Source organism: Electrophorus electricus, chromosome 14 (genome assembly GCF_013358815.1).
Source record: "Electrophorus electricus isolate fEleEle1 chromosome 14, fEleEle1.pri, whole genome shotgun sequence".
Lineage (NCBI taxonomy): Eukaryota > Metazoa > Chordata > Actinopteri > Gymnotiformes > Gymnotidae > Electrophorus > Electrophorus electricus.
The window spans coordinates 360,271-432,359 of NC_049548.1; the positions used below are offsets into that span (position 1 = coordinate 360,271).

Below are 72,089 nucleotides of genomic sequence, written 5' to 3' on the forward strand. Positions count from 1 at the left end.
CCCAAAGCAGCATTGGGGCCAACCCAGCCCAACAGAAAGCAGATTATCACAGAACAATGATGAAGGCATGTTTGGTGAGAAAGATGACATAAACACCACATTTTATTATTATTATTTTACATTTTAATTCTATTTACATAGATTTGTTCTAAATTTGAGCAGCAACATTTACTTTCATTAAGTTTTGCTTTCCTATGACCTCCAATATGCACTACAACTTTTTTTCTACAGGAAATTGAAATGGTGCAACAGGGAGCACCTAAAACATGAGTGGGTGATCAGTTGTTGTGAACTTAATTGAATTCCAAACTTTGTGACTCTCTTGCTCTCTCTCTCTCTCTCTCTCTCTCTCTCTCTCTCTCTCTCTCTCTCTCTCTCTCTCTCTCTCTCTCTCTCACTCTTTCTGTGTGTATGTTTATTGTGTTTATAGGAACTTGGGTTGTTCACAGTATATGTTTCTGCTTTAGAACTACTTTTAAATTCACATCCATGGGATTTTTAACATTTCAAAGATATTTCAAAAAAAGGAATGATAGAGAACACATCACAATTTAGAGCACTTAACACATTAGTAGCTCTTTCTGGTATGTTTAATGATGTTTTTAAAAGTTACTTAATTGTTAATCTGTAAAATACATATGAATAATGGCAAGTTAGTGCTTGAAATATGCTTAGGTTGATGACATAATTGTGTCTTGCATTACATAATTCTCAATGAAGTTTAAATACATTTTCTTTGGCAGGCTCTCAGCCACCACTTCGTGTATTTTCAATAATATTCTGAAAACTTTAAAGGGAACAATGTGCTTAGAAGCAAAGTCCACCAATCATAAGCACAAAAAGCTAGGCCTTGCCTGACTGAATGATGGAAGTGTGTATTTGTCTTGTCAATGTCCAGGAGGTTAAGAAGTGCTCAATGTTTGAACACATCTTGGTGATCTTCATGAATGTTTGCTCACAGAGGTCTGTGTAATTATACTCAAATATGAAGAAGTGTGAACAATGAATCATTCATCCGCGCTCACTTCCTGTCCTTCACCAAGTCTTTTCCAACAGATAACAGAGCATTCCATGACTACCAGTTATACACCACTTGTAATAAACTGAGAATTTCTCTCTCTCTTTCTATCTATTCCCTTCTGCAGGAGAAGCTAACTTAGTCTATTGTCTGAAGATTAAATGAATATAACATTTATATAAAAGTGTTTTCTAAAAGTCCTTTATAAACCATGCACACAAGCAAGAGAAAGAATCCAGCACTGCCAATCAGTGTGATAAGATGCATTCCATTCCACAGTGCCACTGTGTTCCCTACATACTACTCACAAGTTGTGGTCAAGGGAACCACACTTGATATAAATATTTTTATTCAGAATACCCTGTGACGTCTTTCAGCAAAAGACATTATGCCTGTTGTTTTCTAGAAAATATTTGAATATCTTGACAAGACACGTTAAGACTGATGGGAAAAACTGTCAGCTTTCATCTTCACAGCCAAACTCCACACAAGGCACACTACCCACAAGCCCCAGTTCATTCCAGATCACCCGATTATTAATCTAACCTGTTTCTAGTTACTCCTCTGGTGTTTGTCTATATTTATCCCAGCATATTCAGTCTATCATTTCAAAGTCTTTTCTGCTTGTCTTACTTTACTGAGTATTTGTATTTGTTTTTGGTTGCTATTCTGGTTACTGGACTGTTTTGCCTGTATTTTGGATTTGCTCTTGCCTATTCCCTGTTGAACCTGCTCTGTAATCTGTAATCTGGATTATACCCTTGCCTGTGTTTTAACAATGTTTTTGGATTGGCCCTCTTCATTATGAAACTCTGATTACCTGCATTTGACTCGAAATGTGTGTGCTAATCATAGTTGACTTTTAAACACTACTGACTGCACAGTTTTAAGTTCCTTTGCAGTGAAACTTTTCATTCCCTATTGTTTGAAATCTCCCTTAAAATGGTCAAATTCCTTGTGTAGTCTACTTTGCAGGGACCTACTGGACCATTAGAATGCAGCTAGACCAGTGAAACTAGTAAAGTCAGTAGCCCTGTTTTACAATAATGTAGCAATTATGCCATCTGCTGACTCTTACATGCAACTAGCTGCAAATTGCCTATAGGCCTATAACAAGACAATATGTCTCCAAAGACAACCACTTTGATTTTAAAGAATTGTCAAGAAGTAATGGATTAATACTTATGACCATCTCCCTTCAGTTAGAGAGCTTTACTGTGGACCAGCGTGAAGTTACATTAGATCCAGACTGACGTGCAGATCTGATTTTACACTAATACCATGTCTGAAAGGAAGAGTGACCATTTTTAATACCGCTGCTAAAAACTATTTCAAAAATCATGTCACGTGCATAGGTAGTTACAAAGTTAAGCATACAAACTGAGTATTATTAAAAACAGTGGTATCTCTGAATAAAACCTACTGACTACAGCTGCTTCCACTTTGTCTGGTATAAAATGCTGGAACTATTTTCTACATTTGATTGCAATACTGAAATTAATATATTTTATCACTACCTTATTTAAAAATACTTTTTTTGATTTTGCACTAAGATTTTACAAGCATGCCATCCCAGTGGTCAGACCTAGCGTTTGAAGGTCCAAATAACTGCTAGATTAAAATGTAGCTTTTGTAAAGAAATGGCCATTCAACCTTTTATTCTGTTTAATCTCCTTTTTTACATTTTTATTTTATATGTTCTAAATTATTTGATAATGTTTTGGCAATGACCATGCTATATGCAAAACATGTAGCTTTTACATCTTAACACATAGTTTTAAAATGCAGCATCTGGATAGCTCCACCATCAAAGGTATTCTTTCTCCAACAGTACAGTTGGACTCTGTCCACACCACAGTCATTCATGCCATAGTTTTGTGTTACCAATAATTATGCATCATTAAGTGATTCGACAGCCATCTGTGGCCAGGAGTCCACAAGAAGATGGCAGCCTCGCTCTGCTGGAAGAGAATGCACAGTTCCTCCCAAGGTTTCCTCTGCAATCTGCCCAGAGAATGTTTTTCTGTCACCACTGGCTTGTTCATTAGGGATCTGGAACCAAAACTTTGTAAAGCTGCTTAACGTGTTGTAAAAGTGCTATATTAATAAATATTCACTTTGTCTTCATGTCCCCTACTGATAGAGAGTGAGTGATCCAGGCCAATGGAGAAGATCTGCTAGCTCGTGCCAAAGGAGCTGAGAACAACTGTAAGCCTGGACTGAAACAGGTGCTTAGCCTGCTTTTCTCGGCTATGTAAGTTATTAGCTATGTACCACGAGACGTATAGTGAGAAGAAATGACTAACACTGGCAGGAAAGTGAGTCAAATTATACATTTTAAAGAATTAATTTGTCTTGTCTCTATCATAAGATTTACTCTCTGTATCACAATTATGAAAGAGAGTTTCAGTCCACAAATATATGCTACCAGATGGATATTTCAAGCAACTGTCTGTGTTGAATACTAAGAGGGAATTTGTGTAATTTACTTTTTAACCAGGTGGAGGCAGCATTACAGTACAAACGATTTCAAAGACAAACGAATGACCAAGCAACTTTTCAAACATAAAAACTGCTTAGTAAAGTAATTCTGAAACGTCAGTTTGTTTGCAGATTATGATTTACTTCATAAACTTAGTTCCTAACGGGCTAATTGATGGCTGTTCGATTTAACAAGATCCGAAGGTTTTCCAAAAATAAGTTATAAAAAATATTTTAAATACCTATTTTTCGACGGTTGATAGAAATAAATTTGTTTGATAACAGTGACGGACGGTTCAAGAAGGTGATCTGTCTTTAAGAATGCTTCGATGGAATTTGAGTGTAAGATGTATCGCACGCAACTTATGTGACAGACTCATGCCCTGCGGGTGAAGACTGTCGAGTATACTTAAGCAGCGATATATGTCTGACTGTTGTGAATATATTGTTTATACAAAACTATAGGCTACATATATGAATTCAGGTAGTATGTGTGTGTGTGTGTGTGTGTGTGTGTGTGTGTGTGTGTGTATATATATATATATATAAATGTGTGTGTGTATATATATATATATATATATATATATATATATATATATATATATATATATATATATATATATATATATATGTAGTGGATTCAATTTAAACTGTCACAGATTTCTTACGACATGCATCGAACCTCATGTTACTGGCCGAAAAGTAGGCCTTGCCTGTTCGAGTGCCAAAGGTTAAGACGCCTTTGGTGCCACGCCTCGGAATAATGAGCACACAACGGAATGCCCCACTGGGCAGTCGAGTTGATGTCTTCATTGAATCTCTTTCACCATTACAGTGTCTAAAGACGTCTCCAAATTAAAAATAGAAAATGGACAGATGTTATATATCTGCCAAATAATAACATGAACAAATTCAAACCCAATAAAGAGAAGAAATGTATAGTTGAACATACATAAAACTGTTTGAAATTTGTAACTTAACACTGGCTTATATAGTTACAAATGTCAATATATATATATATGAGAGAGAGAGAAACGGAAATATAGAGGAAGAGAAAGATTTTTCACATTTCACTTAATACAAATACTCCATTACCATTCAAAATATTCACAAAATATCCAGCAGTCGGATGTGTGAGCTCGAGAGACACAGGGCGTAGAGAACGAGCTCAGTGAAGCGCCTCCGCGGTGCCCTCGAGGAGAAAGAGAAAAAACCAACTTCGCGAGCCAATAGGAACACAGCATCCGCTCGCCTGCCCTATAATTTAGTTTCACTAACCGGTTCGTTGCCATTGACGGAGTACTTCAGCCGAGCGGGTGGAAGAGAGGAGCTCTCCAAGGATTTGTGCTGCATCCACTTCTGCATTTTCCTTCTGATTTGCACTCTAAAACATACAGCGCAGGACGAGGAAATAACAGTGGACGATCTTTTTCCCCAGCGGGACACGACCCACGATGAGTGGACCGACTTATGACAGGAAGATACCTGGTATTTCGGCTGATCTTTCAGGCTCTATGAGTTGCCATCCGACATCTAAGGACTCTCCAACTCTACCTGAGTCCTCAGCTACAGACATGGGTTACTACAACGGCCAGACAACGCACAGCCATCACGAATACTACCAGAGCCAGCCTTACGCGCAGCCCATGAATTCGTATCACCAGTTTAATCTCCCCGGAATGAGTGGAACGGGGCCCTATCCCACCAAGTCAGAATACCCTTACAGCAACTCCTACCGACAGTACGGACATTTCAGTAGGGATTTACAGACACCACCCCAAAATACAGGTGAGATGTTTTATACGTCCTATCATGTGGAGTAAGGAGGTTAAGTCTAAATGCGTTCTAAAATATAACTATTTCATTTGTTCAGGTGGAAAACGTCAACGATGAAAACAGTTTCACAAGCTAATGCTCACCTTTGTCTTCGCCTTTGCGTGAATTCATAACATGCGTGTTAGGACTGAAATTACCGCGGACGGAAAACTTACTGCTCCAGAGGCCATTAGGTCTCGAATTTTTACAACCTTAATTCAGATATTTGTCCATTATCACATCTTTTTGGCACTGCATTACTTAATGAAGAACCAGATTCGCTCATGTTTCACTGCCACTGTGACCCTGTAAATGAGCACAATAAACGTCGCTTCTAATAATCGATGTTATTGTTGAAAGGTTTACATGACCAGTGATTGTATAGATCCTCTGTCAGAAGCAGTGTGACAACTGTTACAATATATTAATGTAAAGGTTTACAGAACATTGTGGTAAAATATTATGGTAAATTTATAGTCTATAGTTATTTATAGCCTTCAATCATCATCCAAGCTAAACAACAACAGCAATAACAACAACAGCAGTAATTATAAATTTACTGATTATTTAATATTTGTTCCATAACGGGAGTAATATTACCTACAAAATAACCAACTATACCTAAAGGACTAATCTACTGTACTAACGTATTTGTTCTGCATATTTCTCCATTAACGGCCTAATAAATACAAATCATTTAAGTGAAGGTCTGCAATCTTATATCCGGACAAATTACAGCGTTCCGCGTTTCGCTTAACTATTTTTAATAAATGTTTTTGAAATAGACCCAACATAATTAAGTTACACTGACGACGGAATGAATAAAATAATGTTGTTGTTATTTTATTGTTAAATGTTATAAATGTCTTTTTTTTACAGTCAAAGAGGAGCCAGAAACTGAAGTTCGAATGGTAAATGGCAAACCCAAGAAAATCCGCAAGCCGCGCACCATTTACTCCAGCTATCAGCTTGCGGCGTTGCAGCGGCGGTTCCAGAAGGCACAGTACCTCGCGCTTCCCGAGAGAGCTGAGCTCGCTGCGCAGCTCGGTTTAACGCAGACGCAGGTAAAACCCAAACCTCTCACTCGCACTTTCCAGTGCATGAAATAGGCTACAACGTATCTATCTTGCAATATAAAGTGTTGTATTATCAATAGATACGCTGTACTCCATAATACATTTTCAGCAGTGTTAATTCCCTAAAAGCATAATTTCTAGGTCTTTGATATTCACTGATTTATTCTTTCAAAATTATTGATGCCAGTGTGCATATTATCCATAGTATAGTGTATTTTAAGCGTTCTCATGATCACTTACAGGTATGAAGAATAACGGAAAATCTGCTTAATTTACTTCACCACACGGAAACACGGATGACACGGTGTATTTGTTTCTTTGGACAGGTTAAAATATGGTTCCAGAATCGGAGATCCAAGTTCAAGAAGCTGTACAAGAACGGCGAAATTCCACTCGAACACAGTCCAAACGCCAGTGACTCCATGGCATGTAACTCACCACCATCTCCAGCAGTATGGGACAATAACGGTCACTCCAGCCAGGTCAACAGGGGGCAGGCACCTCAGCCCCCCCTGAGCACGACACCACCCTACATGGAAGACTACAGCAGTCACTGGTATCAGCAGGGATCGCATTTACAACATGCAGGCGCGGTGCACCACTCTGGCCCGCCGCAGAGCGTAGGGGCTGTGTATTGACAGAGACTTGACTTAATACAGAGTTTAATATAAAATGGACCGGACTTTTATACAAGCAGCTAAACTGTCCATAGTGGCTATAGTAGGGCCTAAGGAAAATAAGCTGAAAGATACTGTATCTGGAAGATTGGAGGATCTGGAGTCATACCGAGCGGACCAGCTGGCTTTTGTTGGCTTAAAGACGCGTAAAGAAGAATGCATCTTTGTATCACAGTAATATTTCAACCGCTCGACTATTCAGATTAATCTTATGAGCACATAGGCATATACTAACATGATATTTAATGGACTATGGTGTGGTTTTAAATTATTTTGCTCCCATTGTATTCATTTTATTGTTGTTCTTTGATAGACGAATTTTCAAGTATTTGCTTGTTTACGATATCACGAAAGATTAAAAGAACCCCAAACTTGTGCATTTGTCCCGCACACCAACAGCGTGGGTTGATGTCGCTTGCCTCAGAGACTCAGGACATAAGTTATATAGAATTGTACAATATGTTAAAAGATGTAGTTGTATATATGTGTTTAATTGAAACAGAACCACTAAATTCATATTGTTTTGAATTATAAACACTGCGCGGTGGTACCTGCTCCGTTTTTCTATTTCTGTAAGTAGTGCTTTTTTTGCTTTCATTGTAATGCTGTTAATTTGAATAAATGCGAATTGAACTCGTGTAAATTCTGTTATCCCGTCAGTTAGCCACAGTCCAACAGTGGAAAACATGCTTCTGATGATATACTGTACGTGGACTGATGTGGCTTGGCTCCTGTTGACCGACGAAGTAAAACACCCAACACTGAATTTGCTGTGAAAAAGAGATCCGAAGTCGAGTTTGTCGTACACGCTGCATTGATATTGGAGAAAGTTAAAGCCAGCAGACGTCTCCAGACTCACCGTGCGGGGAAGTTTGCCATGATATGGTTCTAGGGCTGCGTGCAAAGCGGCAGTAAGACCTGACTCGCTAGCAGACACGTTGGAGTCGCTGGGTTTTATTAGTATTCTGTTGCCAGATAACAAGGCAATCCATGGCGGGGAGAAAGAGGAGGGGTACTGACTACTCCTAAAGCAGCTTTAGCCTTAGGACAGGTCCGCACGATAGACCAATCAACAGGTATGCAAATAAGAGATCGATAACAAACTATTTAAGGGAATTAGTGTTCTTTTTCTTTACTGCCTTATGTCAACTTAAATCAACGTCATTATTCCAGAAAGTGAATTCAAAACCAAATATTTTACAGGTTTACACCTGGTCATTACACAAGCTAAATGGGTTCACTATATATCAATCAACGAAGATATGAACGCGATCTACGAACTCAAAGACACATAGGGTTGACGGAAGTTCTGTTCTATTAATATGGGAAATTATCGCTTGTTTCAAGGTACAGACATGCGATTACTATTTTACCAAAGCACATGCATTTGCCACATAAAAAAAACAAAACAAAACGTTTTTTAATGCGCCGGTTATCTGAAATGTACCAGTTTATCAAATGCTGAGACTGATCTCTCCAACATACTACGGGTATATTAGATGTGAAATAAATAGTATAATCCGGAATGAGGTTATCTGGATGGGAAAAATTCCGACTGATTATTGTGAGCAGGTAATATATTAAGTAGCCTACATGATAATTCAGTTCATAAATATGCACCTTTTTTCTTTTTTTCTTATCGTCTGGCCACCGCAATACGAAGATAAGGACGACCAAGTGTTACTTTTTTATGTTCTGTGATTTAATGTATTGTCCTAATATAAAGTCCTTAGAATTAATACACTATTCAGAAATTCAGAGGTAGTTTTCCAGGTGAAACTAAAATTAATATATGTTTAAACAGTTACTTTTAAAAAATAAACTATTTTCCGAAGAGTATTGATTTACAGTGCATCTCCTCGTTTGTGCTGAATTTAGAAGCGAATTTAAAGTACCATATATGTCTAAAATCACAACTTCAATAATCAAATAATCTTCGTCAAATCCGTGTCACGTTTGGTGACTGGAAACCACTGAGTTAAATAGTCATTAAATAATACAAAACGCATTGAAGGTTTCACAAACTGCACACATAATCGGACAAGTGCATAAATATGTTCCTACATGGGGATTAACGTGCTTACATCATATATAAAATGATATATAGTCAAAGCTATCGAGTTTATTTCACGTCAGAATCTTGAGAAAAAATAACCAGGATAAAAATGAAACATAATGAGCTTAATGAATACATTTTCACGTATAAAATAATTTTAGTAATACTAATAATAAATAAATAAATAACATAACAGAAATGTGAATTAAAACAAACATTTCAAGGATGCACGATAAGACAAACGCGATACCTGTCAGTCATCAAGAGTAGCGGGACCTTAGTTTACAAAATACTTCATGAGTAAAGACTTGGTCAGGTGACTTACTAAAAAAAACAGAATACATAATCTACTGCCTTCGACACAAAGAGAGTCGGACTTTAACGATTAATATTTAACTTGAGTTTATTATGCCTCTACGATGCTTTTTGGACGCTCACCTCAGATCTTTGTCGAAGGTTTTGTAATGTAAGTATGGTGTAAAACTACTATAAAGTATTTTAAATGGTGAATAACTCGGTTTAATTTTCATAAAGTGGCCACCTTTAAGTAGCATTACTAAAGACAAACGCATATCTTTAAATTTGCTTCTATTTTTCAAACATAAACACCTTTATTGAAAAAAAAAAATTAATAGTGAAAACAGATTGAAAGAGAAATGTAACTTCAAAAAGATTAATAATTGTTTCTTTTGTGTGTGTATGTTTGTGTGTGGGGGTGTGTGTATGTGTGTGTTGCAAGCTTACATTTGCACTTACAAATGAGCCATAAAGAATGATTTGGCAATAGGCCTTATATAAAAGTAATAACATGTATGAGTAAACATTGAATACCCCAGGTTCACATCATCGTAGACCATCTTAACCGGTAGCCATAAAATCTACAAATCTACAAATGTAAGCACACTCAGAAGAAGATTAAAATGCATGGCCTAAATATCAGTGCATGGCCTAAATATCTTATAGTCTCTATGCAATACTATATTTAACAAAAAACTAAGAACTATGTGGGTGGTTGCTTTGAAACATTTGTACCTTCAATAATTTGTTTACTCTGTTGAACTGAAGTGAGGTTAGCATTTTAAACATGTGCATAGTTTTATCATCTATCATTATTTAAATCTTATAACATGGTATGGTGGCCTATGTGAAGCTCAACTGAGGTTGGGGAAAATAGAAACTTCTGAATGGAATCATGTTATACGTCGTTACTCTCACATGATGCCACAGAAACCATTTTTACTTAAGTGTTGGCAAATGATGCTGGCCAATGGCATGGCCAATCAGTTCCCACAGATGTTCCCACTCTGGCCTGTGGAAACCAAGCTCTGGCTTGTGTGCACCAAAATATTTGCATGGTCTACATACATTTCAATCTCAGGTCCAAAAATACTAGCATGGAATCTATCGATGTAAAGTTGCTGAGAGATGGATGCTGTTGGAGACAGAGGAAAGAGGAAGACAGACAGCCAGAGAGCTTTGGCCGGTGACGCTCTTGGGGGAGATAGCTGACATGGTTGCCTGGTCAACTGTGAGTCATTTCAGGGCATCTCATAGCTATGAAAGTAGTCATGAAGATCTTATAATACTTGCCCAGCTATTCTAAGAGATTGAATTACAATCCTACCTTAACAACAGAGGGAAGAGTCATATTCGAATATAAAACCTGTCAGGCCGCCTAGATTCCTTTATGGGATGATCGTTCTGTCATCTTTATTCAAGGGCTTTCTTAAAATGAAAAAAGAATACCATTTTCCTTTTTTGAGCCTTATTCTGTTTGGAAATTTTAGTGTCTACAGTAGAAAAGCTCAGTACAACTTTCCCAGTGGCCCACCAGCCATGATATCAGTTTTCTCGTTGGTTTGTTCATCGTGTGTGGCCTTCACACACTGATGCTGATCTAGGCCGTGCCATCTTGCGACGCATTAATCATTCAGGCAAACTCACAGAACGGCAGGACCTGGGTTTCCGTGTGGACCCACGAGGTCACCGTGGAGGTCAGGTCACTGCTCTTGACGTGCAAGACCCTGCGTACCGCACCCTAGTTGGAACCGCTGATCTCTGAAAGTGACACTGTTTCAGTGCATCACAGTGTCCCCAACAGATAGGTTCACTCATTGCCTCTTTCACTGAGAAACAATATCCAGGAAAATGGTATGGAGAGTCTCTAGGGGCAGCAAATGAAGGTTGAGGCGGCGGTCAGCAGGGGTTGGAGCACGCACATGCTGCTATGGAAAGACAGGGGGCAGCTGCCTGGCACCAGCTTGCCAGGCAGAAAGATTGACTTCAGGACAGGTGTCACTCGGCAGCCTCGTTCTGCACAAACTGTAAACAAGATCAAATGAGAGAAAACATCTTGACAGCTGTGAACCAGTGAACCCTGCTTCACCCCAGGAATAGCGGAGCATTTTAGGGTGTCAGCGAGGAGGTTGAGAGGCTTGCACCATCCCGACTGGCGACACACCCCCTTCGCAACACGCAATGGCCCAAACATAAATGGTGCTCACACTCAGGGTTTGTGTATGAGGGCAAGTCTGTTCCTCCTGTATCAGTGTCCACTTGTGTGGCATGAACCACAGCGAGGCAAACAAGGGAGTCAAGACATTCTGGGACCTGAAGTTGAACTCTTGCACTGTGGCCACAGATAAGCATTGTGGTGATAAAACATAAACCCCCAAAATTACACTGCATTGTGCCTTTACTCAAGAAACGGAAAGTGAACACACAATTACGCTTGTTGTCAGATCATTCAAAATAATAACACTAATCATTGTTGAGAGACTCATGTCTCCTTCAGGGCCTTGAATCCACTATGATTTACAGTAATTAGGCACCCTACTTTTCCCTCGTATTCAGATACTGCAATTAAAATCCAACATGACCCTTCTGATACAATAAGCTTGCACTCTCTCAGCATGGTAACTCTGTTCAGGTGTGTGATCCTTCTTTCAGCCTATCTCCCACTTCTTACCCTCCACCTCCACCCACCTCCACCCAGCACAGCATCACCCTTTAGTGCACTCCCAAAACTGCCTTGCTGGTAATTGCCTTGTTTGAAAGGCCCTTCTCTGCTTGTCCAACTTGAGCACCCATTATTCTAATCTGGAGATGTAAAATTGCCTATAATTTGCCTTGCAATGCCTTGCCGCTTCATTCAGTAACAGTTGTCCTCTCTTCCCATGGCCCGCAAGAGGGCTGATAATTCCAACAAATGAAGCACAGGGATGTGGGACATATAAAGAGGTACATGGGGTGTAAAAATCAAAAGCGAGTGGGATTTGTTTGGTTAGCCAGGTTTAAGAAATACAGAAGGGTAATGGATTTCTTGGCTTTCCTTCTCACTTTACATGACTTGACTTATTAAGGTAAGTGATTGCCTGGCTATGATTCTGAATGTTTCCTAAAATTTTGGTACTTTGAATGTTGATTTGTGATATTTTTCTCTAACATTGGTTTACGCTAGTAATATAGTACAAAGTTAACACTATGTTAACATTATGTTATTATAAAGGACCACATCGGATTGCTATTTTGTATAACTGTACCTCATCTCTAAAACAAACAAACAAAAAAACAGTGAGTGGGCTATTTTCAGGCACTGGGGCTTAAAACATTTGGTATGAACAGAAAATTGTAATGACAAAAAACTTTAAACAGTAATTAAGTGACTGCATTTGTCAGATCAATTGCATTTGATAATTAACGATAACTTTGCCTAAAATAAAAATTCTCAGAATTATTTAGCTCATATCCTTCAGTGAAAACTATATGTGAATAATGAGGACATAAGATGACTACATTAGCTTAGTGGTGGACACACGGACAGAAGGTCTTTGTAATGTGCTTGTTTAGACAAGAGCAATGGACCTCGCTGAGTGAGCCAGGTCAAAGTCAGGTCAAGTGGATCTCCTCTTCCCTCCAGGTGGCTCTTATTACCATGTTTTAATTAGTTTACAATTAATTATGAAAATTTAAGCACGCGAATAACGCATCACTGAATTATGAATATCTTTTTAAAAAGAAGACGTTCAAAAATAACTCCTTCACTGTATTTGGGCAAACATGTTATTGTTTCCCCTCTTCTAAGACACACCGTAAGTATGCAATCAATCATGGTTGCCTGCTACTAAATGTGAACATTTACACCAATCCCAGAGATGGGCTTTAAAGTGATACAAATTGCATGTTCTTTCAGTTTAAACAGTTTAAACACTACAATGTACAAATCAATAGGAATTCCTATTAATCATGCTGCACCTTGTAGCTGATACTGTATTCATTTTTCATTTTATAAGCAGAGAGTGAATCCAGGGAAAAACAAAGATATCATTTGGCAATGCAAATTCTTCATGTCAAAGAAGGAAAAGTTGATGATTCTTTACACGTTTTTACTCCTGACTTTACTAATTGAGTCATGAATGGATATTTTCTTTATCGTTGAGTTGAGAAAATGTTCTCTTTGAATAATAACGGAAATGCAATTGCTCCAGACTTTGATTAAGCTATTTCTTATCTCGTATTCTTTTAGAAAATATCTGGACACATGACTCAAGGTTTCCAATGTGCGTTGTATTCTATGAAAATGCATGAAAACAAACTATTTTAGACATTGAAATAAACAGGTATACTTAGGTATATGCATTCAGAGCCAGAACCCTGTAGCTAACTTAAATTAGTGGATACCCAGTCCAACTTTTGAAACCGATATTTATATAGTTACTGAGTTTAATTAAAGTAGTATAAAAGATAGTGATTTTACATTTTTTGTAGAGTCAGAATCGGGTCTGAGCTATGGAAGAAAAATTTGCGTTGTTATGTTGAAAGTAAATGCCAGCACACAAATATCTGAGGCAAGATGGGTCAGATTATGTAGATCAGATCAAGGTATAATGCTCAAAAAGACTTTAGGAAAGGACACACTACAAAAAAACCTAGACTGGTCCAAAGCACAAATTCAGAAATGCATACAAACATGCAAACAAACAAACAAAAAACCTGTTACCTTACCGAGGATTGTTTTATCTTGTGCAACTTTGAATAAACTTTACATGACGGATGAAACTATTGAACTATCTGGAAAATCACAAGAATTTATGATACTTGTGTGTCTTAACTATAAATACACTAAGCTGATTTTAAAAACAATGGAAAGCAAAAATTGTGATATAAATTATCTTTCTGTTTGCCCTACATTATGTTCCTAATGTTCATTAAGCTGTAATTAGGTTATTTTTAATTACATGACAGCGCCTGCTACCCTTTCACGAGTCCCTTTATTTAAAGCAAATTTTGACGAGTGCAAATAAAAATTGAAGCCCACCACTGTGTAATAATATCGAGAAACAACAAAGGTTTCTTGTTGAAGGAATAAAACCACAACCCGTTTAAACACACAAACATATTTACATTTTATTAAAAAGTTTTATCACAGGTATTCAAGGGGCAAATGTAAATTTCTTAAACTTAACATGACTGGAAGAAAAGCGCTCTTTCGATATGTCAGTTTCATATCCATCACATCATGTGAGGTCTGGGCAAAGAATCCTGATGGTGCGAGGGATACCACTGTCCAAAACTGTTCATGTAGCCGCTCGGGTGCATAGGGGCCCCTTTGTTCGCCATTGACACCTCCCAAAGTGGCAGTAGCCCGGGGGAGCTCGGAGACGCTGTGGATGTGTTGGGAAGTTCTCCTTCAGCTCCACTGGACCCGTGCTTCATAATCTTCTTATATTTTGAACGTTTATTTTGAAACCATATTTTAACCTTCAAAGAGAGAGAGGAAAGAGCGTTTTAATAGCTCGCAACAAAACCACAACAGAAAACACAAACCAAGAAATTATTCACAACGGATGTCTTTACGATGTGGGTTAGGAATATAATTTATCACAAAAATGGAAACTTAAAGTTAAACAATCAAGCAATTACAGTCTCCATAAAGAAAGACCAAAACTGTCATTTCAAGACAATGATAATGAATGTTGAAATCATAAAAGAAAGCTTGCAGCTGAGTTAGCAAGTCGTGGCGTATTGGAGATGGGCTCAACACTTCTGCTATTCATTACACGCACACTCGCTTTTTGTTCCGCTCTGCAGTTTTTATGAGGCCACGATGCATGGGTCTTACAATATTTCTTAGTCTAAAAATATTGTTAACAAAATAACTCCCAGAAAGCTTTCTCTGAGAAATACACATTAAACATGTAAGCCAGGTCTATGCTTAATTGCTTTTTTTCCACTGATTCACAGCCAAAGAGTCATTTTCATATGCATTTAATGTGGAGACAAAATATGTTGCCATGGGTCAGACCAATGAAATTTAATATTTGTTAGATGTATTTAAGATATTACGCATGTGCATTACATAAAAAAAAAAATCACATACAATTCTGCAGTTTTATGACCAACTGACACATTTACACATTTATAATCTGTTTGTGTGTGTGAATGTGTGTGTGTGTGTGTGCATGCGTGCGTGTGTGTGTGTGTGTTTGTGTTTATATTTGTGTATGTATGGGTAGGAGGATTCATTGTCTTTGACCTCTGTTTGTAGTTTGAGATTCACACCTTGGTGGGTGAAAACCAGACTCCAAAGAGTCTGGTTTTCAAAAATGACGTGGGGGTTTGAAATGAACAGACAGAGCAGGGAACAAGTCCCCAGTCCACCCACTAATAATCGACTGAAAATGCCCACCTAACTTTTTCCATAACCTCAGACAAGCAAAATGTATGCAATGATTTTTCAAATTGTTATTGGTTTGGCATTTAATAAGCACACATAAAAAGGATTTTCTTTTTATTTCTAAAGACTTGTTTGCCAAATAGTTTTTATAGAGAGGTGATTGAATCCAGACCCAAGTTATATATTTTGAAGGGCGTAGGAGAGCCAAACATGTATTTTACGTCACGTGTTTATGTGCCTTCAATAATGCCTTCTGATCAGATGGAAAATGGCCGTCTTAAATGTCATTTGACACTGAGTGACTATCAATCAAGCTGCCTGCCTATTTCATTACACTGGTGATCAATAGAGCCACAGGATGTGTGAAAAACTCCACTTTCCTGAACAGCTAATAGGCAGACATTGTGTGATCTGATGAAGACCAAGGTCTAATCAAGAAAAGAAGACAGCTGAGGAACAGGATTTACACACTCCCCATAGCATAAAGATGATGTGTCACATCCACGTGTGTACTGCACTGACCTACAGCACACTGACAGACCTGAAAAGATTCAGTGGAAAAGGGGAAAATGAAAAAGAACTAACAAAAATGTCTAAATGTGTCATATGTGAGTAAATGTGTGTGAGCCTGTGCATATGCACTCTCTGCTTGTTTGGTCTGTGTTGCATTTACGTGGTGGAAAGATATGTGAGTCAGAATTTTCAATAAACTGTGCACCTAAATCCAGTGTGTATACAAGGATATATGAAACTTGCAACAACCTGAGTTATAAAAACAAATCCATTTGCATCACATCAGTCAGGAATAAGAGAACGTGCTTATCTAAGCAGGATGTGCACGGTACTGTTCATTCAGCAGTTTGTGAAAGAGAGAGGAGCTGAATGTAAGAAATCCAAACAGTAAAAACAAACAAGCAAACAAAAACTTATTATGAATATACTGTGGTCACACAAAGGTGAATAAACAAACAAACAAGAAATCAAAACTAGTGCATGTCTCTAAAAGGGTACCAGCATTGCTCAAAAAAGGAATGATTTACTATGAAAGAGATGGTCAGACATAGCAAGGCACCCTGAAAATGTGTTCTGAGCCCATTAATCTTATCTCGTTGCCATGAAAGATTTGTTAAAGCCACTTCTATGTGCATGGTAAGTACTTGGATATGGGCTCTTAAGTTTGAGGCTTAACCAATCAAAAGGAAAGTCCTCTGGATCACTGCTGGAGCACTGAGGAAATAGTAGCTCAAGCTAGAAATTTTTTTTTTACCTTAATGAGGCATGCAGGAGACAATTGGTAGTGAGAAAATAATTACAGGTCTGCAGTGCAAGACGTTCTCGCGGCAGACATGCCAAATTTCTCTTTTAACGTAAGTGAAGTGAAACAGTTTATACACAAAACATTCTTTATGTTGAGACATAACCACAATCTCAGGCTATTTTGTTTATATTCCTGGTATGTTAGTAAACCAACATGGCCAGACTTAACCCCTTGTATGATAGATTATGGGTTAAATATAATGTAAAGTATGGGTTATATATGTTCTGGGGTATGGGTTTTATATTATGAAGCCTATCATAATGCTAATTAATTGAAATTGATCTTAACTAATGAATCATTTAGATGATTACCACCATTACATCTCATATCAAAATAAATAAAAATAAATCCATAATCTTTACTATGTCCAAAAACTTGCATTTAAAAAGTTGCATTTAAACGTCTTTGCACTAAACATATCAGGAAACTGTGCTCAGTGACAGGAGAGTACCCGTTTGTTCAGGCGTCAGAATACAGATCAGGCCGAAATCTGAGGAGCAAAAGACGATATAGAAAACTCTTCCCAGTCTTTGAAATTAGGAAATGAGCTTCTAGCCGTACATTACCTGCGTTTGCGTAAGTCCCAGTTTGGCAGCTAGGTCGGCTCGCTCTGGTAGCGCGAGGTACTGTGTCTGTTGGAACCTCTGGTGGAGCGCTTGCAGCTGCAGACTGGAGTAAATGGTTCGCGGTTTGCGGATCTTCTTCCCTTTGCCATTAAGACGAATCTCCCCGTTTTCAATCACCGTCGGCTTCTCGTGCTCTTATAAGAGACAACAAATGACACCAATAACATGTGAATTCTGACAACACATGGCATACAAAATCGATTAAGGTTTACCACCATAGAAAAAAAGAGGATCACGCAGATATTGTGTTTCCTTAATAACTGCAGCTGTCTTAAATCAAAATTAATAGGCTACCATTTTCAAGTGGGAAAATTTAATAAATACTTTTTAACTTTAAATAAATGAATGGACTGAATAAATATAGTCCTAAATTTAAGCCGTAGTATTATTTAGTTACATGCGACCTTGTAGCGCTACTGAATACTGACAATGGATATTTAATACATATGTCATATAACACTTAACATAATGCAGTCCCTAAATTATGTCAAAGAAAACATCAGAATTAAGCATATTCTGTGTTTGACAAGTGACCTAGCGTAGCTTTTTAACTCCAAAAAGTTTAGGCCTTCACGGTTATGTTTAAATAAAAAAAAACTATGTTGTTAAATGGTATCGTTTGAATTTGTCGTTGCAGATCATTAGAGTAAACCACTGTTATCTGGAATACGCTTGCTCTTAAAGACACACTTTTTAAAAGATAAACTTTTATTTACCTGTCCCAATAATTCAATCCAAGAAAGTGTGTTAAAGTGCAAAATACAAGACTGTTGAACGCGAGGCGATTTATCGTTAGAGTTCAGGAAAGGAAAAGAAAAAATAAGTGCAAAAATGTAAATGTTCAAGTCATTCATTCACGTTCGTCAACCTGGTATTAAGCAATGACATGAACATGTCTTCATATTCTACATCCTAACCTGTTTACATGGAGATGGACAGGAAGCAGAAAAAAGCGGGTTATAGGCCTACTCAGAGTGATGCGGCTGTTTGATATAACCCACGATAACGACAATGTTAATAATGAGGGCTTCATGATTAGTAAGGCAAGGATCTGCATTAAACTGTTTAATATGCAGAAATTAATCATTAAATCGTGTGCGACACTAATTACGACGTAGTAGTAGTAATAGTAATAATAATAATAATAATAATAATAATAATAATAATAATAATAATAATAATAATAATAATAATAATAATAATAATAATAATAATAATAATAATAATAATAATCGACCATGGGCAATAAAATTAAGTCAAAAAGAACGTTTTAAATATAAAAGCCTTCTGAGCATGTAAATACATAACGCATCAGACTACTGAAAAGAATCACACACCACAAGCAAAAAATGAAAGTGCTATAATTTATAGTTTAGAGATTTTGATCCTTTTATTTGAAACCTTAGAAAAGATTGCCAATAACAGACTGAACTTGATGATCCCCTATCATGCAGTAAATCACGGGTAGTCCGCAGGATCTTAACATCTGAACATCAGGTGTACTCACCCGGCTCCTCGGCTCTCGCGTGGCCCAGAGCACTGCTGTAGTTGCTGTGTTGGTAGGGCACGTAGGCAGACGGGGCATGAGCGCCTACCGGGCCGGGGTAGGCGTAACCCAGAGAGCGGCCGTAATGGCACGCAGCGGAGGGGTAGGAACCGTCATGCTGCGGGTGTCCGCTCGAGTGCAATCCATGTACAGGGTAAATGTTGTGAGTGAGTCCGGACAGCTGCTGCTGGTTTGTAGAAAGTCCGTGGCCAAACTCTAAAAATGCTGATTTGGACGGATCTGAAGTATTTAAACTATCAGACATAAAACTCATAGACATTATTAAAATTGAAGTCCATAAAACCGACGGACTAAGGAGGTCTGCATTGAATGTTCATAAGCGAACACATACGAAATCGAAATCTTTAAACGGATCCATCCCAAATAATCGGTAACCAGGAAGAGAATCAAGGAATTGCGTATTCCACAACGAAAAATAATATTTCCAGGCGCTATTAAAACGAAAGGAGCAGGTAAATGAGTAATCTTTCTTAAATCTTGACAAAACCAGCCAACGTCTCTGGGCACCGCGAATACACACGTCCAGAGTGCATCCAACTCACTACGCTCCACGAGCGTGCGCGCTGATTGGTTTCAAAGCTTCACTATGTCACGCGACCCAAGGGAAAACCTAATTAAGCTGATTTGCGTGTTATGGAAAGGCACATAACGCTGATATTGGTCCTTGTCATGATTCAAAATAGCATAATATCGTGTGTTGTGAAGTTCAACACTTTCTAAAGAACCATCTTTAAGAAACATTTTAGGGCAAATGAAGTATAATCTATTTGCACAGGCTAAATTTATGATCTATAAAACCATTTAACAAAAGCAAGGAAATAATGGGAAAAAGAAAATCTCGTTACATCCCATCACTATAAATAATGGCGTTTTTGCACACAGTAAAACCAACAAACAAAAAGAAACAATGTAAAAAACCAAACATTTTCCGGCACGGTAAATGAGGGGTATTTTAGCGATCACCATATCATATATACGCAGCAATAGTCTACATAGTCACTCTTCAGTTTTTCCAGCAATTCTAAATGTTGATAAAATAATTTTTAAAAACTTACTTCAAATTTTGAGTAAGGACTAAATGTGATAGACTAATGTAAGATAAATGAATGACCGATATATGCACTGCAGAATTTTAAATTCTATACGAACACCTGAATATACTATATTGTCGATTTAGACATATTAAATAAATCATAACACATTAAATTTGATAAATTGTAAAATATTTCAGAATCTTCTGTTATTTTTGTGCTCTACGATTTTTTGAAGAACCTTTTACCTGACGTATTGGCAAACTATTGCACCAAGTATGAATGTTTAAAAATAACAACATCACGGTGGGAATCACCTAGGCCGCCCAAAACTTTAAAGATGCTCTCCACCATTATCTTCGGGCACAAACTAAGCAAACTATAAAGTAACTAAAAGTAAAGTCAGTGCTGAATGAATTATTATAGTTAAAATAATGCGTAAAAATAAATGTGTCCGGAGGATTTACCACATCTACAGTACTGAGTAGTAAACAGAATGATTAATGCCCTGTATAACCTTCAATAGGAAGGTCCTGCTGAGACAATGTAGAATGAATAAGAAGAAGACCGGCATGTCTGGATTTACCCAGAGGCCAAACAGAGTTTAAACTCCCGATTAACGGGTACAGTTAAACCGTGACAGGCTTTACCATAAATGTCAAGTTCTTTTGTAATTACCGACGCGGATGTATTTTCACCCTGACAGGGCAACAGAAGCTTGCCAAATCCGTAGGTTTTTGAAGATGACAAAAGAAATATCTGGATTGCAGTGGTGATTTTTGTAAATTATATTTCTACGTCTAATATGTCCAATATGTAATGTCTAATGTTAAGGGATATCGACAGGGCGAATATAGACTATGGTAAATATTCTAGAAATGTAAGCCCACGTTTATTTATCGCGCATAAATTTTACCAAGCATAACCTATATCATTCTGCACGTATATGGCCAATACGGACATTAAACCATGTCTACATTTCAAACAACATCACGACGATCCAAAGACAACATCCATCCGGGTACATTTAGTGTTAGAATGCAAATATTTAGCTACATATTGATACAGACTTAACCAAGAAAAAGGGGTGACTATCTTGCACCAGTGGTAAACCTATATTTCACACATGGCATGTCTTTGATTGCAGATCTTTTATCTCGTGCCAGTTTCTAAACCTTAACCATGATTAACTCGACATATTTCGACATTCTTTAGACCTCTACAGCCCGAGTCATTATGTCTTCTGATTAGAGTAACACAGGGGACAGAAAATGTTAGGTTAGGATGTTAGATCAGAATTGACTATTATATTTTTCTGCAAGGGATTTTGCAGTCTGGGAGGGGATTAGGTTTTTTACACACACACTTGAAGATGACTAAGGTGTTGTTATAATTACTGAATCAATATCATAAAACAGCTTTTGTTAAATTCATTGACCAGTGTTTTGATTTGTTTCTTCATAATTTCTAAAATAATTTATCTAAATACATTTGTCTGAAGAGAATCCTGGGTGAGAGAGAGAAAAAAATCCTCAGGTCCAAAAAGAATGAGCAATAGACCGCACTGCCAAAATCTCTTGAGTCCATTTGACTTATGCCTTAGCCTTAATATTTACCTCCCCCTTTATGGGCAAACTACAAACTCCATTCAAGCCCTTAACGTTTCATTAGTGTGCAGTGAGCTCCACATGGTGCTGAGATGTGTGGCACTAGTGTGCCACTGGCTTGTTTTGGTCACGTCTGTCCTTGTGACGGAGACTGTGGGGCCTGCAGAGCTCCAGCACAGCAGGCAGGGGCCCAAGCTCTGACACAACACAGCCTCCCAGCCTCACAGGCCAGAACAAAACCACAGATTAGCATTTGTAGCTGAATCGCATTTACAAAAATGACACACCACATTTTCTGTCATATGCTTCAGTGTGGCTTGGGTTTCTGTGCTCAGACACAGAGAAACAGATCTCAGCACTAATAATGTGACCACACAGCAACAAAACAGTTTACAAATGAGGAAACGCAAGTGATGCATTGGTGTTAAAATGTTTTAAATGTTAATATGAACCTAATTTCTAAACAAAAATGGCCATTCTAAAAGGAATGCAAGGCCAATTCATATAGTTAGACATGCATTCCCTGTAGTTCCCTGCAGGCAGAGATGCTTTTACAAACTTATGGACAAGACTGAGTGACTACTATGTACCATACATGAGAGGTGAACGCTTGTTAAAAAAATCAGACATGTCCCATTTTAAAAGGCGACAGTGCTCCTGGAGCTTCCTGCTGCCAGTTTAGGTCCCTGTGAATAGCCATCCTTACAAAACGGGGTGCAGGCTGGGGTGTGGGCTAGAAGGGAGAGGGTGAAACAGAAAGGTAGAGGTGCTTTAAGGTGGTAATTATGGCTGTGTTACGGTGGAGAACAAAGACGAGCCCTGGAGTCACAGGGCTGGGATGTGTCCTCACCTTGCCTTAATACACGCGAGGGAGAACTTTAATAACAATACTGCTGATCGCAGCCCAGACTCACTGGCGTCTCCTTCCCTGCATGTACGTATGGGTGTTTGTGTGTGTGTGCGTCCTTGTGTGTGTGTTTGCGTGAAACAAGAAAAGATTGAGAATGTGCGTGTTGGCACATTCACGGCATGCGTATGTGTAAGTATCAGGGTATCAAGGTTTACTGTGTCCATCACTGCCCAGTGATACAGAGTAATAGCACTCCCCGTTAAACAAATCAGGTGCTTTAGGCGTGCGTCAGTGACCAGCCTTTCCACCAGTTCATGTGTCACATTTTCCTAGCACACGGACTGTGCGGCTGTGTTACAGATCTTTCCCAGTACAGGCTGAACAGTTCGGAGTAGCAAACTTCTCAAAACTGTCCCTGCATACATGCTAAATGAGGCAAACACCATAATACATAAAAACACATACGCACATACATACATGCACAAATAAAATAATATATAACAATAATAATATCTATATATATATATATATATATTATATATATATATATATATATTATATAACATTGTCACAGTAATTATATATATATATATATATATATATATATATATATATATAAACTTATTATTAGTATTATTATTTGTAGTATTACATATGACCAATTTCCTTTCTTGGTCTTGTAAATGCAGTTTCCACCAGGATTTGTCATCATTTTTGACCCTCATGCTTTGACCAGCAGAGAGAGTGCGGGCTGGGCTGGAGGACAGGGCTGAGTTATAACAAGCCTGAGTTGGATGTCAACATAATATCAGCATGCCATCTGACCTCTAGGCCAGGGTTACCTGCACGCTGTACTTTCACTTCTCCTCCAAAGCCAAGATGGCCTAAAGGCCAAAGCATCCTAGTGATCCCTGTGCCAGTAACGTTGGTGCTGGTCATGCATGCATTTGTTTTCGTGTGGCACTTCTAGATTAGAGATTTGCGCACACGGTGCGCTAAATGGACCAATCAGGACTGCATATGCACAGAGAGAAAATGCAGCGCAGTTCCCATATTTAAAGAAGCATTAAATTGCATTTTCCTGTTTTGCCTACAACCATAAACAGCTATAAAATACTAGCAAACACTACTACAGTATGCAGACTGGACTGTTCGGGATACAGGCTGGACTGCTACTTACTACATCTCTGTAATATCTGATGTTTTAATTTGTTAGCTTCTAATAATTAAAAAATTATTCACATTTGATTTTGACGCTCAGTGTAGGAGTCAGTTTGATTTCTCAAAATAAAATAACAAAAATAGGAATGTCTTTCATAACAATTTTGCCTCATTCTTTAATTAAAACCTAAATTAAGTTATGTAGCCATGACGCGAAAAAAGCTTTTAGAATTCGGAAAGTGCAAATTTACGACAGGTAACGGTCTACACAAACATTTAAATATGTTGCTAAAAAATGTTCTTTTCATTCATATTAACAGCTGATAGGTAAACAATCTAATAATTTTAAAGTCGAAATTAAAAAAAATAAAAGAACGATAGTATACAACTATCTATATTCGAATAATTTCATATTAAACTTTTAAATTTCGATGCTGTCTGGACCGCATCCATAGACAAACCGTACAACACCTGTATAAAAATGGAAAAGCGCTCCAGTCTCGGAAAATTCTGCAGTAAGGCTTCACGAGGCACTCACTACAGGATAGGTTACCCTCGCGTGCTTTTGTGAGAATTGCCAACGTGTGTGTGTGGGGGTCTGGCTTTTGACTCAAGCTTCGAATTCATCACTGAAGTTAATTGTTACCAGACAAAAATGCGAAGCAAAACTTTAGGAACCTCTACACCAATGACTAGCATCGCTGTTTAATTCACTGGCCAAGTGTGAAGTCGGTTACAAGATGCGGTTCTCCAGGGAGATTTGTATTTTCCTCATGGTACCGATCATCTCCTCGTCGCCTTAGACAAAGAAACAATCAAAATGAGATATCAGACAGGTGCAGTGGTTACAACATTCCCTTCTGTATGGAGCTTGTATATGACATAAAACACATCATCAGGTGGTATGGTAATGAACAACTGCTTTAAATACAAAAACGTAAATTAGTTTAATTAATATCACTAAAAACAGCTAAGCTTTAAGGATATAATTGCATTTAAAAGCAATTAATGTATAATTGTTTTCAAGAATGAGATATTTAAAAAGGCTGATTTTTAAAAACACAAATTCCTTTTTTAGGATTTTTAAATAACGACGCAATATGCCCTAAAGGTGAGCCTGTATTTCAAAGTAGGTGTAGTTTTTGTATAACGTATTCAAAATGCTAATCAATTCAATTAAAGTAACACCTACCTTTTTGTTTTGAAAGATAAAGAGTACAGTGTCAAGTATTAAACAGGGAAGACTCCAAGGTGACCAACTAAAGGTCAAGATTTATTACTAATAGACATATCACAAACCTATAATATGTAATATGCAACCCAAATTTGGCATAACAAACTTTAGTAGGATGATTGAAGAATTTAATCGGACATGTGATACAGGAAATAACAATTAAAAGAACATTAAAACTGTCCTGGTGATAAAAACTAGTCACTTAGTAAACAACGTAAAGTAAAGTAAACAAAGGAAACAACCTCGATCCCTTGTGGCCTTGTTGACATCTGCATCGCAGAAATATGAACAACCCAGTGGTTCTGTCACCCACAACTTGTGTGCTGACACTTCAGAGCGAGTGACTAGTCGAGCCATAAAGTATGGGATTTTCCACTGTAAATCTCTGCCCTGCACCATGAGACTAAAATATTAAAAAAAAAAAACTAGCTTAGATCAGTTGGCAGCTTAGTTGGTCGTTGAGATGTTAAAGTTCAGCTGAGGTCACCAGAGGCAGGGAGCCTGGCATGGTGTGCCAAATGTCTGGGTGGGGCCGACATGGGTGGGAAGGACAATAAGGAAGGCCCTCCTACAACAATGTAACATTCACAATAAGGAATATAATTTAACTGTGCCATGATTATTGACATATTCCCGATTTGATTAGATTCAGAACAATTTCATATTTTTATTCTTGTTTGACTTCAAGAACACCAAGATCAAAATCTAGATTAACTTAATGTAATTGCCTTGTTTGAATCTTTGAGTTTGATTTTTTTTTTATTTAAGGTTCCTTTAAATAACTTTATTTACCTTATTAGCAAGTTATCATAAATATGCATGTCAGCACTAATAAACCATAGGTAATTTTAACAAAGAAGCAAACACTTGTGATAATAGTTTTCATCATTGCCCAGGGCAAATTACCTTTAATTACACTTTGACATAGTAGAGAAGAAAAAAAAAGCAGTGTTACAAAAGCATAGAAAACCGTAGAAAGTTACATAGTGACCCAAAGGAAGGACACACTGGTTTCACTGAGTTTGGAGAATATCAGAAACACACACACACACACACACACACACACACACACAGACACACACACACACACACACACACACACACACACACACACACACACACACACAGACTCTTAACAAAGAATAAAATATACTCTCTCTCTCTCTTTAATTAATGCTGTATATATATATAGTATGGCTGAAAAATAATATTTGTTAAGGAATACTCTGTTTCACCATTACCAGTTCACTGTGATTATAGGTGACATTTGACCATTTAGAAGAAAATGTGTGTGTGCACTATTCCATGCAGTTAAATTAAATAATTCATATGTTATAATGCGATGATGCAAATAAGGACAAACCATACAATAAAATGTCCAAAGCATAAAAGCAATGGGACAAAAGGAATAGGAAATCTACACAGCTTCAACATCCAAACAATTCTGAGTCAGGTAAAATAATACGTTATGATACTAGATTCACAATGGATGAAAAAAAAACCCCTAAATCTTACCACTTAAGAGACCTTTGTCTATATGGAACCTGCCTACTGCCTTGAGTAAAGGATAAAGGTGTGTGATCATAAAGCAGTCAGGGGAGACAGACACAACCTGTAGCAGTGTGCTCCCCCAGGACAGCCAATGCACACCCAATCAATATACAATGCCACAAGGCCTAAGGTTGCCAGGTATAGACAGTGAGCTTCTAAAGACCGGTTTATCAGGTCCAAGGGATTATCCTTCTGGTGTTACCTAACCCCTGCAGTAATGTTACCCCCCTTACCCCTCAAATCTTATTGTGATGTGCAGGCCCAGAGCATCGAAAGAGCTTGTTGTTAAACATCTAATCTTTGTCCATCTGTACGATCAACCTCAGAAGACCAGACATCTGCCTGGACAGGACAAGCATAATCAACTGGTAAAAAAAAAAAAATAGTAAAAATGCACAAGTAAATTTTAACAACACCCACTCTAAGACTCTTTTGAGACTTCTGAGACAGATATTATGTGCACATGACTGATTGCAGCCATGTAATTAATAGATCCATTTTTCCCTTTACCATAGGTAATATGGAGAAACAACATGCCCCAAGGTTTGCGCCATCCCTTTACAGCACTTCAATGGGAACAAACCAACAGGATCAAGTTCAGCTCCTGACAAGAAGTCCTGGCTCTGACAAGTGTTAAGTTCCATCCTGACCTACAATGGCTCACAGTAGTCTGTGCTCCACAGAGACCATCTCTACTACAGAGTCTCTCAGTTGAAGGATAGGGGATCATGCCAGATGAAACTCAAAAACAAGTTTTTCACAACTGAAGATGATTTAGTCACACTTCTAAAGTCACAAAAAATACATTTCCATGCAGCTATGGCACCTTAAATCTAAAAACAAAAGTATGATACTTAAATGTTTGTTTGGCCATGTTATGCACCTCAGTAGTAAATATAAAAGTGGAGCCATGTTTTCAGAAAATGACAAAACAGAGACATGAAAATAAATGACAATGTTAAAAGGTGCCCCATGACCCCAGACTTTGTGGTCGAGTGCCTGAGGCCCTGAGTCTGTCATATCTAAGCCCTGTCACTGGAAGGCGAGAGGAGCAGGAAGAGATGGTGCTCCTCCCTCCCTGCATAAGACGAAGCGTCAGATTGTCTGCTGAGGGTCTGCCACTGACTTCAAAGACTCCACATTTTGGCTGCTGTCATGCTGTCATATCGGAACCTCCTGAGATGCTTAAGACCTCACATAAGACAGAAAGGGGACAGACGCGTTCCTGAAAAAAGAGACAAGGTAAAAGAAATAAAAAGCAACTGGAGTGTTTTTTTATTGAAGAAAAACAGAAAAAAGTTACTTTGTGGAATTTCTGATGGATGTATTGAGACATTTTAAACAGATATTTGCTGCCACATTAAATTGATCATTGATTACATCTTGACAATATGCTGCCAATACACTCAGATTGGAACAAAAGCAGGTAGCAAAGATCGATCATAAGAGGTGCCACCTAATGGTGACAGATCATAGTCTCTTGGAGCCCCCTGAAGACTGATGGAAATGGACAAGTGACCTTGCGAAGAGATCAAAGGGACACAGGTTATGCACGTAGGGTTGTTTAAGGCTTTCATCTTTACGCAGCTCTGAGTTGTGACCCCCGCCTGTTGGACCAGGTCACCTTTTCGTGCAGGCCTGAAGAAGCACCTGTCCATTTAAAAAAACATGTCTGCAATGAAACTTCCTCTCATCCCATACATAAGGGTTTGTGTGTGACTCAGATTTGATGGTTGGGATATATATCAATGAAAGTCCCAAGGATCTACCTCCCAGCATATGGTTTTAGGAACTAACAAACTAGATTTGTTGGTGAAATTCTATGCCTCTTATAAATATAAAAATAATCACTTAGATCATCCAATCAGGTGAATCATAGATTGTGCAACCACATGTTTGGTCATACTTCAGTAAAAAAAAGCAGAATAATGTGTGTTTTATTAGAAGGGAGTAAGATACATGAATCATTGGTTTTTAGTGAAGATTCTGCCATGTGTATGGGCAAGAGTAGGGCAAAAAATGCAGGGCTATTTGCATTCCTCCAGTGAGAGTGAGGTCAATTAAGCCATTTCCCCTACAATCTATCTCCCCGCAGCACTGAGATCAATTTGGCTGCAGCTGCAGAGGCCGTGTGAGTCAGGCAGATGGAGAAGATTGGGGTTAAACCTAGCCTGGCCTCTAGGAGAAAGACTGGAGAGATTGTCTCCATACCTGTGGCTGATCAAGGAAGAAGAGAGTGCCAGGTTAGCTGTATGTCCTTGGGCCAAGGGTAAAGGAAGTGAGATTCTAGAATACACGCTGGCCTGCTTCAACACTCAAGATAATATAACTGGAGAAATTTGTTATGCAGAACAGCATTGATGCTTTATCACCAGTCATCAGAAAAAGCTGTGTTGGGTGGAATGGCTGTGTGTTTCAAAACATTTCCTTCTTACATTTTTACTTTTGTACTTGGCTTGCCTATTTAAAGATGTAGCATAATGGAGTCAAAGGCATTTCTCTCCATGGCCACTGTGACCACCTGGCTGAGCTTTTGCCCAAAGGTACTCTGGCCTTCCACTTCAAACCCAATTAGCCAAATCACGTTTGAAAAGTGCTCGAGTTTACCTGCCAGTGGTTAAACCCTTCAGGTGTCAAAGAGTAGGATTAAACCTGGGGCAGGCAGAGTTGGTGTGCAGAATGGGGTGGGATTAGAGCTAACAAAAGACTAAAGATATCCCTTGACACCTGTGCAGGTATTGTGGCTATTGGAGTGCCCACTAATGGGGAAAGCCTTTGGTCCAATTTGCAGGTGCTCAGAACCTAATCTCCCAGCTTGCAGTACAGTGTGAATATCCATTTTCTCTTGCTGCATCTTTCTTTACACCTGCCTGACAGGCAGAGGGCTCCCAACTGGCCTTGCAGCATAACCCAGGTAATCAATCATTTACATTAGTAATTAGGGCCCAGTGTCAAAACAGAAACTGAACACGAACTGGGGGACTGGGAGCATGCTGCAGACCTGACGTCAGCCAGAGCAAGCGTTAGGTAATGGGGGTCCATGCGGTGAGAGAGAGTGAGCATGAGCGTAGCATAAGCACTGAGAGCTCTGAGGTTGACACTCTTGGGGGTGTTGGTGCGCATATTAAACATTGCAGTACCCTCAGGTTCAGACATTCCACACCTCAAGGAACACCATTTTTTCCCCATTTCCTCTATAAGGTCAGCCACATACTGAATGTACAACATCGGCAAAGTTCAATACATGTATCCCTTGTACATCTTTCTTTCACTTTTAGACACATATCAGTTAACAGCAAGACTGTAAGACAGTAAGTCTTTGTACCCTTGGGTACTTTGTAAAGCTGGAAGGCTGGGTACATGAGTCTACATTTCTCCTGACCATTAGCTATAATGGAAGCAGCATATAAGACAGCCTATTCAATGCTACCACAATTATATGGAGTATATGGTGAACTAAAATAAGTATATAGCACAATTTAATGAACTGAACATGAATTAAACCTTTAGTCTAGGACTAAACTGCAGCTCCCACAAGGAATCACATTTGAAAATTCTTTTTCATGTTGGCTTAGGCTTAATCTAGATCTGGAAAACTGGTCCAATGGTTGGCAGGGTAACCAAATGAGGTCTGCATGGTGCTTAAAGCAAGGCCACAGCTAGAAGGAGAGGCAGTTGCTTCACTTTGCTCTGATTAAGGACCAGCCCTACAGCCCAAGGCGTTGCAGGAGTTTTAAAGGCAAAATGCCTATGCTTTGGGCTGGACAATGAATTAGTGCATTATCCATGGGAAGAGCCAGCCTGTGGGTGGGGTAACAGATCAAAGGAAGTTGCACTTATTGCCCGCATCTCAGGTAGAGTTGAGGCATGCAGCCCAGTTCAGAGGGCACGTATTAACCTGGGAAGACACACAATGCTCATTAGCAGGAAGACAGCTTGGTGCAATAAAAACTCTGTGAATCAGGTTTCAGTTTAAGTTCTGCTCTGAGTTCTGAGTTTAGCTCAAATTAATGGAAATGATACTCAGGTCCAAACCCATTCACTGGGTCAAAGCACAGATCTAAGCACAGATCTTTTGTCATTGTACAAGAAAGTCTAAAATGTATTTTGGACACTAGATTCTGTCAAAAAGAATGAAGAAAGTTTTTAGATGAATGAGAAGGCTCTGAAATTGCCTTTCATATTTATAGTCACTGATTATAAGTGTATTCTTGAAATAAAGCCTTGAGTCTATTTAACTATAGCACTATACTTGCTTTGCTTGCACATAGTCTCCATCAGGAAATGGGAAGCTGTAATAACATCCAGGTCTAAATAAAGCTGGCACATAATTTTATGACACACCTCAACGTAATCTTGTCCTTGCAATTGGCTGCTCACAGTTAAGGGTGAGGTTGAGACTACAAATACTACCATCATTCATGTTCCAGGGTGGATCATTCAAAACACCACAGTTAGTTTCTCACAACACAAATAAACTATTGCTTATTACATCACATGGCCGCCATTAAAAGGTGAAATAGTAAAATGTGGTCACTTGCTGTGTGTAGCAGTTAAACTAGTTTGAGCAGTTCCTGAAGGGTCACAAGAAATAATTGATGCAGAAATAACACAGGGTTTCGCCTTTCCACTATAGACAGTGGAGCACCCTGTTATCAGCTGGTATTTATTGGCAAGAAAAACTGGGAAAGTTATGAATGTAGGAGGTCCCACTTCTGACTGATGAATAGTACTGAATTCCCATGTGCCAGATAGGATACTGCATGAATAACAGGTCAATATAACAAAGGTGAATTGGGATGCAATCCCCAACAACAAAGTACTACTTTGAGAAAATCCTCTTAATGGCAGGTGTTTCTGTGAAGAGTTTTCAATTTATGAGACAAACAAAACAAATACAACAGACACAGAGACGTTGATGTGCTGAACTTGATTATTTTCCTGTGGGAACAACTGGCAGTAAATCCATTCTTGCTTCTCTCAATAGTTGTGCTGTATTTACTGTGCAACTGCTGAGCCTTAATTCCATAATCACTCTGCTCCGCTGCTGCACAGACACAGTGGGCTGTCCCTTAAAGAGGCAGTAAATAGGAGCAGGGTGAACAGGGATATGTTTGGATCATTTCAACACCTGTCTTTCCCACAAGCCTATATGAATGGCTTCTCTATGATGTCAACCTGAGACATTTACAAGCTAAATGATCTGGGGTTGTGGGACCTCTTGTTGTCCCTTTCTCTTGAGTCAACACAATTATTTTTGGTAGATCAAAAAATCATTATGGCACACCAATTTCAAGGCAAAGCCTCCTGGGCTACTTACGGAAAGCCAAAAATGATCCACCTATTACATGGTTGTGAATTACAGATATGCCAAAAAAATCTGTTTTCAGGACTTTTATGTTTTAAAACCCAGTTCAAACCAGATAACAATTCTGTAGTAATAAACTGGACAACCCCCAAGCTTTACACCTTAGAAGAGGCAGGGAAAATAGTTGGCCTCTGTGGGTTCTGATTAGTCCTAATGACCCACCAATTGGGAAGTTGTGTTTAGATCACAGAAGGAAGTGGTGGAGACAATATGAAAGCCAGAGAGATGTGGAACCACAAACAGGCCTAATGAGACATGTGTGCTTACCAGACTGCCAGGTCTCTCTTAAATAACATGAGAGGAGGGAGATCCAGAGAAAGTGCCTCAGGAGTTTTGCCAAGAGGCAAATGACAACCACAAAAATTGCCACAACTCCCATACTAGATCATTTGGGAATAAGGCACTTGGGGATGAGGTACTGTGACATTTATGCTACAAAATAATTAGCAAATTTAACCAGCTTCTGGTGGCTTTAATCAGCACTAGGCAGTGCAATAAAGATTTCATATTCAGGAAATGTTCTCTCAGTAATTGAATAGCTGATTTGCCAATTTTATATTTTCATTAATATATATATTTTTTATTTTGCCACAAATCAATTTCCTTAGGTCACATATAAGATGACCAGTACTACAGAAATAAAGCCCTAACCCTATGCCTATGAAAGGAGAACAGGTGGGACCAACCTGTGATAACTGATCAGATCTAACCTCACACCTGGTTGATGCTCTACCCTCCCACATGCACACTGTTAGCCCCTCGACATATGCCAGCATGGAATCCCTTGTTGACCAATTTAGTGGTTAACACAGAGAAATAAACACAGATGCTCCCGAGGACAAAGGTGAGCTGTCACAGCCTAACTGAGAGAGAGCCATTTAATAATTCACCACAGCAACACACTTGTTTAAAGCCCTGGTATATTATAGTCAGAGTAAATTCTCCTTGCAAACATTAGTGTAGATTAAATATTGTTCAATGGATTTTTGTTCAAGTCTGTGATGTAAAGTAATTTTTGGAGGGAGGATTGTTACTTTATAAAAGATAATGATCAAATCAATGGCATGTTCTAGTTCATCTGAACATATTTCCCCAAAAATATAGAAGTCTTGCATTACTAGAAAATCGTATACTGAGTTCAATTTGAGTTCAACCTTGTGCAATAAATAATTGAATTTAAAGGAGGTGTCAAATGTTTTAACCAGCCTAGAACATGCTATGCCTGGTTGAAAATGTGAACAAAATACCAAATTTGGAATAAATCACAACAGTAAATGAGCACGACAAGAACATTTATAATAAAAAATAACGCAGGGCATTTTGCTTTATATAGACACAGTTGGCTTTAACAGATGTCTCTTTGCTTGTGTTTTTAAAGTGGGATTTTGAAAATATCACCTAACAGTGTATATGATTCTTCTCACACTTTCAGTATTCTATTCATCTGCCATCATTAATATATAAAATAAAATTATAATTAAAACAAAATTATAATACAAGAACAGTAAGATTTTTTTCTAATGAAAGGGGAAAACTTTTTAATAATAGTGAAAAAACAAGGGCCCATTTTACAAATTAGGCAAAAGGAGCTTTTATTTTTAATGTTAAACTTAATTTAGCAGTTTATTTTGATACTATCTCTAGACAGAGGTCATCTATAGGCTGGCCAACTGCTGTCAAAAACAGTATTTTCTCTTGCTACTCAGCTCCACCTTTAATTTTACATTTTATTTCTTAATCTTTTTAAACACCTTCACCCAATTTCATTCACTGTGCTACTTGTCGCCAATTCCTACCCAGTCACTAGGTTGCCCCTACTACATGACATCCATCAACCTGGGAAGGTGAGGAAGAACATGTGCTTTCTCTGTGATATGTGTACCCAGACACTTTGTCTTCTGGAGGTGTAGCACACAATGCTGGAAAGATGAAGATGTCTGGAGGAAAGCCAATTTGCCTGACCAAACCGACACCCATGGTTGGCCAGCATCTCTCTGAACGAACAGGAAGAGAGGGACTAATGAGAGCACAGCCATTTGGGCTCCCATTTCTCTCAGCAAAGGGTGGCTGTTACATGCCTGAGAACTGCACTCAGACCCCACTGACTATGCCACTTGAGACAGTATTCTCATTAGGTATTAGAGCACCTCTCCAAACTTCCCTAAAGGTGGGTTTACACCTACATGCAAACACACAAAACACACTGACAGCCAAGAATTTGTGCTTTTTAAAGACATACACTTAAAAGCAAACAGTGATATCAGATGTTTCTTACTACCGAGTCACTGAAAAAACAGCTTGTTGGTTTGTGCACAGCACCGATACTTTAGCCGCTGCAATGTGGTTGTGCGGGTTCTTTCGCCCTCTAATTTGAAACATAAAAGGGTAAAGCAGCACATCATAGGGGCTTGAATTTCTGATGGAAAACAGACATTCTGCTTCACAGAAATATGTTTTCTTACAATTTTTAAAACTCAGTAATACCATTCATGCACAAGTACTAATTAAATTCAAGTCTGATTCTTGCTTGCATCAGTGCACTCCATCTTGGATTTGCCATTTCTCTGTATTCTCCATTCTATGCATCTAAAGTAAAATATACTTAATTACTGACAGGAATCACAGCATGGCAACAAAGTCACTGCTTTCTCTCCTAACACTGGAGATAACATCATAACTTATATGTTACCAGCAACCGCTGATGTGATCAGAGTCAGTGGTGACATGTTTCCTGTGGGTTTGTCTCTTTCCACCTCACTAGTCTCACTGGGGTGAGATTGTTTGATAAACTCTTGGCCTCCTCTTCCACGGTGGTGATACTGGGTATGTTAATGTGACTCCATTACTCATAATCTATTCCCTGAGACTGAACTTGAAAAACAGTGCTGGGCAGCTGTGATTTAGTCAAGTTATAAGCATGAGATTATAAGTATGAGATTTAGCACCCAAGGCAAAAGGACCAAGAATATTTAAAGCATTTTCTCACAAATATTTTAAAGTTTGCCCTGTTTATACATTTTCCAGTACATGCTTATTAGCAATGGTATTAGAAAAAAGAAGTGAAGTGACAGTATCATAAAATTCCAGTTTAACTCTCAATGTCCATGGACCCCAAGATCTACACCTTTACCTAAGATATTGAGACTGTGTCTGAGTCTCAAATATTGGCAGGAAGGTTATTCTATAGTGTGGCAGCTTTATAGGAAAATAATTTGCTACCCACAGTAGATTTCCTAATTTGAGGTACTAATAAAGAGCCTGCACCTTTTGATCTAAGAAGATGTGTGTAATCATAGTGCACCAGGAGTTCGCTAAGATGCTGTGAGGAAAGTGTTTCCTAAGCAGTTTGATATTTACTGGGAGCCAATGCAATGTAGCTAGGATAGGGACAATATGCTCAAACTCTGAGAGGACTCAGTAAGAGCTCTGGATGCAGCATTTTGAACTATCTCGAGCTTGTTTATTTACATTTACAGCATTTGGTAGACGCTCTTATCCCAAGTGACTTACAAAAGTGCTTTGTCATTTACTCACTGAATATATCCTAGCCAGTACAGTAGGTTAGAGGTAAAGATACCATTGAACTAAAATGCTGTTGAAATACAGGGATCAATGCTGATGCCTAGAAGTGCAAAACACATAAGCTCTATAACAGACAACAATAAGTGCATAAACAATACCCTACAATAAGTACTAGACTTTCAATTACTCAACATAGGTGCAGGATCAGTGGTAATTTAAATTTTCCACAAATTGATGGGTCTTCAGAGAATAATATTGATGCTTGTCTATCATGAGACTTGAAGAATGGTGTTTCAAGATGAGCCATACTTGAGATTTGAAGTACTCGAGGTACAGATTGGGCTTTGACCACTGACCTTATGTGTAGAGGGGCTGCTCTAGCTTTGAGATTACAAGAGACTGCACAAGCACCTGGGCAGCTTCCTGTGAGAGAAACGGTCGAATCTGTCGTATGTTACAAAGGGGAAATCTGCAAGACCGGGTTAGATTTGAAACATGAGATGAGAACGACAACTTGTTGTCCAAAGTTATGCCCAGGCTATGGGCAGCTTCAGATGGTGATACCAGGGAGTTCTCAAAGGAAACTGTGAGGTCATGGTAAAGGCTGGCAGTTCCTACTATGTACAGAAGCTCAGTTTTCAGCTTTAGCAGCATGAAGTTTCTCTGTCAGTGTTATGAGGGCTGTTTCTGTTGAATGTGCAGATTTGTAGGCAGACTGATTGGGATCGTGGAGCTGGTTCTGGGTGAGGAACAGAGATAATTGATTGTAAACTACTCATTCAAGAACTTTTGAGAAGAAAGAGAGAAGTGATACCAGTCTGTAATTGGTTATGTTGGAGCTGTCAAGTGTGGCATTCTTTAACCCTAGCGGTTTTCAATACAGATAGTAAGGCATTACAGTGTTCCAATCTGGAAGTGATAAATGCATGGATAGCTTTTCTGCATCATGTAAAGATAGAATATTACTAATCTTTGCAATGTTCCTGAGGTGGAGAAAAGCTGTCCTCATAAATATTATTTATATGAGCTTTGAACAGGAGACTGAGATCTCTTTAACCATTAAACATGGTGTGATTAGGAGACCATCAAGGTTTATTACATAATGAGAGCGCATACTCGAGAAGCACTTCTGTTTTGTCAGGATTAAGTGAGAGAAAGTTTCTCAATTTCCAGTCTCTGATGTCCTTTACACAATCCTTAGTAATATTAAACTATTTGTCCTCTGCTTTAGCTGAGACATATAACTGAATATCATCAGTATAGCAGTGTAAAATAGCAGTGTTTGTGAATAATTCTACCTAGAGGTAGCATATATAAAGAGAAAAGCAGGAGCCCTAGGACAGATCCTGGTGGGACACCAAACCTAACCTTACTGAGGGCTGAAAAGTTTCCATTTATGTTAACAAACTGGTAACGATCAGCTAAATAAGATTTAAATCAGGAAATGTCTAATCCCCTAATCGCCAACATTTTCATGTCTTTCTAGTAAAATGTTATGATCTATAATGCCAAATGCTACACTGAGATCAAGCAAAAAGACACAACCCTTGGGGGAAGCCAACAACAGGTCATTAACTACTCTATCTCTGGACTATGATAAGGGCTACACCCTAACTGAAAGAATTCATGTATCTGGTTTTGATAGAGGTATGAGATTAGCTGCTGAGCTACAGCTTTTTCTAGGATCTTAGAATTAAAAGCAAGGTTTGAGATCAGCCTGTAGTTTGACAACTGACATGGATCAAGGTTAGCTTTCTTAATGAATGGTTTGATGACTGCTAATTTGAATCATTTAGGCATGTAGCCAATGTTCAGGAAGGAGTTTATTATATTTAGTAGAGGTTTGATTACTATAGGTAGATTTTCTTTAAGAAAATGTGTTTGCGGTGAAGTGTGAGATCAGAGATGTTAGTTCAGGCTCTTGGATAGTCTACAGCCTGTTCCCATGGTATGTATTAGCTATTGATTGCTGTTAGCTGGACATTTTTGGCTGAAGAGTCACTTCAAAAATTAGAGAGGGTCACTCCCTCTCAACAGTGACACTTGAAACTGGTAGGACATTATGTGATTTTAATTAAGAAGGTGAAGAAAAGGGCACTAAAACCCAGCAGCAGAGCACCTCATAAAGCATCATAACCTCCCAGTAGGGGTGCTGTTTCTATGTTTTTCTATTAAGCTCACCTGTTGTCCATTTCACTGGCTGAATCATGGTGTGTGGGTGTTCAAGGAAAGGTGAGCGTAGTCATATTTGTTCTTTTGATTGAATTAGTTTGCTAGAAATGTCATAAATGATTTAGAATTTAAACTGACAGAGCAACTTCATAGATTTTCTTTTCTGTTGTTCTGGTTGGATGGAAGTGGAGTAGGTCTCATTCTTAAACATCTGCAATTGTGCCATCGAGGTGGTTAAAGGCAGAACTCAGCAATTATGTTTTGTATATTCAGTGTATATAGGTTGTTACACAGGCAGAGGTTATTTTTTGAGTCTGAATTGTTTAAATAGTAAACCTTATTGTATATTTTACTTCTTTGATGCTACTGCTATTGCACAGTTAGAAGCCTCATATAAACTATAAACTAGTTTCTACATTTAACCTGGCATGTGATAAGGTCACATGTCCTTAGATTTAGATTAGGGGTGTGTCTATGTGATACAAAGCTGCCCCTGTTAACCATACAGGTATGAAAAGTGAATTAGCACTGTAGCTTGGTGGTTGGTGCGTAAAGGAGGAAGATTCAGTCTTCTTGTTGTTTTGGGTTTTTTGGGCAGGAGCACATAATGGGTGAGTGCCAACCACCCATTGTATTTATATATATTTTTAATTAATGTTTTTTCTTGTTTATTTTGTGTTGATAGAGGCCTAATGTTAATCAAAACCAATGTCAAATCCAGAACATCCCATCAGCATGGTGCAACACAAATCAATTCATAAATCAAAACTCAACTGCCCAGGTGATGTTTTTTCCACTGATCAGTGATCAAACTGCCAATCTGCTGTCCAGAAGTTTGACTTCATCTCAGCATTAGCATCCCTCCACTTCCTACACTTCCTGGCTCTAACAGAAACATGGCTCACCCCTGAGAACTCGGTGACTCCCGCTGCCCTGTCCTCTGCCTTTCCCCACCAAACTTCTCATCATTGTCATCTACTGCACTCCAGGTTCCCTAGATCTCTTCATTGATGAGCTCAACATCCTTCTGAGTCAATTCCCCATTGAAGGAAATCCACTCATTCGCCTTGGTGACTTCAACCTTCCATCAGACAAGCTGCATTCCTCCTGCATCCTTCCACTGTTGAAAGCATTTGACCTCACCCTCAACCAATCTCCTCCGACTCACAAAGTGGGCAATGTTCTGGACCTGATCTTCACCCATACCACCACAACATCGGACATCGCAGTCACCCCCCTCCACTTCTCGGACCATCACTTTCTATCCTTCTCTCTCTCCTTCCTTCTCTTTCCATCCAGTCCTCTCCAACATGTTTCTCCTCCCTCCATCGCAATCTGGACTCCATAACTCCCTCTTCCCTTACTTCTACTATTTTGTCCACCCTTCCTCACCCTGACTCTCTAGCCTCTCTCTCTTTGGATACAGTTACAAATACTTTCATTTCTACACGCTCCTCATCAATGAATCTTCTGTGCCCTCTCTCCTCTAGACCTGCTAAGTTCTCCCCACCTACCTCCTGACTAACAGAAACACTTCGCTGCCACAGGAGAGAACTAAGGACTGCAGAGAGGCAGTGTAGGAAATCTCGCGTAGATTCAGACCTTAGCTCATACAAGTCTCTCCTTCTCCAAATTCTCACTGGAAGTAACATCTGCAAAGTCTTTCTACTTCAGAGAGAAATTCGAATCATCATCATCTGATCCACGCAAGCTCTTCACTGTTTTTTCTTCTCTCCTTAATCCTCTCCCTCCCCCTCCTTCCTCATCTCTTACTCCGGAGGATTTTATCACCTTCTTTGAGGAGACGGTTGCAGCAATCCGCCAGTCCTTTTCCTCTGTTCCCACTCCTCCAACCAATGTGCATTCCCCAACATCCAACTCTCTGACTTCTTTTCCTCCTCTCTCCACAGTCCTCTCTCCTGACTTCCAGCAATCCGACTGCATGTCTGCCAGATCCAATTCCTTCTGCTCTGTTCCAGACAATCGCAAGAGATCTGCTTCCTTTCATCTCTGTCATCATCAACAACTCCTTATCTTCTGGATACGTGCCTACTGCATTCAAAACCGCCAGGGTGGTACAAATCCTCAGGAAGACCACACTTGACAGCTCCAGTGTTGCTAACTTTCCTCTCAAAAGCCCTTGAATGAGCATAATCAATTGTCTCTTTTTCTCACCCGGAACCAGCTGCATGATCCCAATCAGTCTGGCTACAAACCGGCACATTCTACAGAAACAGGCCTCATAGCAGTGACTGAGAAACTTCATGCCGCTAAAGCTGCCAAACAGTCATCTGTTTTGATTCTTCTAGACCTTTCAGCAGCCTTTGACACAGTGAACCATAACATTCTTCTCTCTGTTCTTTCCAGGCTTGGTGTGACTGGCTCTGCTTGAAGATGGTTTCAGTCCTATCTGGATGGACGGTCCTATCAGGTGACATGGAGAGGATCCACATCCAAACCATGTAGACTCTCCACTGGTGTTCCACAAAGCTCAGTATTGAGCCCCCTTCTCTTCTCTTTGTATACTCAGTCTCTGGGTGATATAATATCTTCTCATGGTTTCTCCTACCACTGCTATGCCAATGACACTCAATTATTTCTTTCTTTTCCACCCTCTGACACACAGGTCTCCCGATGTATCTCAACATGCTTGACTGACTTCGCTTCATGGACGACAGCCCACCACTTGAAGCTCAACCTCAGTAAAACCAAGCTTGTGTTCATCCCAGGTACTCCCAACCCTTACCATGACCTCACTGTTTCCTTTGAGAATTTCCTGGTATCACCATTCGAAGCTGCCCGTAGCCTGGGCGTAACTTTGGACAACCAGTTGTCATTCTCAACTCATGTTTCTAATCTAACCCAGTCTTGCAGATTCCTCCTTGGTAACACACGAAGGATTTGACCCTTTCTTTCGCAGGAAGCTACCCAGCTTATGCAGTCTCTTGTGATCTCAAAGTTAGACTACTGCAACTCGCTACTTGCTGGTCTTCCTCTAAGAGTCATCAAACCCCTACAACTTGTCCAGAGTACAGCAGCACGACTGCTCTTCAATCTTCCGAAGTTCACACGTTATTCCACTGCTGTGCTCCCTTCATTGGCTCCCTGTAGCTGCAGGCATCAGATTTAAAACCTTGATCCTTGCCCACAAAGCCAAAAATGGACCAGCCCCTTCATACATGAGGTTACTGGTCAAAGCCCGATCCGTACCTCGAGTACTTTGAACCTCAAGTACGGCTCGGCTTGAAATACCTTGCTTCAGGTCTCATGGATGACAAGCATCGAGACTATTTTCTGTCCTGGCACCAAGATGGTGGAATGAACTCCCACTTGCTGTCCGGACAGCAGAGTCCCTTGCAGTCTTCAAACACAGACTGAAGACCAATCTATTTGCAGAATATTTAAAGGACAACTGACACTGCTCCCATATTGACTAACTAATTTAATACTTATTGTAGGGCATTGTTTATGTTGTTTAACAAACTCTAGCACTTATCGTTTATAGCACTTATCATTGTTTAAGATAGACCTTATGTATTTTGCACTAGGTATCAGCATTCATGCCTATATTCTACAGTATTCTAGTTCATTGGTATGTTTAATTATAACCTACTGTACTGTACTTGGATATATTCTATGAGTAAATAACAAAGCCCTTTTGTAAGTCGCTCTGCTAAATGCCATAAATGTAAAGGTAAATGTTGTGTGCTGTTACAGCCCATCTGTGCTAAGGAACGGGGACTTGTGTATTCAAATATGTTAGTTGGAGCACCAGCAATAAATTAAGATACATTTTGCTTAACTGTACACCACCTGCATTCTCAACTGACCACTTTCATTGATGAGTGGTTTACATCCACAGGTTTTGCTTTCAGTGGCTGCTTTTCTCTGATCACACTATTATTGGTATACTTTGAACACTGTTGCATGAGAAAGGCCCACAAATGAAATTTTCAACAGTTGAAGTTTTGGTCCTGGTTAGTTTATCTCCAATGACCATGCCTTGTTCAGTCACTCAGATTTTCCCATCCCTCGATTTTCCCATTCTAATGTGGACTTACACTGAAAATGAACCTAAGAAATTTTGGTCACGTGTTTTTATGCTGCATTACTGATGACTCAAATCTAATTTCCATACAGGGAAGCTCGAATTGTGAAAGGGCAGGTATCTCTAATAAAGTGGCCATTCAATATGTATATGTCTGAATAATATGTATAACTTGTGTAACTGGTATGTGTAACTTACTTGAAATTAAAATAGGTCAGCGTTTTCTCTCTTTTAATGCGTGGTCCAGTTTGTCTTTAATTGTTAAATAAAGCTATTTGTTGTGAGTCATATACTATTTGATGTTCTTTTAAGTTGAATAACAGACCTAGTGGGGAAAAAAATCTCAAAGTATTGACCCTTCTGTGCTCCGATTCCCAAAATTATTGTAGTAATAAGATCAACTTAAATGAGAGACAATGTTTAGTATGATACTTGTCTACCATCCCAGGATCACCTTTGTTTTTCATAGTGTCTGGAAATCCAGCCCTGCACAGTACGCTGCTCTCATACCTTAACTGAGAGTGGCATAGTGAGACACATTGGGCCTTGATAGTTATGTGCCACACACTGATGTGTGAAAATACCACAGCAACACTGCTGGGTCTGATAAACATGCATCAACCCAACACCCACAACCACAACACTATCATACCATTATACTTATATGGAACCTATAAGATAGATGTATTTATCAAATTGGTCAGCGAAGGCAGATACAATATAGGTGTTTGTAATAAGATAACAGGGGAGTGTATCTTCAGCACAAAATCAGCTATGCAAACCAGCTACAAAATACATGCTTAATTTGGTCAGAATCAAACCCTGGCAGGTATTATATGTTTACATCAAAGTAAAAAAGATTTAGGTGAACACCATCCAAGGCAGGCTAGAAAGCTAGAGCATGATATAACCCCTGGGGATAGCAATCTAGGCTCAGGAATTTTGCTCCAGTTTGTCAGAGGTGATGGCCTGGCCTAGACTGCCAGTAGCTTCACTGATCCTGTTCTTTCCTCTGGCATGTTGCACCGCATCTGTTGGGTAAGGGCAAACACTTCAAACACATCCATCATGCTAAGGCAAAGGGTGTATATAAGGAGGACTGAAGAAAATTTCAGATCCCCAAACTAGTTGCTATTTGAAGGTGAACAAACAAATGAAGATGACAGTGTTAAGTACATTCTGGTGAATCTATAAACCTAAATAAAGAAAGTCAAGTTTTCATTAACATACAAATTCCAATTTAAAATTTAAATCACAAATTAGAGTTTCATATTTGGTGTTTAAAGCCAAAAACTCTGTAGTTAGCACCAGGCAAGACAAAAGCAATGCAGAAGAGCAAAGACTATACCACTAATGTTCACAGCTTCTCTGAGGCTATTTCCAGGTCAGGCTTGGCACATCTCCAGAACCAAGAATGGTGGTAGTAGTGGGGCAGGGAGTGAGGTGGTTCAGCTGAGAATTTCTATGAGAGTTCATTTAAGCCTGTACTTTATAACATTTTGGAAGCTGTTCTGGCATGTGAATCCCAATGCGTTTGATCTAGGTCTAGGCCCAAGCAGCCATACAAACTGAGCAAAGAAGGGCTGAGTAGCATGATTTTATATGCAACCTGGAGCCAAATAAAACACTTGCAGTAAATCAAATCTCTATCAAATCAGTGGCATGCTAGTCTTCATATGAATCTGTCATCCCATGAAATATGGACCTACTACTGGAACATGAACTACTTGAGCAATACACTAATTAATGTTTGGTTGGTTGAGAAGGTGCATGACCTTGTACTTGTTCTCTTTATTTCTAAACTTAAAATACAGGCTTGCATTTTTAAAAACATCCTTATTATTTTATGTAAAAAGAAAGTCAGGAGATAACTGCATCAAGCGGTCTGGCTACTACAAAATGGTCACTATCTCCCCTGAGAGCACTCCAGTCAAGGACTCCAAGGTGCTTTCAAGAAAGAAACCCTGTCTGCACTGCAGCCTAGAGCTTAGCCCAAGGCCAGTTACTGTTCACTAGTCCCATCATTGTCATGCATCACTGAGTCTGAAACCCTAGGGGGTACCTTGGCTTGTTGGGACAACCTCCATTGTATTTGCAGGGCTGGTGAGATTTGAAAGACTGATTTCTTCTCCCCTTCCCCCTTAGCCACCTTGTTACCTTAGCGCTAAAGGATGGTATGTCTATTGTGTCCGGTCAACAATGACAACAAAACATCAATACTGGGACCGGGCCCACCTGAGTATCCACCCCTCAGAGACAATGCTGCCGCCGAGGCAGAGTGCTTGGCCTGCCAGTCACACTGACCCAGCCCTTTGGCTCCCTGTAGACTCAGGAATGCTTAACTTTTCTTCTCTGGCACTGCTCTCAGGAGGATTAACCACAAAACAAGAGCAACACAAATAGGACTTCCATTCAACATAACAGCTGATTCTAATGGGTGGGTAATTTTGATTGACATGTTTCTTTGAGCATCCCAGTAAAAATGCAAAATGCAATTTCTAATAGGTGCTCCTGACATTGGCATGTTTGATTCAATGTAGCTTAGTGGCAAGCAGTGGCAGAAACCTGAAATGCAAGGCTGGACTTTTGACGTCATAATGATCATGTTTAATGATTGAAGAGGAGGCCCATAGAACTTGCGATACTGCAGTTTCCTGATGGCAATCCAGAAGTGTGACACATTGTGTCAGCTAATAGGATCTGTTATCAGTTAGATACCGTGCAAATACACAATTCTGCATTCACAAATGCTACTGATTCATATGTCTGACAAACTCATACAAGATCAGCATAGTCATATTTTGAAAACTGGTCATATTTCCCAGAAACTGGACTCTAACTTTTAAGTTATGCAAATATGACATACCAAATGTACTGCATGCTGAATTTTACACAAAACATTACTAGGAAAACCGGCACAACAAAATAAAAAAAAAAAAATACACAAAAGACCCAGGACATCATACAAAAAACCCCCAAGTGGATGTAGGGTCACTTCAAATGCACAAACTAGCTGCACCAAATATCACAGTCACAGGTATATTGGTGATGGGAGTAGTTTTCTTTCGATGAGGACCACATGGCAGAGATCAGAGGGGGTGTCTGGGTTGTGTCATTTTGACTGACAGCTGGGTGTGGGCACGCCCTCGGGCAGCTTAATAACAAACCGCCCAGGCCACCCACCTCACCCCCCCCCCTCACCATCTTGAAGCACCTATATTAGGCTGTCAGGAAGAGGGCTAATGAATGGAAAAGGTTCCGGGATCGTACGCTATTTTTGGACTTTGGAGTGTGAGAGCAGGCTCATGGGTCAGCAGGAGAGACAAGCCCACATATTTTTACAGGCTTCTTCAATTCAGATTCAGCAGACTTGCTCCATGTCGATTTAGACGTTTTATACAACACACCTTCAATCCATTTCACTCTATACATTTTAGTCATATTAAATCCATGAGAAGTGAAAAAGATCTCAGTTTCTGAGTTTTTGTTTTTATTACAACATTAGTTTCTACTAAAGCAAAAGCTACACATCACTGTGGCCAAGACAGCCACAACCTTATGTTAGCTTTTTCCACAAGCTTTGGCAGCAGTTAACATTGTGAAGAGGCATCTCATCCAAATCTCTTCATTCTTGGAATGTTGCTAAGTCCTTGTCTTCCAGTTTCATGCTACTCTGGTTGAATGCAGTCTCTGACACCTGTATTTTTTTTATGTTGTTCACTGGGAAGCAGCTTTAATCAATTGCTAAAATGAACTACTAAAGAGTACTTTGATTACATTACAGTAGACAAGTATACAAATGCACGACACATCAGCCTCCATCTCCCCTTACAGATCCAAAGATGTACCAGATAACATAACACCAATGTCACACATCTACATTTCAATACAACCTGCCTTACAGAATAAGTAAATAGTTTTACAACAAACATGTTTTTTGTAAAGCTGCTTTAAAGTCTTCATATAAAGCCAAGAATATATGCTGAAAAACTATAAGCTGAAAGTAACTGAAAATTCACCAACTTAATTAAAATACTCATATATGATGTTCATTGTATAGGTTTAAAAGCAAGTGGTCCAAAATCACCTCTGTCCTGAAAAAAAAAGTCTACTGGAATACAGTGGGAATGGTCAAGCTGTATGAACTCATGAAAAATTGTCATAAATTTTATCGTAAAGTGATTTCGCATGTTCATAAACTAAGCAAATTGCCCTGTGTTACCTTCATGAGAATTTCATGAGAATGTTTGACACTCCAAAAAAGCACCCTGCCTGATCTGCACTGAAGAGTCATTCCTAAAAATGCCATCTACAGGTGTAACAGAGCAACTTTCTTCTTATTCAAAGATCAGTAAACAAAAACATAGTATAACATCATAGAATTAAGAGTTGACAATGTTGATTGATGTGTTCACATTGTGATTTAATGTCCCTGCCACCACATACACAAGTTAGATATGAAATAAGATAAAAAACAAAACAAACAAAAAAGTACTCTGTAAAGCACTGTGGCACATGAAAGGAGAGCAGGCCGCAGGAAAGTCTTATGAGAGGAAAGTCTTACACGTGTCATGACAGGTCAGCCTACAGTGTCAGGCCTTGTAACAGAGCAACTTCCTCTGGACTGTCAAAATCATCATCACAACTGTAAATGACATAAATGACTTTGAACTGGCCGTTAATTTGTCACTCTATATGAGGTCAATGGGCAGCAGGACATCCAGAATAGATTGCCATAGCAAAATTGCACACTAAAACATATTTTTATAAAACGTTATAATGTCAACATGATTATACATAAAGTTTAATGTTATATTTAAACTCATTATAATAATATAAATAATTCATTAGTCCATCATTTCTTTGTGGAAAAGCTGTAACTCTCAAGAAAATTTGTGAATGAGCCAATTCATTTTAATTTGGTCATTTGAGCAGTTGAAGAATGGTATTTGTTTGTACATGTGGTTCATGTTGGTAATTTGTTTGTATGAGGCCCAATGAGTAGACAAGTGGAGAAAAGATTACATAGTAAAAGCCGAAGGTGGTGTGAGGAAAACAGAGGATAAACGGGAGCTCACAAGTCACCCATGCAGGGGTGCAGCTTTCCTGATAAGTATGTGTGCATGTGTGTGTGTGCATGTATGCGTGTGTGTGCATGTGTGCGTGTGTGTGTATGTGCATGTGTGTTTATGTGTGCGTGAGTGTGTGCATGTGTGCGTGTGTGTGTGCATGTGTGCGTGTGTGCATGTCTGCATGTGTGTGCATTTGTGTACATATGTGTGCATGTGTGCGCATTTATGTGTGTGTGTGTGCACATGTGAGTTCAAGTATGTCTGTGTATATGAATGTGATGGTGAGAGGAAGATCTCTAAATGTGAGACCAAATGACTGTAACACCTTTAGACTAAACAGGGCAGATCTGGTTTTTAGTGCAGCCCAATGGTTCATCAAAAATGTACTTCCTACAGCAATCATTCAGTAAACTGATACAACATTGCTTCGAAGTTGCTTTATTTCACAGTGTCTCTGTCCACAAACAAGCCTAAAGCAAACAAATTACTTAGTGTGTCTCAAGTATTTGATGTAGATTTTCTGATCCTTTGTTAGTTTATTATCATATTTTCCCTTTTCACTTCTTATTCTGCATAAAGTGGTGGCATGAAAATGTTGGGATTCTGCAGCCTGAATATTTGTGAATAGGCATCAAATATAAAACCTATTCATTCATTTATTCAGGTGAGACAAACAGAATATGAGACTGATGTAGAAGACAGGTAGGAGAAACACTCGTTCCCAGATGCTCCTGTGGATGTACTAGATTTTTTTCAGTGACCCACGTCATATTTTTTTATTGCTCATTTTTTTTTGGTGGACATGGAGAGGAAGCAAAAGGGGACAGAGAAGGTGACAGAGAAGGCCTGTTTCACAGAGCGCATATGGCAGCGATCTGGAGGAGAGGTCCGCCTAGCCAGCTGCAATTTAGACGCACCCCTACACTCGCCTTTCTTTTAATAGCCTGGATTGCCCTGTTTAGACTAAAAATAAACAGTGTAATTTCGAGTTGTGGGGGACTGCCATTTCATGACTATGAACTTTGGCCCTGGCCAGAGCTCGTGGAGGTGTTTGTGTGTGGAGAGTTTTGAGAGGACCAACAAAATGTCTCTCCCACGTCCCACGCTAAGTAAACGGGCTTCATAACATCACATTGTTGACTTTTAGTAGAAGGTGGAGGTGGAATACCAACTTGGAGCCATCAGTAGGCATGCAGTCATTCTTCAGACAGGATTCAGGATGTGAAAAAGGCAAAGTAAATGCTATATTTAAATTTCTTTTAACAGCTTATTTGAGAGTAAAGGGGGAAAAACATAGCAAAAATAGGATCTGGCTTTGATAGAATTTGTAGCCAGACTTGACTTGAATGTGTTCCAGAGTGCTGACCAGTAGTCCAGCACAGATGTTCAAACTCACCCAAGAACAACAAGGAGAGCCTTTCACACCTGGCATCCTCCCGACACAAAGGCTGGAGCTGCTGAACCTGCAAGGCTGTCCCAGCCCAACCTTTAACCCCTGCTGATGTCAATGTATTCCTTGGCCAATTGGAGTGCTCAGCCCTGCCCTTGACTTTGCTGAGCCCAGACACCAAGATAAATGATTCTATCAGATTAAATGTTTTTTAATGGCATGTAGGGAAAGCCAGTGTGGACCTTGCTGGAAGCCATATGTAGACGTTCTCTGATAATCATTCCAAATGAGGCCTAATTTGTAACCAGTCTGTGAATGGAAATGTTTTGCTTCACAGGGGCCCTTGTGGAATGTGTGTTGTTTGTTTCTCCAGATGCACGACACGTAATGACACTGGGGCTTCTTCACGAATAGAAGATGTTTAGTGTTGTGTACAAATATATTCCCATTGCAAAAAAAAAAAGAAAGAAAGAAAAAAAAACCAAAATGTCATATAGCAAAGATTAGAATAAACCCAGTCACATCACCAAGCCAAAAAGGATGCTCACCCCACTTGAACTTTTAAAAATGTTTTAGTAAAGTGGCACCAATAAGGAAGAAAATCAAAATGACTAAACATTCCAACGTAAATGAACTAAACCTTTTACATGTTTAACATTTATCTTAGCCCTCATTGTGTGTTTTAGTTTATCTAACAAATCAAACACTTCTGTGTTAAGAAGCTGATATTCAAAACAAAACAGCACTTACACCTACAACGAGGCCTCCAGTGATTAACACTGCCACACAAAAGAGGCCGTAGAGAACCCGGAGAGGTCAAGTGATGCTCTTACACGAGGCTGTGGGTCACACAGACAGACACTGTCCTCCAGTGGTGGCTCCTCATCAAAGAGATGCAGGTGAGAGGGTGACTGGCTCTGGCCCCAGCAAAATGATCTCTTACCTCTGATCACTCAGGCATGCTTTCATTACTGGAGGGATATAGTGGTGGGTTTAAGGCTCCAGGCAATGAAGTGACCTCGTCACTCAAGCAAGCCGTTGTCTATGGACAGGACTCTTTCTGAATCAACAAGGCCCTCCCGTGCCACTTATTAAGGGAAGGTTTGTTCTTCCTGACAGAGCTCAATTGAAGATAATTGTCTCTTTCAGATCACTAAGAGCCTGTGTGATCTTCCATGCATTGAAGTTTAAGGAATGATTGATTCTTTTAGTATGTGCACTTTTTTCCTGAGAAGACTTCACATGAGATGCAGTAACTTTCCATGAGATTTAATTTCATCACCAAGCTTGATTTAATCTTAAACTACCTTTAATTAAAGCAACTTTACTGAAAAAAATTGAATAAAAAACATTTAATATTTTATGTGCAATGAACCTTTCTGAAAACATAACAGCAAATATAAACATATAATAATAACAGGTACTTAGTATGGCCATGGTGGATTTCATAAACACCAAAGACACTAAAGTTCCTGGCCTTCAAGTGAATGTGATTGGAACTTGTGCTAACATTTACCACCAATCCGCCTGACGTCACCCAGATGGAAAGGTTTCCCTCCTTGTATTTCCTCTCCCAATACACACAAACATCCACACACACACACACACACACACACACACACACACACACACACACACACACACACACACACACACACACACATACACACACACACACACACACACACACACACACACACACACACACACACACACACACACACACACACCTGCAGCTGGCCCAATAATAAACTCCCATTGGCAGTCCGTTAACAGGCCAGCTGTACAGCAGCAACAGGGCCATGTGTGAAACAAGCATGTTACAAGCTCTATAAGGAGGCTAGCACAGGCACTATGCTATTGATCCATTACACAGCTGAAATAAATCAGTCTGCATACACAATAAGTATAACAGCTATAAATGATAAAAAACAATCATTAAAGAAATGAAAATGTGTGCATGTCATTATTTCTAACCACAGTAGCTAACAAAGACTCCCAAGATTGTGTGTACTCGGGCCAACGGCCTATGCAAATGGACCGTACCCCAGATAAGCCTGCAGCAACAGGCAGAAATATTTTATTCTCCTCTTCTTATCATCTTTTTGGCTTACCTACATGAACAGTAATCGCAATGGAGAAATTACTCCCTCACAAACATAAACACACACACATAGACACAAACAGAAACACACACACAGACACAAACAGAAACACACACACACATGCACACACACACACACACACACACACACACACACACACACACACATATACACACATATGTGCATGTGAATGTGTCCTATTTGAGCAGGTCTCATCCTCTTCGTCATGTGGGGCCAACGTGTGCTCTCTGGTGGGAGTCTGTAAAAGGAGGAAGCAGGCTGTAGCCCCGAGCTGCTCGTCCCGGGAAAGAATGTTTATCGCGTCCAGTGCCTTTGATCTCGCCCAGCTAATCACTTCCTGCATGCTGTACGTGAACTGCCGCACTGCCGCACACGGGAAGCTGGGGGAAAGACATTTGATGCGGTTTCTCCTGCGCCGCCCTGCACAAGTCATTAGATGGGAGCCGTGATAAGGCGCATGGGTCCTGTGGGCCCCGACTGCCTGACGGACTGGACGGGAGAGTCACTGCTTTTGAGTCAGCTCCGGGCCAGGCCCCTGTGTACCCACTGTGAGCCCATGCGGCCACGGTCCTCCAGGAAGTGCCGAACATGGCGGCCCAGTTTCTAGTTGCATGCGGTGAATGACAAAAATGTCTGCTTTCCCTTAAACTCCTGACAGGCACATTCACCCACTCGTCCCATGACGAGCTTCTGAAGACAAGACTCCAGGATCAACGTCTGCATGCCGGGACGAGCCTCAGCTTCTCTGCCAACAGCCTCTCCTGCTGGGTCTGTCTTGCACTATTAACTTGCTCCCTTTCAGACTCTTTAATGGGGCAATCATTATGGTCATAAAACACACAGACTAGCACTGAAATTCATGACTCAAGAGGTCAAAGAAACTCACAGTCTCACAGTCATGGTGACCTGCGCAGGACCATCGCTCCACATTCTCTTGGTCAACTCAACCCCTCTGGGTATGGAGGCAATACACTCCTCCCTAGACAAACCCAAGGTATATGAAAGATCCTCCCATGGTGGAATTAAAGGGCGGCCTCATTTCACACCTGGTAGAGGAGAAGAGAGGCAGAAGAAGTGAAACCGGTATGCGCTCGCGGTTTCAACATGAAATACTGCAGAAGCTGCTCTCTCCTGTGACCTTTTAATGGTAAACATCAATGCGTCCTGAGATGGCTTCAAAACAACAGCATAGCCCGAGTTATAATGTGCATCATCATATGATACGCAGATGGCTTTTGATTCATGGCCAAGAATAATAGTGTCTGCCTATAAGTCAGAAGAGGAAGGTGCCATGGTCGCTCCAGGGCAGTTGGCATGGACTGGCGGTGTGCTTGTATTTTACTAATGCCAGTGGGTGTGGCCGATGAGAGCTACAGAAAAGCTTTTGTTTCTCGGTGACACAAGGTATATGTGCAGGATTTACAGTGTATTCTTCTATCTACCCGTTACGAAGGGTCACGAATCATTACAAACACTCTAATCTATTCTGGCGGCGTGTTGGAGGGGAGGGAGTGTTGGGTGGGGGGGATGGTGGTTTTGAGCCAAAGCCTAATATTCGGAATGTTTCATCTACCAGTTACTTATAGGGAGCAGGATGAGTTCCAGGCAAAATATGAAAGTGAAATAAATCCCTTAGTGTTCTGTACATTCACATAATCCAGTTTAAGTGTAGAAGAGGGAAATCGGATAGTGCTGTGTTTGTGAAAGGCAGGCCTTTGCGGAGATCTTCCCAGCGGGGCTTTTGTTTTTCCTTTAAAGGCAGAAGTATCCAAAGTAACTGTGAGGAATCTGGCAGTTGCCGCAGCCGCCCAGGTGAGAGCAGGCCCGGGTTAACTGCAGGTGAGCAGGGGCACTGTTGCCATGGCGCAGCATGTCAGGGCACCCGCGATGAACAGGTTAACGTCTCACACATCACTCACTCAGCAATGCCTTCCAGCCTGCTGCTTTTTTTTTCTTCTTTTTTTCCGTCAGCCTGGAACTGGCACATACTCCCAGCAAAGCGCCTTCCTCCTCTGCCAGAAAGCAACATTCCCCCAACACAGACACCGAACTGGCCTCCAGACTCAGCAGTAGACTCGCAGGCACAGGGCTAAATGTTGATAGTGAAACCCTTGTAGAAATGAAAGCCCTTTTCTTTTCTCAGGGCCTGCCACAAGCTATCACTTTATCACTTCAACCTTCTATTCATTCATCCAAGTTTTGTGGGAAATCTTTCTCTAACACTTCCAACTGATCCTAAGCTTGGCATTCCAGGACTATGAAGTATAATGAACTGGTGAGAAGCACTACAGTTCATTTGAACATTTACATAAATAAATCAATACGATTGGAATCTAGTGCGCTTTTTGAATTACTGCAGCTAATCATACAGCAAATGTTTGTCCATTATGAATGGCAGTATTAAAAACTACAACCACAAGGTGCCTATCACAACATCCGGCTAAAATTACTACAGTTCAGAGAAAATATGCGCAGAGGTTTTCCTAGTACTGTGTGTGTGTGTGTGTGTGTGTGTGTGTGTGTGCATGCGCACGTGTGTGTGTGCGCGTGTGTGTGTGTGTGTGTGTGTGTGTGTGTACACGTGCATGCGTATGTGCGTGCATGCCTGCTGTACTGGGTTGCGTGACTGTGAAGCGTCAGTGTAAAGATTCCTGTCCTGCCTCAGGCTGGAGGCACACCGAGCAGCTCCCCACTTTTAATCCCTGAAAAAAAAAAACACTCCTATAAAACAACAAACACTTCGGCTTTGACGTGTGATGCCAACGCAACCACAAACAGAAGTGTGGAGGAAAGGCGGACCTGAAGGTTCCCTGCACACAAACAACGAGTATGGTGCAAGGGATCGAGGTCCGTGCGACTGTTTGGATGCAGCTCAGCCTAAAGTATTTTAAAAGTGAAACCAGACCATTTCTAGACACCTAATCTAAACCTGTGGTGAAACAGTGTTGCTCAGCAGCTGTTTACATGTGAGTTTGGCGTGAGCTGGAACGGACGTGGACTCCTGGCAGTAATGGTGACTGATCACATACTACTGTTAAAATACAGACCCTGCTTTGAAATTCTCCAGATATGCACAACTATGTTAGAATATTACAACAGCACAGCCTGGATTTTTGAGAATCTGCTGACAAGTCGCTAAAACAATACAAATACTGAAAGTGAAGAACAGACATTAATAATCAAGGACTTACTGTAGCCACATTCTCATTTTATTACAAGTAGTTTTTGAAATTATTTGTGGCAGTATAGAGGTTTAGTGCATTTAAATGAATACTAATTGAACTCTCTCTCTTTCTCTCTTTCTCTCTTTCTCTCACCCACTTCCTCCTCCCATTTTTCCTTCACATTCTCACCCCTATTTCACTCTTTCAGGATTCTCAGAGGACTTAGAGCAGGTATACAACTGCTGTTGAGACAAAGAGGAGAGCCTTGTGAATGTTAGGGGCGGGGTTTTTTTTTGTGTGTGTGTGTGTGTCTGTGTGTGTGTCTATCTGTGTGTGTGTGTGTATTTTTAAGGAGCAGCAAGGATAAGCAGGAAGGGTGGGAAGCATGAAGAGGCTGCCGTTTCCCGATCCAGGCGAAGCATTTTGGGTGGGGAGGTTGAGGGGGGGTCGGGGGTGTGGTGCTGGGCTTGACCCCTGCTGCGCCACTGAGACCTCCCCTCACCTCCCCTCCCCTCCCCTCACCTGTTCCACTCGTGTCTGAACAGGCAGAGGCCCTGCCTCTCACCAGGGGCCAATCTCCCAGAGCCACGGCTTCAGATTCTGCTCTCACCAGGCCAACTGCCTCATGCCCTAAACAATACACTGGGTGAAAACTCCCATCTGCTGGCCTTGACTGGGTGCCAGACAAACTGAAAACCCACTGCTTGCGGAGCTGAGAAGCCTACTTTGGGCCATGAGGGACGGGCGTCTTTATCTCATGCACTCCAGAACAAAAGCAGCTCTTTCCAAAGCACAAACCTACAGCACAGTGGAGTTGACAATACTTCACTTGTTTTCTATTAAAAACACATTTTAGATCACTTTATTTCATCACACATAAAACTATATACAGTAAGTATACATCATTGTACACCTTTGTCTTTTAGGCTGATAAGACAAGCCAAGTTGAGGGCACAGGTGTTGTGGCATTCCAGGTGGCGTGTGACTGGCCATTGTGCTACTTGGCCATGTGCATGTGACACTAAAGTCCTTGGCTGACGCAAAAATGAGAAAAGCTTTTGTTTGGTGGGAACTGGCCTCAGGTGTGGGAGACCTTCAACCATTCCAGCTCCCAGGAGGAACAAAAGGGCCTTGAGGAGGAGATGTATTCTCTGGAGCACACGGGCTTCTAGAGCGGTGGGAACTGGTCCCACTCTGAGATATGTCACAAAGTAAACCAGTCCTGATGCAATTTAAAGCATAAGACATTAAGAAAAACATTCTGACATCAATCAGTCAGTAGTTACTGTTTAATGTTTGTCCGATTATTTTCAGGAATATTCAACACATCGGGAGAAGCAGTAATACAAGGCTTTACAACACTTTCCAAATGTTTCATATTTGTTAAAATACATTAACGACATTTTTTTTTTTTGGTTTACTGCATGTAAAATGTATAATTTGCCATCAGGTTGGAGGGAAGAAGTACAGTGAGCACTATTTATGACTTCCTGTCACATGAGCTAACATCTGCAACAGGCCGTAGAAGCCCAGCAGTAGCGCTGAGTTCCACTTCGCTGGACTGTCAAGTTATTGTTTATCTCTCTGGAGATTATTCTCTGGAGTTTGTTCATCCTTCAACCCATCAGCCGGGCTGTAGGCTGGAGGTGGAACAGAGTATCAAAGCTCTCTTACCGCTGCCAAGCACCCGAAGCACTGAGCAGCATGCTGGAGCAGCAGCTGTGCTGGGAACCATCTTGCTGCATTATAGCAGGACAAACAAAATTGGATCAGGTTCAAATAAAAATATTTAGACACAGCACATCGGTTGGAAGTGCCCTTCTAACAAATGTAATGGTGTTTGTTATCAGCAATCACTACAAAACAGTAAACAGCAAATATCTCATAGAAAATACTCCATATCTTCAACATCTTGTCAAGCTCAGAAAGTCTACTCAGGCCGCTGCTGGCTAGCTTGGAGATTGTGGACAAAGGCTGACTCAACACTGCCACCAAGTGGTTCCCTTGTTCACTGTAAGCTCAGTCTCCCCTTGGCTTGCCTCTTTTTGGAGTGAGTGAGCAGTGGTTAAGTTGGTAAGATGAGCTCACTGCAAGGGAAACACACAGAAGGAGATGGGATTTTCCATTGGACTGTGCTACGGGTAGACAAAGACCCCCTCACTTAACATCATAAAATAAATACAGGCCCATCCGATTGTATTACAAAAAAACTCTTAGGGAAACTCTTATAGTATTTAATCTTTAAAGTCCCAAATGCTGTGAAACACGTTTGTGCTGGGCGTGTTCTGGGCTGAAGTGCGACTACCTAATCAACACTGTTTTGTCTAATTTGTCTCAGATCTAATGTTTACTAATCAGCCAACTAACATATGGTTTATCAGTCAGGGTCAAAAATGCAGAGTAGAAAATATCACCCCCAAGGGGATAAAGTATTAATATTATCTCAGGAAGGGACCCACCATTGATACTGCGTTTGTTTATTACCACTGAGAATACTATCTGGGATTTGTGCTGTTTGTGGCTGAGAGGCGATGAAATATTTCAATATCCAAACAGGTGGCACCGAAGTTAAGATGTGGCATTTGTGGATATGTTACAGTGAGAAAGTGCGTGAGATGTCTACCAGCCAAATGCTTCTTAGTAGTATTGTCATGCAACAGACACTGTAAGGGCACTGGCATCAGACATCACACACACAGGATGTCTAATGCTTAAAAACACCCAGTCGTGTTTGGCAGTTGGGTAAAGTCTTGTGATAAACTTTTTATAACAGTATAGTTTAGAAATACTGAACTGTTTTATTCCAGGCTCCATAATATATGACTGACATTTCCCAGACTTCCTTTGTGCTTTTTTGGTTTAGTGTGGCCCAGTTATGTCTATACAACCCGAAATGGTCACGCCCGGTGCTGAGGAGGAGGCTCTGGTGGATACCTGGCACTCATCAGTTACTAGCCCAGCCTTGCTACTTCAGTAAATAGCTACATTTTCTGCAAATTTTATCTGCATTTTTATCCTGAGTCACTCCAATGCTAGTGCTGCTGAAGTGAGTGCAGGAAGTAAAGTCAGTTTCATGGCATTTCAGAGAGTTTAGCCTCTATCGATAAAATGAAGTACTAGAAATTTCACTGATAGATATATTAAAAAATATGTGCATGTGTTCAAAACACTAAAAGCTGTAAGACGTGAACTTATGTTCATCCAGTTGGAACTGGGAGCTAGTACTAGGGGATAGATTGTGTGTGTCATGCTACCTTGAGTTATTTACCTTGATTTACTTTGAGTTATTGAGTTATTGAGTTAGTTATTGAGTTATTGATTTATTGAGCTATTGAGGTATTGAGTTAGTTATTGAGTTATTGAGTTGGTTATTAGGTTATTGAGTTGTTGAGCTATTGAGTTACTGAATTACTGAGTTATTGAGGTATTGAGATATTGAGGTATTGAGTTATTGGGTTATTGAGGTATTGAATTACTGAGGTATTAAGTTAGTGAGATATTGAGTTACTAAGTTACTGAGCTATTGAGGTATTGAGTAATTCAGGTATTGCGTTACTGAGTTATTTAGTTACTAAGGTATTGTGTTATTGAGGTATAGAGTTACTGAGTTAATTATTGAGTTACTGAGTTATTGAGTTATTGAGGTATTGAGTTGAGACCATAATGTCATACAGACACAATGACAAAATTGTTTTTAATGATAAAGACCTTTTCACAGCAGATCCTTATACTATGAAAAAATGAATAAATAAAGTCAACCAATCATTGTCAAATATTAAATAGGCATAGTTAAAGTTAAAACAAAACAAAACAAAATTCTGAATCACACAGAACTAATATCTTAAGATATTATTAAAATAAGTAATAGATTAATAAATGTAATTTTAACAAAAAGCAAGAAACCATCATAATTGAACACAGAGTGAAAGACAACAGTGTTCAAAGCTGTTCATCTATGTTGCCCTTTGACTGCATTAATAGGCCAGGCAGAAAGGCAGTTACACAGATACATTTAGGACACACATAGACTAATTCAGGACATATCAGCTAAGCATGTCAGTTTAAAAAGTGCTTTGGATTATACTAACAATGTAACTGTATAACAGCTCGATTATACTAACAGTGGCGATCTCATTCAGACTCTCATGTGTATGTTGTGTGAAGCTCTTAAAGTGTAATTGTACGTTGGGGAAACTGGAGCTGTAACAAGAGCAGGACATCACTAGTATGGTGGGAGTTCCTGACACCTAGAGAAGGTTGAATTATTCAAGCAGATTCATCACCATGAACCCTCCTTCTATCCTAGGCCTCACTCAGGAATCTTGTTTACATGCATGTAAATATATATATATATATATATATATATATATATATATATATATATATATATATATATATATATATATACACATAAATACAGGATGTATAAATTTACACATGGTCACAAAGTATATATAGAAACAATGAAACTACGCACCTGACCACAACACCTTCCTAGGAGGTGTGTACAAAAATACAGATTCACACTAACATCTCACATGTGCGACAGACGCACAAAGTGCATGGATAATTGGTGTTGGCTTTCTTTCCGTTGTGCAAGAGCGTGTTACCGCGGGAAACTTGATCTTGCTCAATAATTCACAGTAACACTGGACCCTTATAGTGCTCTTTTCCTATTAGCTGTGCTCTGATCTGTAGCTTCTACAGTACTGTGCAAAAGATTTAGGCAGGTGTGAAAAAATGCTATAAACTAAGAATCCTTTCAAACATACAATTTGTTTATTTTTATCAATTTACAAAATGCAAAGTGAGCGAACAAAAGAAAAATCTAAATCAAATTAATATTGAGTGTTACTACCCTTTGCTTTCAAACCAGCATCAATTCTTACAGGTACACTTTCACAAAATCAGGGATTTCGTAGAATTATAGTCAGGTGTATGATCAACCAATTATACCTATAACAGGTGCTAATGATCATCAATTTCACATGTAGGTTGAAACACAATGATTAACTGAAACGTAAACAGCTGTGTAGGAGGCTTAAAACTGGGTAAGGAACAGCCAGACTCAGCTACCAAGATGAGTTTCATGTCACTGGTCATGCACCATGGCAAGAGTGAGCACAACAACAAGACAAAAGGTAGTTCTACTGCATCAGCAAGGGCTCTCTCAGACAAAGATTTCAAAGCAGACTGGAGTTTCAAGATGTGCAGTTCAAGCTCTTTTGAAGAAGCACGAAGAAACTGGCAATGAGGATGGACGTTGAGGATGGTAGACGCAGTGGTTGGCCAAGGAAACTTAATGGAGCAGATGAAAAACACATCAAGCTTATTTCCCTTCGAAATTGGAAGATGTCCAGCAGTACCATTAGCTCAGAACTGGCAGAAACCAGTGGGACCCAGGTACACCCACCTACTGTCCGGAGAAGTCTGGCCAGAAATGGTCTTCATGGAAGAGTTGTAGCCAAAAAGCCATACCTCTGACATGGAAACAAGGTCAAGCAACTCAACTATGCATGAAAACATAGGATCTGGGGTGCAGAAAAATGGCAGCAGGTGCTCTGGACTGATGAGTCAAAATTTGAAATATTTGGCTGTAGCAGAAGGTAGCGCGGTACGATAATGAGTGTCTGCAGGCAACAGTGAAGCACGGTGGAGGTTCCTTGAAAGTTTGGGGCTGCATTTATGCAAATGGAGATTTGGTCAGGATTAATGGTATCCTCAATGCTGAGAAATACAGGCAGTTAATTATGCATCATGCAATACCATCAGGGAGGCGTATCATTGGCCCCAAATTTATTCTGCAGCAGGACAATGACCTCAAACATACAGCCAATGTTATTAAGAACTATCTTCAGCATAAAGAAGTACAAGAAGTCCTTGAAGTGATGGTATGGCCCCCACGGAGCCCTGTTCTCAACATCACCAAGTCTGTCTGGGATTATATGAAGAGACAGAAGTATTTGAGGAAACCTAAATCCACAGAAGATCTGTGGTTAGTTCTCCAAGATATTTGGAACAACCTATACCTTGAAAAACTGTGTGCAAGTGTACCTAGAAAAATTGATGCTGTTTTGAAGGCATAGGTGGTCACACCAAATATTGATTTGATATGGATTTCTCTTCTGTTGAAAATAAATTATTAACACTTCCATTTTTTTTTGCCTAAAACTTTTGCACAATACTGTATGTTCTAGAGCCTCTGGTGGTTAGCATAGTCACCCTGGGACAAAGGCTGAGTGCAGAACCACACCCACTCTCAAACCCAGGTCTTTCTGGTGGTAAATGTGTGCTCTGATCACTGGAGCAAAGAGCCAGGTCTCTAGGACAGCAGCCAGAACACATGATGGTGTCTGTCACACCCTTCACTGGGTGACAATCTCCACTGCCCTGCCCTAGAGCCAGGTGTCCCTACACACTGCAATGCCCTCCTCTGCCTCCTCTCAAAATGGGTGTTAATGTTTACAACATCAATGAGAAGATGAAGCAGAACCGTCCTTCTGGTAATGAAAAGAGGGGAAAAAAAACACTACGAAAGTGAACTGAACAACAATCAGCTAAACTTGTGTTCTCTCATCTCCAAGTTTGATGTCAGCAAATAAAAGCTAAGTTGATCTGCTAGCTTGTAGTGCATATCTGTCTGTCATATCTCTAGAGCCTGTCTGTCTCACTAATCTAGCTGAGCAGTGCACCTCTTGCTCTGTCTGTGTCTTGCTTGCTTGCCAGTCACTTCCAGGGCTGTGTTCTCTGACTTTGAGCCTAACAAAGGTAAGAGTGAAATACAACAATTTTATTATGTTTAATAAACACCAACGGGTTTAATCAGGTGCAAATGATAACCTTGTCGTGTGAACATGCATGAAATAAAACACATCAATTAGAAGGTTTTTTTTCTGGTTAGGACCAGCTCTACCCTTACCTTCAGGGAGAATAGACCTCTGCTTCACACCTTCTATGTGTACCTCACACCTCCTCCCTGCATTCAGGGGTTCACCCACCCCACTCTTAACCAGGGGTCACGTTAACCGGAGTCATGCTCGTAATGCCCCCATGGTACCTTCCCACATCTAACACCTTTTGTAGCAAAGACTGAGGGTTGAAACCACACCCAGTCTCAAACCCAGGGCTCCAAGTGGAAATCATCTGCTCTGACCAATTCTCTCAACCAGAGTACATCTCTCTCGTACCGCACCCAGATACACATACCTATACTACAGACGCGACTGGTTAAAACCAAAAGGTGGATTGGACTCTGAGATGACAGATTCCTGCAGGTCAGTAGAGGTTATTGTGAAAGTGACATTAAGTTTGTGTTAGCCTCTTCTCACATCCACTCACTTGTTAATTCTTTCTAGATAGTCTACAGGCTTGCCTCCTCAGGTAAAAGAGAGGTTTTAAATAGGCCTTTGAAGATAAGAGCTGTAGAAAGATAAGAGGCAAGTGTGTGGATGTCAGAGAGAGATGAGGGCATAGAGGGGTGTGCAGGGCTCAATCATAAACACATCCCTCTGTGGGCTTAGCATCCATTTCCTTAATTAAGCTGAGATGTGGCAGCTACGATAGGGTATAAATCTTCGGCAGCCCTGGCAGGGCTGTGAGGTACTCATCAATAATGGATTGCTGCACCTTGTGCGTGATTAATACTTGCACGTCACATGCTTTCTTGCATCACAGCAAAGGCCTGGTCCTACCACACTGTGTCACATGGCTGCAGGGTAGTAGAGGACAGCATGAACCTGGGACTGATCACCAGAGATCCTTGTTCTGATTGCACAGGCTTGAACTCAGGGCTTGTTCTGGCCACACCTGCTTAGGAGGCCTGTTGTTTTCTGGGGACAGTAAATGGTTATCCACTGAGGCTGGAATGCATGGATCAGTGAGAATCTGACTGTCCTAAGTGTGACCGGACCTGGACTGCAGCATGGAAAGGTGCCCCACTGATTCCGTACAGTAAAGAGATGGTTAATTCCACACAAGCCTGCTTATACTTCTCACCTGGTGAGCCATGTGGAATAGCAGGCTGTTTGCGTGAGAAAAAGCCAGTGGCAGAATGCCCATTTATGCCTTGGTTTGGCACACGGGAAAATAAAGACACAAGGTTGATAGTGGTGCCACTGACAGCCTCTGTTGACTACCTACACTGCCACTTTCATTGTCAGATCGAATTAGAGGCCCCAAGGGTTTCCAAAAGCTGGTTCTTTAACTAGGACTAGGATTTAAACTAAATATACCTGGCTGTTTCAGTAATCTGGATGAACGGATCATGGAGGTCTCTCTATCAAACCTGGATATGACTGTTCCACCAGTTATGGAATGAATGGACAATATTTTCCACAAACATGAATACTGAAATATTGGTTTCAAGCAGGGATCAAGCAGGGAGGGTAAGTGGTAAAGACATGTTTCAGTTCAAGGCTACCTGATGCTCTCTGTAAGGCCCTGATGGACTGATATGCCACTGTTCAGGATTGCTGAACCCTTAGTGACTGTGTCAGCAGTTACTATGACAGCTGGTTTCCCAGCTAGCTCCGCTTCTGAGGAACCTGCGCTATCACATCGCTACAAAACACAGAAACACTGACTTGGGGCCTTATACCCAGCTTATCTTAATTGTCATATCAACTCTCCTCAATTAGGCTTTACTTTAATAGATGCATCCATTACATTCATGAACATGAGGCACAACAGAAGTTAATGTAAATTATTGACACCTTACAGCAAGGCAATTACAGCATAATTACAGCTTTTGTAAAGCAAATGACACAATCGCTAAATGTGGCCTGTAACCTTAAGCTAAGCATTGCTCCACCCAACCCCCTGTCTGTTTGCATGCCCACTGCATCTACTGCCACTTCATTTTTATTTATTTATTTATTTTTGTCAGACAAGGAATTGTCAGTGAAAAAAGGGACGACCTGGTCCTGGCGGCGCAACGAAAGAGAGACACAGGAATGTGCAAACTGCCTCCTCACTCCCTCCGTCTGTCTTGTGCAACATTTTCATGTTCTTTGCCATGACAGCCGCCAGCAATCATTCTCATTGTGTCATGCACTATCAACATCAAAAAAAAAATCACCTCCCAGTTTTACCTTTCAAAGAAAAGACTCCTTGTGCCGGTAAAAGCCAAACTCACTTTGAGAAGAAGTCAAAACATAAAACTGGAAAGTAATAGTTCTTCTCTGGGCCATGTTTTATATGTTTGGGTATGAAATATAGCAAATCATTTTTATGGCTGTAAATTAAATCTCAAAATTGGAAATCTTGCCTGATCCAATTTACTGCTTTAGTAATTTTCATGTGTCCCAGAGAACACTACCAGTACAGTACCACTATAGACACAACTTTCTCAGAGAGCTGACTGCAGTATAGGGTGTAGGTACTGAAGAAATTTAATTTGGTTAATTTATAGAAATTACTGCAAAATATACTGTGCTGTTAAATGCTATCTTTTAATGCAAAGAAGTTGCAGAAACAAATACATTTTAAAAATACATTATTTAAAAAAAAAATATTACTATAAAGATGAACCACCAGTTTTGGCTATAAAAATAAGAGTTCATTCAAGTCAGTTCAAGTTATTTTTTGGGTGTTATCAAATTTGGCAGCAAATTTTTATGCAGGCCTTCTGTTGTGTGTATGGAGTACAATGTATTCATATGGGCTGTTTTACCACCACCCACAAACTCATGACAAAAACAAGACATCCGTAGAAACCCACGATCACCGGTGCCCCACCACACACAAGGCCAGAAAAAAGTGTAAAGAACAATGTGAAGGTGTTGGCTGACGCCACTGTAAGCCCATGTGGCTCAGGTGGGGCGGGTACTTCTGCAGACCCGTCGTCTGGTCTCTGCCCGTCACACTCATGAGAAACTCCCAGTATGCCTCCAGGGCCTTGTCTCTACGGTAACAGGTATGCCTGTTGACACATGCCAAATCCCTTTTCTTTTCTTTCTTGCTTTTTTCGCCTCCTCCCCTCCTCTCCTCCAAGTTCTCGTGAACGTCGTGTAACGCCCTGTCTAAACCGCAGACATCAGAAAAAAGGCCCGAGCAAAGCCAAGACTTGTTTGATTGTGCTGCCTCGCAACCCGGGCTCACACATACGTATGCCCCGCCTCCCTGCCCCCGCACAGGAACGTACACACACCTCAACCGGCGTCAGCATCACCACATGTCCTTCACCTAGCTCCCCGAGGCTTGATCCGGCCTGGTCTGCCGCCATGCCCAGGGAGAGGTGCGCGATGATGGACGGGCGAGCTCTGGGATTCCCAGGGCAGGTGATGGATGCAGGGAGCGTTTGATCTTCCCTACGTGCAGAGCGAGCAGGAAGGCGGAGAAAGCAGAGGTGACAAGGCTCATGCCAAAGGTTACGCGTCCTCTCTCGTCACACCGAGTGGCCCAAAAATGTGTTACCGCACCAAAACCAGCAGACTTGCACGGTGAGTCTCAGGCTTTCCATGTCAAGACCGAACAACTGACACTGCGCTGAAACCTGAACTCCCAAATCATTTTGACTTTGATTGAAAATTCAAGTGACGGTGATCCATTTACAGATGGGAGTATCTTAATACAGAAATGCACCGCTCTGCTTTGCTTGAGTCCATGTCTTATATTAAACTCCCCTTTGCTTAGCTTGAGTTGAAGGCCTTTGTGGTCCATATTATATCACATATGCCACCAACTTTCAATACGTGCAATTCTCACTGGACACTTGCTCTCTTTCATTCCAGAAAGCTATAAAGCCTCAAAAGAATGAAAAAATTGTGCACCCGCAATCTGCAACAGGATTATTTTCCAGGGACTGCACTACTGTTGACCAAATTCCATCGGGGAGGAGGGGGGTCTTTGAAGACGTGAGAACACAAACAGCGTGAGTCAGCACATCCGTACGAGTATCTAGTGATGACAGACCAATGTGTCACTGTGCTTATTTTTTCCTTCAGAAAGACGGCAGTGAAACATCCATCAACATGAACATGTTTTCTTTAGATGCTGCTGGCATTGCCAAAAAAATATTAGAATATAATTCACACAATTTATAACTTTCAACCAGACTTCTAGTACAAACAAACTGTATGCAATGTCAGTTTCATTATCAGTAATGAGCGCTGACGACTGAGTTCTGCTAGTGGCAGGTTGTGGTACTAGCAGGCTTAGAGGACCTCCGCCTTTCAGCCACCCGTCGATCCGGTCCAGGTGCTTGTAAACAAGGCCGTCTTGTATTTCCTGCTGCTCTGCACGTCACTTTCTTGGCAAAGATGGGCTCGCCTGGCGCACTGGTGACGCAGCCCAGGTGGAGAGGGGAGGGGCAGCAGGCCCACAGTGTCACCTGCTCAGTACCCCCACAAAGCCACAAGTTCCAGTCCCTCACAAAAACATTTTCCTCACAGTCTATAACATTTCCTTCTGCATCAATATGAAAACAATGTTGTGAAGACTTTTCAGGTCATAAACTTTGTAAGCTCTGAATGCTATGAAAATACAAGTTTGGTTCTCTTTTTCTGTTTCTCTGTATACTTAACAACATAGCAATTAATGAAATATGATTAGTAATAATCTCAGACTTTGGTCTGAACAGGTTAATGGGTTAAAATCCCAAAATATCACTCGAACCATTAAAGGCGAAAGAAGGTATAGCGCAGTGAAACATGGAGCTACACACACTGGACAATGATGTATTCTAGGCTTCTTTCTTCCTTTTATGACCCACTCAAACTACGACCAGCCACCTCCATGCAGCGGCCCTCCTAGTGTCCCCGCAAAGGCCTTCCAGCCTCTGCGTGTCCCTGCCTCCACCCAGCTACACCTCCCTGTTTCCTTTCATCCCGACCTCTTCTGGGTCTGGGGATGCACATGCTATAATTGTGGAGTGGCCACAGCACACAGGCTGGGATATAAATACCCACTTCTTCCGTGCCCGTCAAAATAAAGGTCCCTATGAAAAAAGAAACAAGGCTTCTTTTTTTTTGTGGCCTGGGCCTGTCCGTGCCCCGGTCTATTTCAAGTTCTTCGCAGCTCTGTGCACCTACAGCATCCTGTGAGCTGCCTCTCTCAAAGGGACGTGCTTAGTTGCTTAGTGCCTGCCAGGCTTAATGTAGCAATGTAGCTACTCCTTGGGTGGTCTTTTTTTTTTTTTTTTAAAGAATCATGTTACAACAATTTATATATTTTTATAGAACTGCTGTTGTTGACAAACCTCTAACTTTAATAGCTATAAAAGTTTTTTTTATAACATCATCAAACACTCTGCAAAACACTACACTAGCATTAGGTAGGATATCAACGGCTCTGAGCAAAGAGCCAAAACACAAAGAATTTTACTATGCTGACACTAGTGTTTACACTATACAGAGGTTTGATAAAACGCTATCTAGGTGAAGGTCAAGTGTAGGTGTCGCATATCCACATCAAAGTCTCCAGTGGAAGGACATGTGAGAGATTCCTCCACCCTGCTACACAACGGTATGACATTAGATGGATCAATGACTACACCCTTTCTGGTAAACAAATGCCTGATCCAAACAGCCTTCAGTAGGGCCTCAGGCTCTTGGATGCATGTCAACTGCACAACATAATGGAATCTTTCTGGCTTTGTGCTTCATCATTCATGTTTTGTTGGAGTTGGTTGGTACTGAGGTATTGATGAGAGCTGTACACACACGTGTGTTGATAGGGCCCTTACTTTGATCCATGTTTTTGGTGTGTAGGATGTCACCAGGCCTGTGGTTGGCTACAGCCCACACACCTGCCTTATGTGTTTAACGTGTCTGTCTCATGTCTGACCACACACATATACACACAAACATACACACACACACGCACGTGCGCGGACACGCGGACACACACACACACACACACGGACACGGGGATGGTCGAACTATCCTGACTGCCAGTACTGAATCTTGTGGCTGACCTACATCTAGTCTCCCTACCATAATTACTGTAGATTGTACTATTTACAATTCTAATTATACTATCTCAGCTATACACACATTACTAAGACTGACACACAGAGAAACCTTACATGTAGGTGTACACATATAGATCGACCTTTCATCGCCACGGCACTGAACTGGTTAATTTAGTTGATGTAGGTTTGTCTTCATGCACTGCCACTGTGCTGCCAAACCACAATGATCACAGCTAACGTGTCAGACCAAGCCCAAGGTTCATAGGTGAACAGTTATTTACATATATACAGCAGCAAAAATACATGTGCTCAAGTAAACACTTATGCATAACAACACACACACACACACACACACACACACACACACACAAACATACATGCTTCAGAGATCCCTGTTGAAATCCCTGTGTTGGCGGTTGGAGATTGGGAAAGGACTGGGATGAAAGACTGCAAAAGCAGGAAGCGGATGAAGAGGACGATGATGAGGAGGAGGAGGGATATGCGTGGAATGCTCCAAACCCGGGGCTGGTGTTGCGACTCGTCCCAGACTCTGTGCCGTCACCACTGGGGTCTGTGGCCAGACCTCCCTGTGCCAGACCCGCTGGCTCCAGAACCCGCCCAGGCCAGTTTAGCTGCAGCCCGGGACCCATAATTACCCCCCCCCCCCCCACTGTTAAGACTGCTGCAGAAAGCATTCGTAGGAAAAAGACCTACAATACAAACTCCTGCTCAACACTGCTATCACTCAACAACATAAAGTTTTATACACAACCTACCGGTGAACTTTACAGTGTACAATGTCGTTGGACAGGAAAGGAAGAGAAGCTGACATGCGGTATATGTTTTGAAAATGATCTCCATAAAATGGATAGGTCACATTCCTGACAGAATGAAACTTGACACAGTACAAATTAAATAAAACCTTAAGATATGACCCATAAGATAACAACAGAAAGAGAGGTAACCATGACTATCAGGACAACTGCTTGATTAGGAAACCGTCTATTCCAGTGATTACATTTTAGATTCATTCACCCCAAATGAATTTACCTTGGGAGACTGGTGAACGTGACTATAGCTATCACTGAGATCAAAGACTAAATTACAGAGTCAAAATTCAACAACTTTCTTCTTAATTAACGGGTGGCTCATTGCTTTTTAGTGAAAGAGATACCAGGTATATCTCCCATTTGCTAAGAAGTATAATTGAAGTTAAATACACTTTAGAATCTGATGATACTGATACTTCAAAGCTTGAAACAATAAACACAGAAAGGTCTCTCATTGAGACCTGAAGGCATCTTCTCTTGGTGTCCTATAACAGAAAATCTGATTAAGCACAGGTTAGCAGGTTAACTGAATATCTGGAATGGCACTGTGTAAAAGAAATAAAGTTAATGGCCAACAGCCAACTGTCATGCTCCCCGAGATGGAAACTATCAAGGAATTAGTGCTGACAGGCTTGTAGCAAAACCCAGTGTGAAGATAATTCACCTGTGAGTGTGCTGAAAGGGTTACAGTGAGAGGCCCAGTGCTGTATGCCCTCCCGTTGCCGTCTCTAATGAAGGCAGAGGCTGTTTATCTGGGGTCAGCGGGTAGAGCCGAGCCTTCGTAAATCTAACAGAGCCTTCACGAGGAATACCTCATCCTCTGAAAGAGGAACAGGAAAATTATACGCTGTACTGATGACCCTTCCTTTTTTCCCCTCATTTTACTACTGCTAATTTCCACTTAAGCAAAGCTCCCTAAAATAACCTTAATCTAATAGTCCCAACCAAAATACATACAGGAGTTCCTGGAGGTCCTCCTGGGTGGGTTTCCTGGTCACATTTGCACTCGAGACAATGTTTGCTGACTTCCTTACCATGGATCACTCTGTGAGAACACACTGATGAATGAGGTGGCAGTTATCAGCCTCTACGGGTGCTAAGAAAGAAACAGACATTTTACCTGCATCGTTGTATGTTATAAATCACATGTAGTTTTAGGACAGTGTGTGTGTCATGGTTTAAGAGGGGACAGCATAGTATTATAGTAATAATGAGTTTGTGTGAAGGATACATTGAATATTGGTATGAATACTGTACCCATGCTCTAGAAACTTTCTAACAAAGTGTTTCTTGAAATCTGTAGTCCAAAAAGTCTTTATTTTAAGCACTAATTAGTCAATTCAATACAATTTAATATAATCTTTTTTAGAACCTGTGAAATATGGTAAACTAAAAGTTACATTTGTAAACCACAATAGCCTCTAGATGTAGCACATACTAGTATTTTACTTGCTTATTGTTTTTATTCAGTGAATGATGTGTAATCAGCTTAGTGCAAGTGCACATACCATAAGCCTAAAAAGACTCCTGACTGGAGTTCCAAGTAACAATTTCTTGCTGGCTAGCAATATGATTCAGCATCAGCTATACATGGGCATATTTCAGACTGAATGAGATAAGGATGGTAACAGATATATCTACACAACATATGAGCTGTGGATTCCCATTGCGCATTTTACAGACATACAGTGAGCGCTGCAGTCAACTAAACTGACGTAATGAGGATTAACTAGCCAACTCCTTCAAAATCAGTTACTTGGCCAAAGCATGTAGGTAGGGATGCTGACTTCAGCATAGGCAAACTGACCAAATTTGATTGCATCAGTGCTTTATTTATGTAGTAATCCACCTTGATATGCCAAGCTAAATGTTGTGTATACAACAGAAAGATCCGACTGCATCTGATCGCCAGGAAAAGTGTTGCCTTGCATTGAAGGATATATAAAGTTGTTGAATCCTAGTCTGCAAAACCTGTTTAGCACTGAGGAATAACCTGACTTAACCACATGCACAAATATTAGAAAAGGCCTTCATAAATGCGTATTTTTGATATAAATATGCTATTAATGTGTTATGTCAAATTAATGGTGCAGTAAAGTGGTCACCCACAATTACTACTCAACATTTAATTCATGAAATATACAAAGCATAAACTATATGAAGACTTTTTTTAAGTGTATGTTTAAATTTCATTCCAGGTGTATCATGCCTCAGTTCCAAATTAACAAAAAAAGGAGCTGCATGTTCAGCTGATAAAGTCAGTTCAAAGAATTGTTCCCTACTCCCTAAAAAAACTTCTCTCTCAAAGCCTAACAGACAGCTTTGAACTATAGCTGCTAAACCACAGAAAGCGACTGATGTCTGTTGAAACTGAGATGCCCATGATCTCATCTGAACCCAAGTTTGCTGAGTTCTGAATACACGATACAGACGTAAGCTCCGTATTTCTCTCCATGAATTCCTAGTACATATATCTCTCAACATACCAACCAGCGACTGTTTATACAAGCAGGGAAAGGAAAATATTAACCACTAAATTTCAGCAAAGGTATGAAGGCTAAAAGTGTGGCATCAAAAAGAAATGAGACATTGATTTATGCGTTATGGTTGTTTGTTGAGACTGTTGTATTGAGACTGCTGTTGTTAACACATGTGTGCTTCATAAACCTTCAGGAAACTGGGGAAGACAGAGCTTCAGTGCACTCTACTTAAACATGTGACAACTTTGATCTCATAGAGAGTGATTAAAGGTGATGATGACAGGTGATGACATGTAGACTATAAAACAATTATAAGCTATTTACATAATTGCTTAATATGAAAGTGTTCACAGCCCAACACAAAGAAAATAGTAATGAAAGCATAGCATTATAGCACATAGCAACATCATTGTAGCATCATAGCAAAGATCATCAGCAATCACTCACATACATGCAGAGACACACAGCTAGTGCAGTTGCGTATCTACAAAAGTTTAATTACAACCGAACTGCATTCGCACCTATGAAACTGTACGTGCTGAACATACCCCCCTACACACACATGCACACACACATATGCACATGTGGGTGGCACTGGAGAGGCAGAGAGTTCTGTAAATAGATCAGGAACAACCCTTCTACTTCTCCAGCCCAGATTTCCTTTTCTGAGGTCAGGCCAGGGGATGGAAGTGCTGGGTTGCATGGCTCCAGTCGCCATGGCAAACCACAGCGGATTCTCTTGCAAACACTTCAAGGGCTCAGCGGCTGTGACCAGATGGCCTGCCATGTTGGGACGTCCTGCACCAACCCCTGCCCCACGCACTCAACACTGTACTCCAGCCCCACACACTCAACACTGTACCCTACTCCCACATACTCAGCACTGTGGCCCTCCCCCACACACTGAACACTGTACCACTGTACCCCAACCCCACACACTCAACACTGTACCCCAGCCCCACACATTCAATACTGTACCCCAGCATCACACACTCAACACTGCACCCCTGATCTAAAGCTTGCTGTCCTGGATACCACCAGGTTTATTATTGAGGGACAAGAAATCTAAAAATAAATGAATTAATTAAACAAGGGTGGTTTAGGCAATGGTACTGATTGAACTGAACAATTTCTGTAGCTAATTTTGTAGCTCCCCCTGTTCTGCTGTAGTGTAAAGTATGATGGATGTAAAAGAGAATAACTTACATGCCACTGGAAGGGCAAGATTTATGCTTCTTCTTAATGTGTATAAAATTATTTTTTTAAAAATGTATTAAACATTTCTTTGGAGAAATTTTAGAAAGTGTTAAGCAAGTTCTCAATCATGGCTCTCTCTCTTAGTGTTAAATCTGTACCCTTCCATTGTTTCTGTGCCTTCGGAGGGATTTGCGTTTGTGTTTCCTTTTCCTGCGGTTTTTGCTGGGAAGGACAGCCAAACCCAAATGTAGATACTCCAGTGAAAGCCAAGGAGCTGGGTGCACCGGACAGACACAAACACAGCAGTCGAACCCATCCCATTTCTTCCTATTTATTTATATTTCTCAGTGGTTTTGCGTTTGCCATCCCAGACTTGCAGACCCCGAGGAGCATAATTCTGCTGAGGATGAGGATGAGGACAGATGAGGAAGAGTTTGCTATTGATGGCAGCGGTACGAATACACAATGGACTAATGGCAATTCTGTACGGATGAAGACTCATGCACACTGTAAAAATAGTATTACAGTGCTAAGTATTATACACATAAATCAGACAGTATTCCCTAAGTTTCTAATTAGAAATATCAGAGAAATACTTAACTCTAACTCTAAAACATCCCTGGTAAGCCCTCCTTGTTAAGTTTAATATGGACATTTAAAAGACAAGTCATTATATTCTAGCTACCTCACTGTCACCCATGTAAATGATTCACATTGTATTGACCTCACTGTCAGCTAAGCATATGGGACTAATTTAAAAATGCGTCCTTCTCTTCCTGTGTGGATCAGTCCAATTTGTGCACATCTGGGCCCGCCTCCAGCTCAATAAGATCTCCATATCAGGATGGGATGGGGGAGGAGGAATGGCTGAGATTAAATACCAAAAACTGAGAAACCACAAAAGTCTGATGCGGGGCAAAAAATACGATCCTGCCTGAAATGCATCTGTAGGCTATAGGGCAACCGTCTGGGTGGGATGAAAAGCACTGGTGTATGTTTTACATCTAAAAGACATTGCCAAGCTAGACTCATAGAAATGACTTTATGAAAAAGTGTGAGAAGAAAG

The 72,089-nt window shown here is 40.3% G+C and overlaps 2 protein-coding genes across 2 annotated transcripts; one reads left to right on the top strand and one right to left on the bottom strand.

Moving 5' to 3' along the window:
• Positions 1-4,824: 4,824 nt before the first annotated feature.
• Positions 4,825-7,685, top strand: dlx3b (distal-less homeobox 3b). The gene is made up of 3 exons (XM_027021882.2): positions 4,825-5,287; positions 6,194-6,378; positions 6,717-7,685. The coding sequence occupies exons 1-3, from the start codon at positions 4,954-4,956 to the stop codon at positions 7,026-7,028; spliced, it is 831 nt and encodes a 276-aa protein (XP_026877683.1). The 5' UTR covers positions 4,825-4,953; the 3' UTR covers positions 7,029-7,685.
• A 6,949-nt stretch (positions 7,686-14,634) lies between these two features.
• dlx4b (distal-less homeobox 4b) lies at positions 14,635-19,766 on the bottom strand. Its single transcript, XM_027021884.2, has 3 exons — positions 19,251-19,766; positions 17,684-17,877; positions 14,635-14,883 (listed from the first exon to the last, which is right to left on the bottom strand). The coding sequence occupies exons 1-3, from the start codon at positions 19,567-19,569 to the stop codon at positions 14,635-14,637; spliced, it is 762 nt and encodes a 253-aa protein (XP_026877685.1). The 5' UTR covers positions 19,570-19,766.
• Positions 19,767-72,089: the final 52,323 nt, after the last annotated feature.

Coding starts and splice junctions, on each gene's coding strand:
- dlx3b (XM_027021882.2), top strand. CDS start 4,954: ATGAGTGGACCGACTTATGACAGGAAGATACCTGGTATTTCGGCTGAT. Junction 5,288..6,193: donor GACACCACCCCAAAATACAG/GTGAGATGTTTT, acceptor TTTTTTTTACAG/TCAAAGAGGAGCCAGAAACT. Junction 6,379..6,716: donor TCGGTTTAACGCAGACGCAG/GTAAAACCCAAA, acceptor TTCTTTGGACAG/GTTAAAATATGGTTCCAGAA.
- dlx4b (XM_027021884.2), bottom strand. CDS start 19,569: ATGTCTATGAGTTTTATGTCTGATAGTTTAAATACTTCAGATCCGTCC. Junction 17,878..19,250: donor CGCGAGAGCCGAGGAGCCGG/GTGAGTACACCT, acceptor GTCTCTTATAAG/AGCACGAGAAGCCGACGGTG. Junction 14,884..17,683: donor TGGGACTTACGCAAACGCAG/GTAATGTACGGC, acceptor CTCTCTTTGAAG/GTTAAAATATGGTTTCAAAA.